Below are 71,746 nucleotides of genomic sequence, written 5' to 3'. Positions count from 1 at the left end.
GCTGGTGATTTTTTTTCCATCATTTTTACCTCAAATTCAAGAGCTGAGAAACTATTTTGTTTAATTCTTGGGGAAAGTGCAATAGTACTTCAGACATGCTTGGAAATTTAACTAGAAATAAACTAGTTTAACTAGAAATCCTTATCAAAATACCTCATCGGGATCCAAGAAGTCTCAGACAGGCAACCCCTCTAGTCTTTATTTTAAAGTGTTATTTTAAATGGACGGCTAAATCCTTGCACTTGCTCGCTTTAACAGGCTGTGAGACTCCATTTCCTGCACCTCAGCTGTCCAAAGCGGGGGTCGGGGTGTTCGCCCTTTGCGGGGAGGTTTTGCTGCCGCAGCAGGGCCGGCGCCAGGCCGGATTCAGCACTTTCCCGGCGATGACAGTTCCCTGTGGCCGCACCGAGCCGGGCTCCGGCGGCCGCGGCCCTGCGGTGCCCCCCGTCCGCATCCCCGCCTCGCCCGTCGGTCCTCCCGCCCCGGCGGGGAAACGAGCTCATGAGTGGCTTTTGTAGGGGCACTCGGGGGGAGCAGCCTGGGGACTCATCTCACCAGGGGTACTGCGAAAGGCCGGGTAAAGCCCCGGCATGCTCCGATGTGTGATCTTCATCCCGCTAATCACCAGCCCCCCTGGAAACACGCGTGGCTGCGTGGCCCTGTCTGGGTTTCTGTGTCACTCTGACTCTCAACCGGCTGCGTCGGGGAGCACTGCAAAGCGGGGCGCAGGAGCACAGCATCAGCACCTGACTTTGCTCCCTCTCTGCCCGTCCCTGCAGCTGTGACCGGGATATCCACGGTCAGTTATTCCTGACGAAGGGAATGTTTCATGTGGCTCAACAGACGTTAATGCAGCAGAAATACCCAGGGTTTAAAAAGCAGGCAATGCCTGCCGCTCTGTACAAACGTGGAGTTTCTTCCTTGCAGCACTTGGGCAGGAATGCTGTGCCATCGACGTTGAGGTCAATGCGCGTTGTGCTTCCGTCGTGCGGGGATTAAAGCCAAACGACGGTGGCTTCATTCATTTAAGAATGATAACAAAACCAAACCCAAACACAACTAAACAAACAAAAAACAAATAAAACAAAACGACCCCGAAAAAATCATCCAGAGTGAATCCTCACGCTTCCTTTTCGCCAAACGAGACCCAGTACTGGGGTGAATCTGTCCGCAGAGCGTGTGGGTGCCCCCACGGCCGGGCCGTGCCGGGCCACTGGCGCTGGGGCTGGGACGGAGGCGCGGAGCTGCCGATTCTGCTTCCACTGGCTGCACCGGGTCCCACAGGGACACCTCACACCGTGTGCACCTAGCTCTAGGGGAACTGCGGACGTAAATACCCCAGGAAACGCGATGGAAGCAATGCAAAGGCACTGCTCGCCCTGTTTGCAGCCAAACCTCCCCGTCGCGCTTTGCTGTCTCTCTCACAGAGGACAGTTCAAGGCCGTGGGCCGTGGAGATAGAAGCACAAATACGCGCGGTTTTCCCTGGCCGAGATGGTGACAATAGCGGCGGGAAGGGAACAGCCCGCAGGGACAGCCCTGGCTCGTGGATCGGGCCGCTTTCCATCTGGGATTCCTCTGAGACGTGTCAGCGCCTCGGGGAGAGCACAGCCCGCTGCCCCGAAGGGCGCCAGGGCAGGGAGAGGAGAGAGGAGAGGGGGGAGAGGAGAGAGGGGAGAGGGGAGGGAGAAGGGAGAAGAGAGAAGAGAGAGAAGAGAAGAGAAGAGAAGAGAAGAGAAGAGAAGAGAAGAGAAGAGAAGAGAAGAGAAGAGAAGAGAAGAGAAGAGAAGAGAAGAGAAGAGAAGAGAAGAGAAGAGAAGAGAAGAGAAGAGAAGAGAAGAGAAGAGAAGAGAAGAGAAGAGAAGAGAAGAGGGCCCGGCTGCTCCGCGTGGGACTGTCTGCGGGCCCCGCCGGCCGCCTCACGCACACCCGCGGCTGCGGGCTGCCCTCCGGGGTTGGCCATGGCGAGCAGCCGGGCTGCGGCGGCCTGGGGAAGGGCCGGGGGGTGGGTGGCATCCCAGGTGCCCCGCTCGGAGGAGAGGGGCTCGCTGCAAATGTCATCAGGACCTCGCCGCCGAGCCCGGCGCGTTTCAACCACATATGGTGGGTGGATTTAGGTGTCAAAAGCCGGCGAATTAGAAATGGTAATTGTCCGTCATTATGGGTGAAACGCGATCTATCACAACAACTGGAACATGTCTGGGCGCTAGCAAAAATAATTTGAATGATTAGCGATCATTATGGATGTCAAGCCGCGTCCATTAAGTTGTATGAAGAAATTATCCTTGACGTGCGAAATCAAACTACAAATACACAGGCCTGGCATTGAGAAGACCCTCCCTGCCGGGCCGCGGGAGGCCGGGAGCAGCCCCGCGGGGCGCTGGCCGGGCCCGGGAGAGGCGCTGGGACCGCCGCGCTGCCGGGGCCGGGCCGCCCGGAGCTACCGCCCCGCTGTCTGCCACGGCCGGGGACGAGAGCTTGCATGGCCCTGCTCATGGCCAGGGCACAGGCGACAGGCGCTCGATCAGTCAGAGAAGGCTTTGCAGGGAGCGGGAGGCAAGGAGCAGAGAGCCGGGCGGGATGCGGCAGCGATGGGAGGCTGTCCCGAGCAGCCAGCAGGCACCTCCCGGGGGTGCAGGAGAGAAAAGATGGGGAGAGCTTCTGGAATATGTCTTCTGCCAGGCACACGCTGCATCCCGCGTAGCTGCTCCTGTCCTTGGTGTGAGGGGATGTCCGGGGACCCGCTGTCTCTGTCCCGCGGGTGCAGCACCCCGGCCCCTCCGCCTCCTCCAGCCGCCCCCCTCTCACCCCCGCCGTGCCTGCCTGGCCGAGGGCTTTGCACCCCACTGGAAACAACAATCTTCCCGAAGCGAGATCGGTTTACAAGTAGTTTCCATATTGCAAATCTTGCATATATGATTTTCCAAGATAAAAATGTCGGGGTTTTCCTTTTAAAGTTCGCCCCGTAAAAAGGGCTTGCCATAGATATTTTTTTTTTTGCACCTTCTTTTCTGTTCCTTTTTAGTGAAATAATTTGTTCGCAAAAACGAAATGGTTATTTCAATATCTTTTGGAGGTATTTTGGGTAAAATTACGTTATTGTGTTCCCACGAGCCACGACCTGACATGGACACCTAAACACAACTTCCCAGTGGCCGCGAATCCGCGCAGCAAAAAAGCAAAATATCTTCTCGAAGACCGAGGAAACCCGTCTGCTTCTTCCAGACTTTTTTTTTTTTTTTTTTTTTTACTCTGGAACTTAGTAAAATTTCAGACAAATTAAAAGAAGCTTCACAGTGGCTTGACAAAATCACAGTCTGCACCCCTGCAGAGTGGGGTTTATAACCAGCGAATGAGCACGTGTTCTTTTCTTCTGGGAAAATGTATTACGTCCATAGAAGTTCCCCCTTTGCCACCATTTTTCATTTTTTGCTGAATAAAGAGAATCTCGAATCGTCTATTACTATTATTAATAATTATAATTATATTAATAAGGTAAGTAAAGACTATTTGTCTGATGTGGTCATTTTGAACTCCCGTGCCACCGTGCAGAACAGTGGCAATGCCGCCGCCTCGGTAAATCCGCGCACGACACGAAGGGAAACGTCCCCGTGGCTTTTCGGCGGTGCCTTCAGGGCTCTCTTCGCCGCCGCCCCCCTGCCGCCGCCCGGTACCGCAGTGGAGCGCCTGAAGGCAAGTCCCAAACACGACCTGTCCCTCGCTTTCGCCCCCTGAACAGAGGAGCCCGGCACAAACCCCGCCACCGAGTTCTGGCTCTGCCGGCAGGACCACCTTCCCTCCCTCCCCTTCCAGCCTTCCCGGCTTTATTCGTACAGTTTGCAAATCCGTATTATTCCCGCACAAGCCAAAAATAATATTAGTCCTCTCCACGCGCATTTCATCCCTAATTATCACTCGAGTCCTTTGCGACACAAAGCGTTTCTCTGGCCAGTTGAAGCGCGGCGCAGATCCGTGGGCAGAGTGATTTACCCCGGCCCGGGAGACCAGCAGCGGGGCTTTCGCTGTCGGGCAGCTCTAGCGGGGGGCGGATCAGCGCTGCTGAGAGGGCTCCTCAGACCGCCGGAGCCCACAGGCAGGGTCGGGCTCTGAAGCAGCGGGCAGAGGTGTTGTTCAGACCCGTCACTGCCTGCAGGATTTGCTTTCCCCACAGAGCAATTTAGGGAACAACGCCGTAACCCGCGCCCTGCCCCGAGCAGCGGCTCCTGTGCCGTGAGCGCTCCCCCAGCGCCGGCCCCGGCCTGCGGCCACCCCCGGCCGCCGGAGCCCCTCGCAAGCCGATACCCTCCAGACCCGGAGAGCTGAAAATCACACCCGTCTTCTCCTTTTCACCCGTTTTATGGTTTTCTACCATTCTTGTTCGGTGTGAAAGCACTGTTTTACTTGTCAATCGGCCGTGCACGAAAAGATTGCGTGTGGCCTTCCTAGCTCCCATGATTCTTTTCTTTTTTCCTTCCTTTTTTTTTTTTTTAATAAAGAAAAAAATATTTTAAAACCTATGAGTATTTAAATCCATTTATTACTACTACTACTACTACTACTGCTACTATTACTATTACTATTACTATTACTATTACTATTACTATTATTATTATAAGTGTCCCTACTCTGGTGGGAAGGACATCGTTCACCAGTTCTGGTGGCCATTTGCACCCCTCTGTAGACATCAGGTAGTCCTTGCGGGTTGCCTTCCGATCCCCTTTCTGTCTCTCCCAGAGCGCCGAGCCACTGCTGCGGGAGAGATTTCCCTGGCTAGTTTCCGTTTCAGCAGAGGATGTGTTGCTGGCTGCCATCCCTGTCCTTCGGGAGCCCAAGCCGTGACCTCTTTACTACCGAGTCAGATTTTAGGCAAGAAGCCACAGGCGCACCTGAGAATCACAAAACGGCTTAACCTGCAGCTCTACTCTAATTTTTTTCGAGGATCACGCTGACTATCGCCAGCTTGGGATGCCAAACACCTCTGTCGGCTCCGCAATGGGGCAGCAGTCTGGGGAAACACCGGAGAAAGAGCCGGGAATGTCTCTTCGGTCACCCCAAGGGCCTCGGACCGAGGAGCCAAACCCCTCACGCTCTGCCAGGGCTTTCCTCTGTGGGTCGTAGGACCTGCCTAGGAGGGAGCCAGGGAGGTGTCTGCGGCTGAGGGTGGAGGAGGGCAGCCCTGTCCCTGGCCTGCCCCAGTCACCGCCGCAGCCCCTCCCGGGCCGGCCTGGCCGTGAACTCGCCCTCTCTCTCCGCTCCGTCCCTCCCTTAAAAAAAACAACGAACAAAACCCAAAACAAAACAAAAATCCCACACCACAAATATTAAACGTGTTCTAGGAAAATGGCAAGCCCCACCTGTGGGTAGGAGTCCGCCCTGTCCCGCGGTCCCTCGGCAATGAGCGGGCCAGCGCCGGTGCGGGGCAGCGCGGCTGCCCGGGCGCGGAGCGGAGCGGGTTCCGCAGGCGGCAGCCCCAGCGGGGCCGGGAGCCCCGGGCAGAGCCTGCCGGCCCACCCGAGCCTCTGCTCGGCCCCGGAGGAGGGTGTGCTGCCTGTCCCGGAGCGGTGCGGTGTCCTGGCACTGACCGCCGTGACACCCCGTTGGGAAACGCGCCATTTGCTCCCTGGTTCACCTTGCTCCCCGGTTAATCACGCTGTTTCCCGCAGCAGCGGACAACGCGAAGGAACAGTCCACTTTGTTGCGGCTTTCAGAAAGGTTGGGAGAGGTAATATCCTTGATTATGTGGCCGGGACAAAAAGACCTGCCCTTTATGTCTCCCATCACCTCGGAAATAGCCAGGCTGCTCGATGGAGACGCCACTGGCAGCGCCCTGGATCTCCAGAGCCCGCGGGTGTGGCTTTCCAGCACCCCTGTCCTTGTCTTCGGAGCCGTTCCAGAGGAGCGGCTGCTTCGGTGGTTTGGCGCTGCAGCCCCGGGAGAGCCGCTGGAAAGGCGGCCGGGATTCCCCGCGGCCCTCGGGGCTCGTCGCCGTCCCACTGACAGCAGCAGCGGAGCGGAAAAAGCCTGCCAAGGCCTGCCGGGGAGAGGCCCTTAACCTCGGGCCACCTTTGGCCCCTGCTCCCGGGAGCCCCTGGGAGGCTGGGCAGGTGCTGCACGGCCGGGGGGGCTGCTGTGCCCCGGGGTCTTCTGCCGCTTCTCCTCCTGCCGGGAAAGTGTCGCTGATTTCTACCTGAGTGTGTTTGTGTGTGTGTGTGTGTGTGTGTGTGCAGAGAGGGGGGCAAATCAACGTGGTTTCCTGTTTTATTACCCTGCGAGCGAGCGGGAGGTAGCTAAATATAGGCAGCCTCCCGTCTGCAGAGCTGGACTCTGCGCCTGTGCGACTGTTCAATACACAAACACAAGCGCCAGTGGAGACATATGCAAAGATATACACAATTTACATTACATTTCAACAATCGAATTTCTTGGAGCTGCGGTATTTCCCCCTTCTCCCCCTTGTCTTTGCAAGAATTTTTTTTTAAGACTACAGCTTGCCCACGGTCAGATGGAAAATGATTCCCACGGCCCCTGTACGGTTCGGGGTTTGTGAGAGAGACCGAAATTGGGACACATCGTTAGGGAGATTATTTTTACGTAGCAGCCGTGTATGTGCTGATGAGCTGAATGTGTGTCTGAGGGTGTGTGAAGACAGCGTATTAGAGCCCAGGTTCTGCTGATAATTTAAGAGCCGAAAATACGGAGTAATTCCTTCGGCCTCAGTACAGTTACATGCGTGTTACTGGAGATTTTGCCATTAAGAAAATATAAAGGATGCAGAGAGTTTGCTTTATATTTCAAAAATCAAAATTATTAAGAAAAAACAGGAATAGAAATGCCTCAAATTGCAGAAAAACTGCATTAAATTATCGATTAAATTTTCCCAGTATCACATATTGATGTTTCTCAAGTATCAGATTTTGTCAACGTCAAAAAAGGACACTGTCGATGCATAAATGTTCGATATTAAACACCAATACTAAAATTCCGGGCAACTTTATTTGGATCATCTTTTCCAGCAACTTCTATCTCGAGTAAAATGCATGTTAGTTTTACCTGGTTAATAGGAAATTAGCTTGAGGCTTCATTTTGAGTCTGTTACCCAGTGTTACAACCCAAGGAATCTCTAATAACAGTCACTTCCCTTTTATATCAGGAGATTCCCTAGAGCACAACATTTGTTAGCAAGCACAAATCAAAATAATACAACACAGTGACCAAAGCGGGGCGAAAAAAAATTAGGCTTAGAGATAGGCTGCTCCCTCGAACAGGGGGCCCGATAGAACCACAGCCGACTTTGCCAGAAGCCACCCCCGCCGGGAACAAAACCTCCGCTGGTGTGAGCTGTACCTTTCAGTTTGCATCACTGTGCCATATTTCACACAAAATAATCCAAAACAAGTCAAAACGAACCAACTTCCCTTTATCTGCAGCACTAAAATCTAAAGATGCATCATCCCAGACACGTCAGGTAACATCCCTCTGCTGTGTAAAACCTACCTCCCAGCAAAGGCTGTGAGGAGGGGGCTCTGCAGTCCCCACACTCTGCTTTTCTGTTTAGCATCCCACACTGTCTGCAGTGGGACAAATACAGGAGGGATCAAGCTTGGCTGTACCATCGAACCTGAGATGGGAGTCAGCGGCTCGGTGCCTTGTACGGGGCTGCAGGCAGAGAAACGTCCCCAGGGGCCAGGAAAAACCAAACCGCGGGGCAGCAGTGGCACCTCTGTACCTCCTTAAAGTGCACGGGGGTCCAGATTCTGCTGTCCAAAAGTTTCGTGTTTTCCAGGAAGGAAAGTGTTGGGAATGTCGGAGGGAAATAGTTATAAAAAAAATAATAATAAGAAGAAAGAGACAAGAGCTTCGGATCGGGCCAAATAAATGTCAGTCCTCCCGTATCTGCCAACGGACTGCTGCATCTGGAGCACTCCTTTGGGCAGGAGGACCGCCGACACGCCCGGCAGAGCAAAACCAAACCCAAAGCATTTCCTCCAGTGTCACGGCGGCTGTCGGCTTTGGGAACAGAGAGCTCGTCCCCAGCCCGTGCTGCCGAGTGCTGCTGGAGGTGGCAGCGTGGGGACATCTAACCTGCGGGGTGCCCTAGCCCGGGCAAAGCGAAATGACAGCAAGGAGGGCCGGACCAAGGGGCTGACAGGGAAACAGCCCGGCGGCATCCTGGGGCGGCTTGCAGGCACAGCGGCCGGGAAGCGATAGGGCAAGCCACTCGGTGCCCGGGAGCCGCAGCGAATGCCCGTGCGAACCGGCAGGAAAGGAAACAAGCCGGCGGTGATGAGGAGTCAGCAGCGCCCAGGCAATGCGGCCGCCTATGAGCCTGGTCCGGGCAGGGCTCCTGCGGCGCTGATAAACAGCTGCAGCCATCACCGGGTCCCGTCCCTGCCAGCGCCGCTGCCCGGTCCCCGGGGGAAGCTGCCCACCCCAGGTGAGCCTGCCCTCCCCTTCGGCCAGCGCTGGCCCCGGGGAGACACCCAAGGACAGCAGCCGACGGCGGGGAAGAGCCGCCAGCACCGCGCCGAGGGCCCGGGCTCTCAGAGAGGCTTGGAGGAGATTCAGTCCAAGGCGGGAGGCTGCCCCAAGCGGCTATCGCGGCAGTGTCGGGATACGGACGGCCTGGGCAGTTCCGCCGAAGGCCCCTCTTGCAGCCCAATCCTGAGCCCGCGCCCCGGTGTCTCTGCCCGGCTCCGGCAGAGAGAAAACAAAGCACCGAGCCCCGCACTCGCCCAGGATCCGCCAGGGTTTCACCGCGGTAGAGGGGCCGCAGCCCGCACGGAGAGGCTGCCACCGACCGGGAAAAGCAGCTCGAGTGGCTCCGCCGACTGCCCCGCGTCCCCACCGCTACCAGCACCCGTAAACACAGCCACCGATCCCGGCTCTCCGGCAGATGGGGGATCGCTCCATCTGGGACAGGGGCTACCAAAGAAGTGATTACGGCGCCCGGCCAGAGCTCCTGGGTCCCCTCCGTCTTCCGCAGAGGGAACGGGCATCGGCGCTGACCGGTGCAGCCGGGCAAGGCGGCCCAGATATCTGCCAGGCCCTACGATCCTCACCGGGCGAGTGGGAAAAGGAGGGACATGGTCTGAGCTACGGCCTGAGGTCTGCTGCGGGGGAAAATATCACTGGGGAAATCCGTGTCTGCTCTCAGAAACGACAGAAGCAGCAGGGGTAAGTGTTAAACTAAAGTTTATAAATTAAAAAAAAACCCAAACAAACAACAAAACAAGTACAGCGGGTAGCTTACAAACATTCACAATTCATTTGAAGTAAATAATCTAGTTGAGTGCACAGTGCCATTAAAAGGGAAATGGAGGGGGAAAAAAAAAGAAGGGAAAAAAAAGCAACGAGTTACCTTGGAAGAAAGAAACTGTAATTACATTGCTGAGCAGATCAGAAACCCCCACCCCTGGAGGAGAGCTCTGCAGAAGAATTGTAAAAGGCACTGATGGTATTAAAGTTTCCTGTTACATCGATTTCTTAAAAAGCCTGACTAGAAATATTCACATTGAATATAAAAATAACAACTTTAATACATCTGGAAAGTGCGAAAAATCCATAACTCCTCCCTCCCCGAACACGGAAAGATCTCAGGAAAAAAAGGAAAACAAGAAGTCAGAGTTTTGATATAAATCTCACCCTTTTGTGACATATTTATCCTTTGCCAGGGATCATGGAGTACAGGAATAACATGGGCAACAAGAGCAGGGGGACCTGAAAGAGGCTTCCATACATTCAGCACCATACAAGGCACACTCAGTTTGCAACAAGTTGGAAGACCAAGGACTCAGACGACAAAAATAATCTTCCTTACAATCCACTGAGGGAGTCCTTGATCTCCTCTTTTGAGTTGCAATTTGTTTTGCGGGTTGTATTTTTTTTTCCTCTCCTTTGTTTTCTCTCTCTTTTTCTCCACACAAGATCGAGTCTCTACCCATCCGAAGCAAAATAAAACAAACAAACAAAAAGTCTACACCAAATACACTGACAACATGGATACCATGAACAAGTTGTGCCGAATCGCAAGAGTCCTCGGCTGGCAGGATGGGGACAGGGTGAGGGTCAGGGTGGGGGTGGCCAAGAAGTCCTACGTTGAAAGAGGAGAGGGTGAGGAACCATCCAAAAATATTAATAATAAAAATAACAATAAAATAATAATAAATACTGTCCGAGGCACTGAGAGCTGCAGCTGGGGCTCTGGACTCGAGAAGCTGAGCGAACGGATTGATGGATGGGGGGGTGGCAGAGGGAAGATGGGTTTCCTGGCTGCCAGTGTGTATGCTGGGGGTGTCGGGGCCGGGGGTTGTGTGTGTGTGCCTCTCACTGCGTGCCGGCAGCTGCGGCGCAGGTGGACAGAGCCCACCCGGGAAGGCAGTAGTAGGGGTAGTAGTAGGATGGCTGCAGGGAGAGCAGCGAGGGCGGCCGCAGCACCTCGCCAGGGTGGTACTGTCTCTGGTCGTCGCGCACCAGCACCTTGACGGCCACCTTCTTGGCGGCGGGGGCGGCGGCCAGGAGGTCGGCGGCCATCTGCCGCCGCTTGGTCTTGTAGCGCCGGTTCTGAAACCAGATCTTCACCTGCGTCTCGGTGAGCTTCAGCGAGGCGGCCAGGTCGGCCCGCTCGGGCCCCGACAAGTAGCGCTGGTGGTTGAAGCGCCGCTCCAGCTCGAAGACCTGCGCGTGGGAAAAGGCTGCGCGGGAGCGCTTCTTCCGCGGCTTCGGAGCCGCCGCCGCCTCCTCCTCCCCCGGCAGCAGATTCCCGCACTTGCCCGCTCCGTCCTCTTCCTCCGGAGGGCTGCGATCTGCGGGCAGGGCGAGAGCACGGCGGTCAGGGCAGGCAGGCACCGGGACAGCGGCACCCGCGCACTGGCGGCCAGGCCCTCCCCATGCGGCCGGTCCGCAGCGACGGGGCGAGCGGAGAGCCCTCCGAGCCGCTGCCCGCCCCGTCGCCGGGACAGCCGCCGGCGGCAGCCAGGGCTTCTCGCTCTCCTTTAAGCGCCGGGCGCCCTGGCGAGCTGCGGGCTCCGCCGGGCCAAAGGCCCTCCCCGATCCGCCCTCCCTCGCCCCGCGGGACGCGTTTCGGGTTTTCTCTCCCCCCCGGCACAATCGAGCCTGTCGCACAACTCCGGGGAGCCGGCGAGAGCCACGGACACCTCCCATTCCCAGCCCTCCGGGGCCCTCCTCGCGCGGGCACGGAGGAGCCGCCATCGGGGCCGCCCCTACCTGAGACGGCGGCCGACATCTCGCTGTCGCTGAGGCCGGTGGTGTCCCGCTCCGCCGCCTCCGGGGGCTGCGCCTCCTCCTCCGCCGGCCGCCCCCCGCCCGTGGCTTCTGCGGGGCGGGCGCTGCCACCGGCGCCCTCCTCCTCGGAGCGCCGCTCGCCCTCGGGGTCCTCGCTGAGCGCGGAGTCCGAGTCCCAGCCCGCCGGCGCCCGCGGGGCCGGGGCGCGGGCGACGAGCGCGGGCAGCGGCGGGTCCTCGGCGGCGCCGCACAGCCGCCAGCCGCCGGCCGCCCCCGGGAGCGGCGGCCGCCCCGCCGCGTGGCGGGCGCGCTCCTCCTTCTTGTTGAGGATGGCTTGGATGGAAAAAGGCGTCAGGGCGTTGCCGCCGCGGACGGACATGGCCCGGCGACGGGCAAGCCCCGCGGACGAGCAGCGGACCGTGCCGCGTCTTCAGCTGGGCGACCGCATCGCCGGCCGCCGCCGCGCCGGTGCCGGGCCCTGGTCTGCCGCCGGGAGGGCGGGCGCCAGCGGGAGCAGCCTCTCTGCGCCACTGCCGGCCCGCCCGCCCATAGGGCCGGGGCCACCGGGGCCACCGCGCTGCGCCGGGCGCCGCCGCGGGTCCCTGGCGGCACGGGCGCTGCCTCCGCCCCGCTCTGTCCCGCCCCCGCCCGCCCTCCGCTTTTTCTGCCGGCGGCGCTGCCATCCCTCACGGCCGCCCGACAGCGCCGGCCCCGCGCCTTCCCATTGGGCAGCCCCCGCGCGCCCCGCCCGCCCATTGGCTCCCGCCGCGGGCCGATGCGGCTCCGCGGGGCGCGCGCCGGGGCGCGCCGTCCCTTTAACCCCTTGCGGCCCGCGGGGCGCCCCCGCCTCCCCGGCCGAGGAGACCCTCGAAGGGACGGTCCCTCTCCGAGGCAGAAAGCGGCGGCTTCCACCTGAACAGTGCGGGATCGCACTGCAGAGATGTTTCCCCCCTCGCCGCGCCTCAGCAGAGCGCTGCAGCCTGGAGCGGGGGAAAGGTTCGGTCCCGACGGGAGAAGTGGCGGGGACGGGACCGACGCCGCAGTGTGGCGGGCATTGCTGCGCGCCGCTGGGGAAGGGCGTCGAAACTCGCCTGTTCCGAGTCTGTCCGGGGCAGAGACGCCGTGCCCGTGCGGGGCAGTACGAGCGGAGGGATGAGCACCCCAGCCCCCGGCCGCCCGCACTGTCGGGGTAAACGCAAATCAGCCTCGGCCGGTTTTGGAAAATGCGCTTTTCACTACTGCGTTTGTTTAAAAACATGGTCGGGTTTATGTTAAGTACGGTCTTCTGTCCATGGGGCTTATAAAGCCCGTATTAGGAAAGCAATTTCTCGCAGATTAAACTCTTTTCCCTAAACGATGCTTTCCCTAAAAGAAAACGGCCCTGCACGGGAAGACTTTGGAAACTATTACACGCACGTGAATTGTATATCTGAAACTCGCTGCCAATATACCCCCAAGCATCACGCTTTTCTCTTTTTCAAATATTATTGGCTTTCTCGGAGCTAATAAAAATACCGGCAAGGGTATCAAGCAGGTACACGAGAAATGAAACGCCTGTGCTGCACGAACATGGGTGTTTGGTGCTGGGTGAACGCGGCAACGTAAGGAGATAAAACACAGAAAAAAGACATCCGCAAACTCGCTTTGCTCCATGAACTAAATTCTCAGGGTGTCACCGGGCTTCTCCACAGGCGTGTGGCCACGCCAACACCTCCCTACTTGATCTCACGGAGATGAACGTCGGTTTGCAGTCGACTACGAAGTGACAATAATTGATTTTCAACGACTCTGGCACGAATTATATGTTTTCAATCATAATTTTTACATAAAAAATAAATCCATAAAATAAATAATTCTACTTTCATACACAGCGCAAAGCTGGAGAGTACCTCTGCCTGACTAAGCGGGAACTGTCTTTACCTTTCTGAACAAACTCAGACCATTTTAATAACCTTGCTTGGACTCACCTTTTACCTATTTTTTTCCCCAGGAAAGCCATCGCTTTGCCACCAAAGACTTCGGTATCACGATACACTAAAGAAATATCCAAAGGGAAATTTTTTTAAGAGCTAGAGGTAAACGAGAAGCATCTAGGGAAGCTGCGAGAAATCCACTTACGAGAATATACGTAGGGAGATACTTAGGGCTCTAGGAAGGGTGTCCTGCACGAGTGTTTTAAAGGGTCCTTAACAGCCAAGAGATGAAATTTGGGATGTCAGAAGAGATGAGCGGCCTCAAACACGGGGACAGAGGAAGGGCTGGGAGCGCGGGTTGTGGGAGACGTGGTTTGGATTGGCGGCCAGAAGGGGGTTCGGGGCACGGCGGAGACGGGAACTCCGGACAGGGAGTTTCTTTTGTCGGGCTCTGCTCAGGTGCGGCAGAGCGCCCCGAGAGAGGCAAAGCGGGCGATGCCGGGGACCGGCGAGCGGCGGAGGGGAGAGCGAGCCTCTCCCGGTGCAGCCTCCCGCCATGCTCCGGCACGGCTCTGATTTACAGAGTTTTGTGCCCAAGCTGTTGAAATACCTGCATATGGTTTACAGTGGCTGTAATTCTTTGCTAATTTGCTCAGCTCTTCCTTCCCCCCCCACCTCCTTTTCTCTTTTTCTTTCTTAATTTTTTTCCCTCCTCCGCCTACTCAGGCGACCTCTGCACCCTCTTTCTGATCAGCAAACCTCTGTTTGGGGGAGGAAATGCCTGGGGAAGAGGCCGGGAGGAGAGTGGGGTAAGGCGCAGAGAGCGGCGGAGCGGAGGGAGGCCGGGCAGGGCCGGCGTGCCGGGGCCGGGGGCCAGCTGGGTGGTCTCGGCCCGCCCGGCCCCCAGCCCCGCCGGGGAGACGGGCAGCGGGAGGGAGGGAGAGAGGGAGGGGGGCATGGATGGAGGGATGGGGGAGAGCGGCTGCTCTGGCCGCTCAGGCGTGGGGCTGGCCCCGCTCCGGCCGCGCTCCGCCGGGGCAGCACCGGAGGGCTCGGGCTGCCCGTTCACGGCGTGAGGGGGCACAGGGCCCCCTCCGAGCGTGCGACGGAGAAACCGGGAAAGCCTCTCTGGAAAAGGCTCGGAGTGGACGTGATGGACGCAGTGGAGAGGCAGGGGATGTCTGAGGGGGGCACGGTTCCCACCTTGCCTCCATCCTTGACAGAGCTCCGCACCTCCCATTCCTCGCCGTCTCGAAGCGGCCACAAGCCTTAATACAAGCACCGTGATATACCATAACACACGGATCCAGCGTTTCTCAGTCGTGTATTACATTTCAGCAGGGAAACACCAAACCCGCCGTGCCCACAGCTGCCTCTCCCCGCTCCCACCGGAGAACCTCGACCCGCTGTCCCGGACCCGGCTCGCTGTCCCGGACCCGGCTCGCTGTCCCGGACCCGGCTCGCTGTCCCGGACCCGCCTGGCTGTCTCGGGGCCTGGCTCGCTGTCCCGGGGCCTGGCTCGCTGTCCCGGGGCCTGCTCGCTGTCCCGGACCCGCCTGGATGTCTCGGGGCCTGGCTCACTGTCCGGGGCCCGGCTCGCCCCGCTGTCCCTCCGCCGTCCCGGGGCCGTGCCGGTGCCGCCGGTGGCCGGGCTGCCCCACCTAGAGGCGGCCAGGCCGCACTGCCCGGCCCGGGCTGCCCTCGGGGCCGCGCTCAGCGGGAACAGCGGGGCCGAGGCAGACACCCGGGTGCCAAGGCACGGCCTCGGTGCCCGGTGTGCAGTGACAAGCCACGGCGGGAGCGGGACAGCGGAGGGGAGCCTGCCTGGCTGCCCTGTGGGGCGGCTTCTCTCAGCCACCGGAGCGTTCTGAGCCAGGTGAGAGGCAGCGCTCCCACAGAAACGCTGCCGATGACATGAGGGGTGATGAAATGGGGAAAGATGTTCTGCTTATAAAGCCTTTTTACCACACGTGAAAGCACAAGGAAAGGTGGCTGCAAAACCTTAAAAAAGCCTTTGTAAAGAGCACAGATTTCTCCAAAATATATAATACTGTATAAAGACACCCAGATGATCCCCTGGCTGGGAGTACAGTGCACTGGGAAAAGCAAACATTATAGCTTTTCCTTCAGGGTAGGATTTGCCCAGTATGGGAAAATAATTAGTGGTGTAATGTCCATGGGCCAGTTTTGGGGCAGAGCCAAAAGCACAGTACCACTTCTGCCTTCCAAACTCTTCTCAGCTCTGAGGAAGGCCAAGGAGCTTCATGGCCAGGGGCTGACACACACTGCAGCCCTCTTGCAGCACCTCCCAGAGCCTGCATGGTGGTATGGTGGTAGCTATTACTTTTGCCATACCTTATTAGAGGTGATTTTTTCTAGACACAAGCTGTCTTCCCAAACTGTTTTCCTCCTCGTATACTCAGGGCAATGCAAATCCTTGCTGAGTCTCCTGCTGGGTCTTTCAGGGACTAAGATGGAAGATGGCAGTGGTAGAAACAGTGCTTCCTTCTGTAAGGAATTTGAATCCCTTGTTAGTAATGGGGAAGATTTCTTTCATGGCTTTTACCTCAGCTGTGCTGCTGTCTCTTGCTCTCTGTGCAACAAAGGCACACAAACATATCCCGGACAATTTGCAGGAAAATCTTACATCATCTGCTTTTGAACAGGTTTTCACTCTATTTCTTGAATCAATTTATTGAAACAATTTATTTCCAACAAATGTAACTGTAACTACACAGTAGGTGAGAACTGTACATCTCTAAACCACTCTCCTCTCAAGATTTCTCAAGATTTCTATGTATTTCACGAGAGATCTCATATAAGTGACTGCCGCAACACTCAGTCTTCAAATTGCTTTTTGCAGTTGACATCAGGATCCTGTGCTATTGCTGAGATGTCACCTGCAGGATGCTTCAGACTTGAGTGAGAGGAGGATTTACCTTCCACAATTAAGAGAAAAATTTGAATTATTTTTAGAATTCAACTGAATATGTGCAGATGTAATTCTGACAATGAGATCTTTATTCTCACTAATGCGACAACCTTTTAACAAATTAGTTCAGTAGGTTTTAATAGCTGCTTTACAATCCCTTTCATTCCTTATATGGGGAAAAGCCCATGTCCTTTAGGGCTGGGAGGCTCAAACAAAACCACTTCTACAGCAGTTTACAACCAAACTGAAAAGAATGCCTGAATTTTGCTGGTTGCATATATACAGTGACACAATTTCTCCCAGTTTTATTGTTCAGAGATGCTATTTCTGGGAAAACCAACCCAAATCTCCCTCTTGTTGCTTCATCTTTACACTAACCAGTGAAGGCTTGGCATGCAGAGTACCAAGCAGGAAAATAAATCTACCAACATTTCATTTCACTGCATGGCAGTTTCTCCTGAATTGTTCCTCCTTGCAAGACCTTGACAGGGAAAAGACACGCAGGCTGTCTAACCACATCGTACTCTCAGGAAGGAGTGGAGCTGCATGGTTGTGTCTGGTGCTTAGTGCCAGGAGGCAACAAGTTCTGTACACACTGAGAGCCCTGTCCCACAACAGCCTCCAGGCACCACCAGCTTTTGAAATAAATCTTCTCTTTGACTGTCTCCTTATTTCTATGCTAGGTTTCCTGCTAAAGACATAAATGGCTATATGTTCCTTATTTTCTGATGCAGTTACCTATAGGATAGCAATACAACCTGGATAAGATTAGCTTGCTTTACTAACAAAAACCAAATCAGCATGTGCAAATAGCCAGGTGCTTCTCACAGTCATAAAGTAAAGCTTTTGCAGATCCTGTATTTAGCTTTTAATCTGTTTTATTTGCAGTACCTGATAGAAAAATTGAAGTAGAAATGTCATGTATGAGTGAGTCATCCATACAGTATATTTACTTGTTATTAATTTTTCCCTATTATTTAGTAGAACATTTTAATGACTATCCACCATATTACAGTATATGCATTTGCTGTGTGCAAGTTTCCAGGCTTTTAAGAACACTCCTAGCACAGATGAATCATTTGATGTTTATTTGGTACAACATCATAAGTCCATGGTTTGAAGTCCAGGTTTCCTTTGCTACTGCTGTTGCACCTATATAGAAATAATAACCTTTCCTACTTTTTGTTTGAAGTAGTGGAGCTCACTTTTCACATATGATAGACTATCTTGGTAACTAAATCAATGGCTGCATTGGGGTATTTAAAATTTAAATATTTTTATTGCTTTTGATGCTCAGGTAAATCAAATGAGTGTCTCAGGATACTGGCACTGTTTACATTTCTGAAGTGATTTTACCTCTTTGTCCAGGAGACACCTCTTTATTGATAGCAATTCAGTAGTAATTTTTATTAATGTTTCTATCTCTTTATTATTCATATCAGGAGTAGACACCCACCAAAGGCAAAATCTGGGAGCGTTTGGGACTTAAACATTTTCACAGATCACTGGTTGCTCAAAAATTTCAGATTTTGAGATCAAGGACTTGTTTGTTTCACATCCTTCTCCCACTGAATAGGAAGTCTGAACTGTGGAGATGGGATGTGGCATTTCTGTGTGTTTTGGGCAGTCTCCTGCATGCAGTGCTGGCTGATGGGATGCTGCTTTGAGGAGCAGCCTGACTCAGGAGCTCCTGTACTGACTCAAGTGTCTCAAACATGGTGTGCTGTGGAGATGAGAGTTGTGGAATATCCATCCTATTTTGGACCCAGGCCTGTGTGATTGCCTTCCTGTGTCGGAAGGGCAGTCAGAGGTGTCAGAGCTGCACCCAGGTTTGGGTCTGGTGCCAGGAGTGCCCAGCAGAGAAGGAAGCCGGGCAGTTTAGACCAAGATTCTCACTCCATGTGAAGGAGGCACCCCAGCCTCCTTGGGAGCACTGTGACCCCTCTGGGAGGGAATTCCCCAGCTCTGCCTGCTGTGTGATGGGGCTCCCTGCCTGCAGCTGCCCTGCAAGCTCACGCTGCTGGCCTTGCCCAGTGACCTGGGGTGGAGCAGCCAAGCCAAGCAGTTTGAGCATGGAGAGCTGGGATCCAGGGCTGAGTTTATGGAGTTAGGGCAATTAGCAGGTTCACTGTGTGAGTTGTTTCCACTGGCAATGATTTTGTATGTACAGTGACTGTACATTACATCTGAACACAGCTTTTACATTCAATCACTAATTCTTTTGGCTTGCTCAGTGAGAATGCAAATACTTACATGAACTTCACAACTAAATTAGTGACTCTCTTTTGTTCAGTACACCTGCAGATTTAATTGGCTGCCCGAAAATTACGAACCAAAAAATCAAACATTACACAAGTTGTCTGCAGGCAATACAGGTATTTTTCTTATTTTGTAAGTATTTCTTGAAGGAAAGATACTTTGGGCACGTCAGTTGTGGATGACTACAAATAAGCACTCTGTCTTCTTCTCTTTGTACCCTACCCATTACATGACCAAGTGTAAATGAGATGGTTGGAAAAGCATCCAGTACTAAAGGATTCCTATGACTTAGTGGAAAACTCTTGTGATGGGAGATGGACAGAAATGTAGGTGGATAAAACATCAGTTATGGATTCCTTGGAAAACCAAGAAAATCCTTTTATTTCTCCAGGTTTTTCACAACTAAAGGATGCAGAAATATGCCTGCAAGTGAAACGGAGTAGAGGAGTGCTGTCTGGAAGGAATTTTTCCAAGATGGCAAACTGTGATATCCTGCACTATGGATGAGATTATTTTTGGCAGGACAAATGAGAGCTTTCTGCTCTCTCTGCTTTGGAAGGAGGGTAGTCTGTAGTGTGACCTTCTGGTGCTTTATAGTATCATCTGTATTTTATGAGAGCTGATTAACAACCCCATGCTTTTATGCATGTTCTCTTAGGTTTCCAAGCCTGAACAGGACCAAAGTAAACTACTGCCTGTAGGAAGCATTAAAACACAGGCTTTGGTAAAAATGTTGCTATCAACTCTCCTTTCAGATCTCTGGAGGACTTCAGGTATCCAGATATTCAGATATAGATGTGGCTATATTTCTTTCACACACTGTGCACTTTGTGCAACACCTCTCAAAGACTGTTCTGCACCAGATATGTTCCCCCATCAGGAAACACAACTCAATAAAATGAGTTGTTATGCTTTATAGCTCCAAAAGGATGTCTGCAGTATGGTCTTCTGCAAAATAAGAAACAAAGCTGTTGTAGTCCAAGATCTTTGTGCTGTTGTGATGATTTGGTCAGGCTGACTGAGCTTTCCAAACACAGAGGGAATGTATGTCTCTGGATCAGTCATGGATATCCATACCTCTGACTTTACCCATAGTCATCATGCAGGAAAAGAAAATCTCCCATGGGCAAGGACCTTCATGTACAATCATATTTCTTTCACAAGGTTTAATTTATCTATTTTGGTGTCTCCTCAACATCTAACTGTAACAAACCCCTGCAAGAGTAAGACCTGAATGCTGACCCTGAATCCCTGTGAGCTGCTGGCAGGCTCTGGAAGAGCAGCAGCGCGCCAGAAGGAAGAGTGGACATCCTGCAGTCTGTGGAGAACATGGAAGAACTTCCACCTTCCAACCCCAAATGCCTCAGTCCTTGGCCTGCACCTGGCCAGGTGCACCCTACAGGTCCTGGGGCTGCTTTCCTCATGGTGACTTCAGAAGCAGGCCTGGGCAGCTCAGGTACCTGCTTTGGTATAAGGTAACAGCTGCTTTTACAGAGGATAGAGTAAATGTCAGAACACCTGGAGAATGAGATAGTGAGATCCTTTCAGTGAGGAGGAGGCAAGTCTAGCAGCTGAGCAGCTGAAAAGACAAATCAGTGTCATGGCAGGGATCTATGAATTGTTTTGTTCCAATAGCCCTAGCCCTTTGGACTTGAAAAATTGAAAGTAGTAGTGGTGCTTGGGAGCATTGCAGTACCATATTCTTGCATTCAATAAACTGCTTTTCAGAAAGTGTTCATTCTGAGACTCCTGATAAGATCAGCTTATGAATATAATGGGTTGCTACAGGCTGTACCTTGCTTAGATACACATCCCTTGTCATGTGCCCCAGCATCTGGGCCCCAGCTGACAGAAAAATCCCCAGTGCATTTTCTCCAAGAGCCAGAGACTGTTCAATAATTTCCTTGAAGAACAGGTTTTATTTCCCCAACTTCTGGGTCAGCTGCTTTTTGATGTTGAGTCTGTCCCAGTTCTTGTTTTCTGCATCCTGGAAAACTAAAAAGTGATTCCAGCCACATCAGAGTTAACTGAAAGAAATGAGGAATAAGGATGGCTAAGGAAAAGGGGATTATTATTGCTTTACTTGATATTTACACAACTTCCCTCATCATATTGACTCACAGAAGCCAGTACAAATAAGGTAAAGGCCCCCAGGTAAAGGCTAACCTGTTTCAATGTCAGTACCTCCATGTACTCTTTCATCCACAAAAGTTCTTGGTCATGCCAAGAAGACTGAGACAAGGGAAGAATGGAGCTGAAGAAAGGATATTTTAAGAAATAAAAGGAGGACAAGGGCAAAGGGAGAGGTTACAATATATGTTACATTATATGTGATTCAAGGTTGTGCAAGAAGCTGATGAGGAGAAGGGAAAGGGAAAAGAAAATAACAAGAGGAAAGCAAAGGAGAATGAGGTCTTAGAGGGATCCTGTGGGAGAATTGAAGTGCTGGGAGGGGAACAAAAGGACATTCAGTGAAAGACAGGTCAGATAAGAAGTGAGGATGGTAGGAATTAGTCCAGAAAAGTGCTAGGAAGCGGGGCTAGAAAATGAGATAAATAAGAAGGACCTAAACAAGGAAACAGCATGGAATGGAATGGAATAGATGGATGGCTTCTATTAAACCACCAAATCTAACTCATTACACTTGAGGAAAAAAATGTTACATGCACTGTTCCTGAAGAAGTTTGATGTGCCTATAAAGAGAGACCCCCATTATATCGAATTTAATATTATATCTGGAAACAAAAAACTTGGTGGATTGGGCTTGTGCACGGCGTGCTGCACAGCCTTCTCATGGATGCAGAGTTGAAGAAAGCCGTTTCTGCTCAAGGGGGTGAGTCCTGCTGTGCCGTGCCGAGCAGCAGCTCAGGAGGAGCTAGTGGGTGGGTGGCTCAGGATATCCAGGAGTGCTGGCCCAGGAGCATCCCAGCCCTGCCTTGCTCCTCTCTCGAGCCCTTGTGTGTCCTGTCGAAGCTGCGCCGGGCTCTGGGTTCCAGCGGCAGGAGCGGGATCCGGCCTGTGCCCGCCGCTTACCTGGCAGGCACCCGTTGCCATCTAGTGGCTATTGTAGGACTCTCCGTGCCTGGAAAACAGTTTTTTCCAACCGAATTACAACCCAGCAATTGCTTTTCTAGAGAAGATTTGCGCAATTTGTCCCCACGAGCTCCTGAGTGACTTGCTCAGAAGCACAGGAGTGATGCTTGGAGTCCCTTTCTGAGGCACCCAGAGTTTGGCCTTGCTTTGCAATTAGATAGATTATTCACCTGCCTTCTAGGTGGGCATTTTACAGAAGGGGGAGGCTGGGAAAATCTCAAAAGCAGCTGAATGAGACCTCAGCCCTGCTGGGCTGGCTCCCTTACTGGGAAATGGGAGCTCAGCAGCACCAGGATCTTCACCTCTCATTTTTGATGATTCTGGCCAGATTATTGGAATAGGCTGGAAGTTTTTTGTCAGTATATTTTAGTATTTTCACCCTTGCTAGATCCCAACTGGACCAAGACAAAATACTCTAGCTGTCGGGCCAGCGCAGAGAAAATATTGGTCCAATGGGCATGTTGAACTGGCTCCAGACCATTCCTCTCCCCTGGTCCCTGAGAATTGAAGACATGGTGCAGAGGGACAGTTTAAGACTGATGCCCTTGAATGAAAACCAAAGTAATTGGATTCCTTTTCCTTTTAGAGCTGCCAGTCACTGTCCAAGAAAAGAGATGATAAAAGCTGAGAAAATTTGAGAAACGTGGAAAAAGAAGGAGAGGAGTGAAGGAATGAGGTCTGTGGAGCAAGCCCTCTATTCACTGGTGTCTTTGAACAATCTTGTTATCTCAAAAGATCAAGCGGAAAAGTCTTAAGAAAAGAATTAGGAGACCTTGAAAAAGTGGAGTACCTCCCTTGCCCATTATATGACTTCCTTAAAAGGGAGACCACTATGAAGGAATGGAAGAATTTTCCTTCTCTGTCTCACAGAGTGCCTCAATACAGAACATCCCCACATCCTTTACTGTGGCAGCACCTACTTGGCTTTGTGCTCACTTGTGATGGATTATTCAGTTCTGGGTTATTGCCATTGTGGTGTATAATCATCATAGCAAATAATAACCAATTATTAAGTGCTTATCACTTACACACTGAGCCTATTGCTGTTTACAGAAGAAAAACTTCCCCAGTTCTGGAAATACAACAAAACTCTGTGAATATTCATCATGAGGTGGTAGTGGTAACTGGACAGTATTTTGTTCATGTAAGAGAAATGAAGCTCACAATATGTCTGTGGCAGCAAAGCTTTGTGCATGTGTTACATGGCCCAGCTGCCTTTCTTCTTTCTTGGATGCACTTGAAGAGGATCCTTGAGTCTGCTGGCTCCAGGCTAAGGCAAACCAAGGTATCCCTACAAAGCATGACTGCAGGGCAAAAATCTGAATCTGTTGTATGAAACTCCCTCCACCAGAGATGCTTTATAATGAAAAAAAACTCCCAACCTTTTATTTATTTTTTAATGCAGAACTCTATCCTTTTTATAAGTTTATTTCAAAACAGACAAAACCTTTGCTCTATGCTTCTGCCTAAATTGAGGGTTTTATACTGTTCTTACTGTTCTGCCTTTTCTTTTTTTTCCATTAGAAAAGTGGGAAGAAAAATATATGAGCCACTGAAAACTTAGAACAAATACAGTTTTGATTTTTGAAAACAGAAAAGTAACAAAACTAGATAAAGCAAAGTGCAGGTCTTAAGGGAGTGGGACCCCACTGTAAAGAGATTTGGTCATACAGGGAATAAAAGGCAACAATTGCAACAGAGAATTTCAGGCTAGAAAAAATTTTTTACATCTAATGATCAGCAAGGGTTGGGTGACATGGGGTGGTGTGTGTTTGCCATCACTGGGTATCTGTGGGGTCTGGTCAGACATCACATACTTGGGACAGCCTGGAGTGCCAGCCAGCCTTTTCCTCCCCCCATCAGAGAGGCTGTCCCGTGCCTGACTTCCAGAGGTGTTGGTGCCAAACCTTCATAAAGAAATGGACCAACCTCTCAGAGCCTCCAGCCCCTCTCTGGTGGTCTGGTTCCACCCAGTGCTGTTGGCAGCAGGGTGTGGAAAGGGCACAACCTCCAGGGCCTCCCTGGCCTCTGTGGCCCTTCATGCTCATATCTGGTGGCTCCTCCACCTTCATGCAAGTCTCTGTCCCCAGGCCCTCCTCTGATCCAGAAAAGGAGGTAGCATCTTGCTGGGAATGGATGACTACATTTTACTTTGGTTAGGACTTCCCCAAGAGGATATTTCCTGTCATTGAGGGCCACATAGAGTTCTAAGTTCAAAATTAGTTGAAAGAAGTTTTATCATAAGTTTTATTTTTCGTTTTAAAGTGGCCTTATATTGCCTATTTACTTAGCATGAAAAATCCTGAACAAATAGAGTTAAATAAGCACTATATTACTGAGCAATCTTTAGCTCTTGTTTATACAAAAGGAGCAGAGTGAACCTATCATTGTCTGAAAGGAAAGTCACATTCCAAATCTCTGCTTGCTTTGGGCACCAAAGCGGGAATGACTATTTAATTTTAACATTTTCAAGTTTATATACTTGAACTGATGCTGGAGTATCATGAATGTGATCACAGAGCATTTTTCTTTCATGTATTCCTCTTTATTCATTCATTTTAATGTATGTTGACTCATATAAATCATTGCACAGCATGTGTGACATTTTACAATGAAATCTAGAAAAGAAAAAGCCATCATTGGAGGGCAGAGTTCTCCAGCTGACAGTAGGACTGATAGCTTTGATGCTGCTCTGTTATTCATTCTCAGTTACATCCTCCGTACACGTACAGAGGTACAGCCAGTGCCTGTGCTGTCCAGCTGTGTGATCAGCAAAGGAGCTGTGTTTAAAAACGTGGCTCAGTTTTGGTCTATTCATGTGGTTTGTGAGGGTCCAAAATATTCTGAAATATTTATAGATTTAGCTTTATTCCCACCAGCTAGTTAAGCTGGATAAGAGCTGCACTTTGTGTATGGCTCAGCTGGAGCCACATGTAAGCATTGTCCTTCCACAAGGAAAAGCCCCAAATGGAGCTCACCAGGACTGCAGCAGGTACCCGATCTCCAGACTGAACTGACAGAATGGTTTATGCTTCCCCAGTGGAAAGCATAGATATTTTCAGTGTATTTGGTGACACCAGGGACCAGGGCTCTGCAACAGCTTTCCTACATTTCAGGGGACCTGAGCTTGCTGATGTGTGCTATTGATGGTGAGGGTAGAGATCCACACCTTTCAATTGTCAGTACAATTTGTTGTCAACCCTAAACAAATACATGAAATAAAAATTAGAATCCTTGGGGATGCATAATCTGTCCTTCTTTCAAGAAGCCTCTTTGTTTTGACACTAGAAAGGATGAAGCCCACAAATTACCTCACTGCTCACTTATACACCAATTATTGATAGAGAGGTACCATAAATGCCCTAAATGGGAGAGCTAATGGTGCACCTCGATGATGAACATAAGGGCACTCAGATCCATGGTACAATGGGAAGGTGATTTCACAGACCCTCTCTGCCACATGAACATCTTTGTGCAGGCAGCAGGATTTGCCCAGTTTCATCAGCAGCTGGTTTAATAAAACAATCACATTAAAAACTAATCTGCAGCTTTATTTTGCAGAGGTAGTTTCAAGCTCCCCGATCCAGCAGTCTGTGACTGTACAATTCAACACTGGCATGGAGAAAGGCACTGGCAAAGGGGCAGAAAAGGGAAGGTGAAAAGTCTCTTGGTGAAATAGAGTCACAGCCTGACCATGCAGCCCCACCCCTCTGACAGATAGTGCCAAAAATCTATTCGTGCCCTACTACGTTACGGCCATTTCAAATCATATTTTCATTCCCCGGTTGTTTGGCAAGAGTGTTATGTTCCTAGCTTTAAATACAGCTATCCAGGGACTCCCAGCAAGACATTTATTTTTATTATGTTTTTCTTTTGGACTTTATTCACAAAGGAAAACTAAATAGCTGAGATTTGAAAGAGAAGCGGATTTAAATGAGAAATACCCTTTCAAGGAATTTTGGTGAAACATCTTGAAACAGAGATTAGAATGGAGATAGAATTTCCTTGGTGTTTAAACTTTCATGTTTTAGTAGAGAAAAACCCACCATGTTTGAAACAGGCCCCAGATTTTTGAGGAGCTGATGGAAGTGTGATGTACATAGCTGGGACAAGGAATATTCAGGAAGAAGAGAGCACAGTACCTTTAAGAAGTTGCCAAGACCTGCAGAAGGCTTACATGGGCAATTTCCTCCAAACTGAAGCTACAAGCAAATGAAATAGATGGAAGAAGGTTGTTGAAATTGAAGGTATGAGTCTTCTGAGCTCTATACAAAACAAATAAGCAGGCAATTATGAGGATACCAGACTTATCAAGAGTTTGGAGTAAGTGTATGCTGTATGAATGTGCAGTCACCTTTGTCAGGATGGTCCCATTAAACCTTAAAACTGAAAATTTTACTGGGAAGAGAATTAAAGTGTACCAGTTACTTTCACTCTTTACAATATGAACAGGTGCAGCTTCAAGAAAATCAAGTCCTGCTTTGGAAGGATCTGTAAAGGCACTCAGTGCATCCCAGATTCAGGGCAGCAGCTCTCTCTCTTCAGACCAGTGATGCTCAGCATTGCAGAGGTGCCACCACCTCTTCCAAAAGCAGGGGAGTACCAAAAGTCTGTGGTGGAAAATGATCTTTTCCTAATGCAGAACCTGATACAGGTATCAGACTTAAACCACTTTTAGGTGTAGACACCCAAGCTGGTGTTGGACTTGCTTCACAGTGGACATCTGCTGATTGTCACTACAACCAGGAGCACCTGCTGCTCTTGGTTGCCAAGTGTTATGGGACAATTTTTTGCTGAGTTTCTGGAGAGATTAAAGCAGCTCAGGACCTTATAGAGCTTTTGAGGGACTGGGGCCAGAGATTGTTCTGTATAGGATAGTCTTGGAACATTGGTTGGGAGAGAAGAGTAGATGTGTATTTGGGATGGATGTCACAGATTAACCCGGCCTCCCTCAAGAGAGAAGTAGATGCGTTACTAGAGAAGCTGTTGGAATAGAAAACTGAGGCACTCAGAGATCTGCCAACATCAGCAAAACCTTGCCCCAGCTGCTGAGTGCACCTCCTGACTTTGGATCAGGCTCTAGAGGGAAATTTCACCAGTTGCAAGACTGAAAATCTTGCCAGACTCCACCTAAAAAGGAAAACTGCAAACTTTTAACTGGTGACCCTCTAGCTGGTTTAAAAATCCACCACAAAAAAAAATCATTAGTGTGATTTAAAATCTATATAGTACATAAAACCATAGTATTTCAAGTTGAAGAGAGTTAAGAGGTGTAAATAGCCTTTAAAGAGAATGCATCAGAAATATGAAGAGATCCTGAGAACACACCAACAGGCAGCTGGTAACACAGACAGCTGAGGTATGGCAAGCAGGACGCAAGGTCCTGTTCTGTAAAACTCTGGGAGGAGCTGAACTCAGTCTTCCACCAGCACATCTCTGCACACAGTATTTTAATATTCAGAGAAATGGAGTTGTCCCAAGAGAAGGAACTGGAAGAACAAACAGCCACTAAAACATAAAAACCAGCCAAGTGGTTTAGGAATTGACTGGGATTGAAGCCTAGCCATGTTATTGCACCAAACGGCCCTGAGCAAATCTCTCCACAAAACACTTTCAGGACATTCTGTTTCAACACAATGCGAGACAGTATTTTTCTCCTGACCTCTCTAAATTTGCATGGGCTAGGAAAGTGTCACTGCTTTGGACATATGTCAAGATTCAAGCTGGAGTACAAACCTCACTTCTGAAGATGGGTTGCGCGTGTCTGTGGCAAAAGATAGGTGCAAAGAGGGAGTGGGAGGAAGACTCTTTTATAGGCAGTATGATTTGTCCCAAGATGAAAACCAGGTGAGAATTGCAGGAAGAACTGTCACATAACGAGATAAAATTCTAAAGTAGCTCCAGAGGTGCTTGTATTGTAATTGTGCATTCCACAAAGCCAAAGAGTGCAAACACTTCTAGCTCTTCCTGCTGATGTATAAACCCTTTAGACCTGCTTGTCTTACACTGGCAATACTTAGATACTGTGTCAGCAATAAATCCAGTCATAATCATCCACATAACCAGTGTCAGAGTTACTGTGCCTGACTCTACTCTCTACTACTTGGCCTCAACATGACTCTTGTTGCATACACCCAAGGAAAACAGATTCTTCTCCCCCTCCCTGTCGTGCTCAGAGGGCTCTGGGCGACAGAAGGTACAAAAGAAGTGGAAGTTGTGAACATTCAATCATAGAACCACAAGGGCTGGAAAAGGTCTCCAAGATCCTTGAGCCCAACCCTTGATCAAATGCTGAAATGTGAACTCAAACACAGCATGGTGCCACATCCAGTCACTCCTGAACAGTTCCAGGGATGGTGACTCCACCACCTCTCTGGGCAGCCTGTTCCAAGGCTTAACCGCCCTTTCAGTGAAGAAACCCTTCCTTATGGCCAACCTGAACCTCTCAAGTTTTGCTTAACTACAGCAGACCAGTACTGTTCCTGTAAAGTGCAACAGTAATTTAGATGACACTTTGAAACTACTGAGCAAAAAAAACATTGGGAAAAAATTCCCAATAGGGATTGACAGTGATTGGCCTTTCTTGACAAGAAAGGTGGCAGCAAGTGAAATATGCATAAGCTGAAAGTCTGTGGAACTGGCAGGTTTTACCCTCTCTTTAAGAGAAAGTGGATGTCCTGCAGAAAGGTAATTCCTTTAATGCTTTCATATTACAGAAAAACTTAATCAACAATCAAAGATACATTCCATACATGAGATGCTGCCAGATGTTATTCCTAAATGTTATCCACCACTAGGGGAAAGGACAGTAGGCCACCTCTTGGGAGCTCAGTTTTGAGAGACTGACACTGATCTTCAGAGCTGTTTATCTACTGAGATATCAGATAAGAGCCAGTCAAAAGGATCTGACACAAGTCTGAGCTTTGTCAATCATTATAATCCCTCAGAAGAGCTCTGCTTGTGAAAGAGGCAAATATGAACTGTCCTGGAGCAGCAGGACAGGTACTACCAGCAGAGAGAATAAATGTAGAGTGCAGTGGCAAGGCTTCCTTAGGAACCCCCTGAGCAACCTCACTACTGAATCCAAGTGTAAGGAAACAAATGGAAAGGTGCAGGCAAGGATTCCAAATCCCACCTAAAGACTGGAAAGCACCCATGGAAAAACCAGCAGCTTAGCCTTACAGAACAAAGGCTGAGACAAAATATACAACTTCAGTCCATGCATGCTGCAGGGGGCAAAGGGGGAAAAAAAAGGAAAAAAGGAAAGGTTCAACTTATCCTACAGCCGTGCATATGCATCAGTGTTAGTAACACAAAGGAATATATCAATCAGTATGCTAGCAAGGCCTCTATGGCAGCAGAGTTAAGGTAGAAAGTAAAAGGAATTAATTTTCAGAGCCAAGGTATTTTCTTCTTTCAGACTAATTTACCTAAAAAAGTATTATGTGAGCACTCTTATAGTGTCCTAAGGCAGGCAAACAGACTTTCCCTACTGTTTACGTATCTAACATGTAAGCACCTGTGAACATTTTTTAAAGACAATAACCAGGTAAAGTTTATAGACATGACTCCAACCAGACACATGTGTAAAGACAAGTTCTCCAGTAAAACAATTAAAGGAAAATAAAATATGGCAACTCAGATTTTTGGCAAACATTTTATATTTTTATACAAAAATCTCAGTAAGAAACCTAGCAGAATATCTGACCAAAACATTTGCCTTACAAGTTCGAAAAAAAAAAAAAAACCTCACAAAAAAAGAGAAATAAAGAAAAAAAAAAGTAAAATTCCAACCCCCAAAATATTTTTTAATTATAAACCAGAATATCAACAAAACACTTAAAATAATCTCAGATTGTTTGGCAATTCATCACATCATAACAAGAGACACATTTGATCATAAGAAAAGTTTAACTTTATATACAACTTCACTTGAACATTTGCTCTTACCAGAGTTAATATACATTAAAAAAAGATTCTGGCAATAATACCAGCTTCTATTTTTAATACCTGTGTATAAAATGTAACATAAAATGCTGAAGCTCTATAGTTAGGAGAAGTGACATTTGATTTCAATGGGTCCCTCTTTGTTGAAAAAGATAAATACTGAAAGAACATGTGTTTAGTTGCAAAATAAAACTTTCATTTTAGGGTGGTATTGGTTGACTGTGAATAAATCTAACCTAGTACTATTTATTTCTTGAAGTTGGTAGTAAATTTCCAAGTGAAAATATAATCTAGTAAGATTACATTTTAAATGCTGTACTTTGCCACAAATGTGAACAGAAAGGAGCCAAGTCCCTTTCACTATGCTAACTACTTTAATGCATGCGAGAAAAATATTTTACCAACTGTCTGAGCATATTTTAGAGAACTTCAGATTTTAGACAGCCCTGGGGGAGCGGAGGGGAAGTTTCCTACTGACATCTGCATAGAATGTAAAATATATAATTAAAAAACCCTAAGATATATACTAAAGTTTACAGACCAATGCTTTCCATATAATAAATAAAATGTCCATCATTGATCAGATTCATACACAGAGTAAAATACAACCTATTTTTACAAGTTTATGTACAAAGTATTAGTAGGCACATGGGTGCCTTATGGGCTGGAAGCATCTGCATTAGCATGTCACATTGGGAAACTCCAACTTTCCAAGTCAGTGATAAAATATATAACTACTTTGTTTTTCATTCAGATACAAAGTAAACTTATTTTTCATCTGAAATAAATGTACATAATATTTTGTATAAACAATAGTTTATAAAGCTGTTTAAAATGTAACTTAAAAGTACTGCATTGTTTAACTTAGAGCTCTGAAACAAGCACGTGCAAATCCCTTTGCTTTAAAAAAAATAGAAGCACAGATGTTTGTTTTCCTTTTGACTCTTCCAAGAACAGTACTGGCTGGTAAAGATTATCGCTTTGCTTTCTTTAGTGGTGCCTCCTCTGCCTTCTGCTGGCCTTTTCTCCGTACCACTGTTGGGCTGTCCTCCCTTTTACGCTTGGCAGACTGCACCTTTAACCTGAAAAACATAATAATTATTTCCACAATGAAGAGTGGTCAGGCACAATTCTATTCAGAGCTGAACTAAACTGTCCATCTCTAACATATTATATAAAAGCTTACTACTAAAACCCACTTCTTAGTAAGAAATGGGGTACTAATTCTGTATGTTGGACAGTGCTCCACATGTACAATTTGGGGCTAGGATTCTATTCTTCCTTCTCTTTCTCTTTAAAGATTTGTGGATTTATAACAGAACATAATGGACTTCAATATCCTGTCCCCTGTCTCACAAAGACAGAATAGCAGCAACAGTGTCTCAAGCCCAGCATACACCACAGGGTGTAAGGGGCAGACTTCACATACCCTGTGCATTCACACTCATCTATATAATCACCATATTTCAGCTGTAACTAACTGTAAATGGGTTTAAACTCTTGGCCATTCATAACCACACAAAGTAATGGAGCTGAGGTGTACTGTGACAGTCATCAGTGCACAAGGCACAAGGTCTCCAGGCTCAGCCTGAAGACACTGACACATTTCAGAAAGGATGACAGCTTGTCATCTGTATTTGGAATACAACACATTTTACAGGTAAACTACAAGATGCAGAGCAACGGTGCACCACGTCTGTTACTTATTCCCTTGGGATTCTGCACTATGATCTCAGCTTTGCAAATTAACAGGAAAGGAGGGAAAGGGAAATATATTCAAAACTTGGTTATAAGGGCTCTCAGTTTCTCGTCTTTTTATCAGCTGATCTTAGATCTTTAAAGCATTAGAATCAAGTCATCATATTTAGCTTTAACCTGAATCACCGATGCTCTTACCCCCCATCCAGGAAAGAATCACAGCTGAAGTTAAAATACTACATAAACAGCACTTTCAGATTCTCCCAAGAGGTTTCCAAGGATATAAGAAAAAAATCTAGTCTTCCAAATGTCAAATAAAGGAAGAAAAAGAAAAAATGTAAACAGAAGAAAATCCTTTAAAAGCTTTTATAATTCACATGAGAACAGAACAAAACTAGTCTGCTGTTCAGATTTTGAAGTAGTATGTTACATATAAGGAAAGGATCACTGTACTGGCTTTCAGAACAAATCCTCAAAGTGAATTCAACTTTAATACTTACTGTGTCAATGGAGGAGATTTATTAATTTTTGTATCACTTGGAGATCTTTTTTTAGCTGCTAGTTTCTGTCGTTTTCTAGGAGAAACTGAACTTGGACTGCTGCCTTTAGAAGTTGCACGTGTGGTTGGCTTGCTGGCCTTTTTTCTGTAACACAAAAGCATGATGAATTTATATATAACCAAATACTTTTACCAAGTCAATTTCTTCTTGCATTCCAAGTGCAGATAATCAAGACTGCACAGTATTTGCAACAAGTAAATCAAAGTTGCCAAAAGAAACAGTGAGAAAACCATATTTGCCTGCTTCAAGACACACTGTGAAGCCAAGCTGGGTATTTTTGTATCAAATGTAGAATCAAAAGATTGCTTTACTGTCAGTATTTGGTATTTACAAAGAAAACCAAAACCAAACCAATCCATTCCAAATCTTGCAGTAATTTTTGTACATAAGTGTCTATGTTTAAAAGAACATACTATAGTCTGAATTCACGCATGTAAGTCTTGGTATCCACAAGTTCAGAAATCTAAAAAACTGGTTATTAGTGATTAATTTAATAGTTAAGAAAACAGGTGACTTAAGTCAGAGAAATCCAGCAATGCTGAATATGAAGAAGCATCCTCTTCAACAAACTTATTCCCAGATGCTATTTATAAAATGCATACTCTACACAGCACCTTAAGGTAGAAATGCTTTGTTGAAATCAGTGTCAGAAAGGTAGCATTGGAAATCTGAGACACAGCCCCAAATTTATAAAAAAAGTAGATGCTTCCACAAGCAAGCAGAATAAACCCACAAATATCTAAACCTTTGTTACAATTTTAGAGTTAACAATTATGTGAGACTAAAGGAAGTCCCTGTGGCTTTACCAAAACAAAACTGTTGTTTACTAAGCAGTAGTGGTAAACCTTCACAGTTTTTATGTAAATGAAGAATCATGTAACTACTTACAAATTCAGTTCTGAAATTTTCAGTTCAAGAGCACTGTGGCTAACATATAATATATACAATAGAACATAATATTCTTAAGAGGGAAGTCAATATGGTCAATTGAAAGTAATCCCACCACCAACATAAAAAAATGCCTGCACTCCAATTCTCTTCTGAAAGACAGCAACACACATCAAAACTTTCCAGAGCTGCTGTTTCATTGTTTCCACAATAAGATCAAGAGGATGAGCTCTGCTAGAATTCAGTATGCCTCCAAAAGGCAGAGCAGTGCTAAGGCAGATGGAGAATGGCTTCCTGAAAACAGAACTCTTGCTACCCACACTTGTCATTCACAGCAAGATTGCTTTCCAAGCTTGCAGATCACCATACTAGAAATAAAGTCCTCCAGTACTGCAGATTGATGTATTTAACTTGGACAGCGTACTTAAAGAAACCAACAGGGATAATTTTATTTTCAACTTGTTCCAACACCAAATGGTGAAGTGCATAGTCAACTCTGATGTCCCATTTTACCCATCAGAACCAAGTCTCCTTAGACTTAAATTCTGAGGCATCACTAGGATGAAGAGTGCCAATAGGATCAATTCTTACCTTGCTACATACTCAAGTATGCCTTTTGAGACCCTTACGATTTCCCTTAACCTCACCTTTTGTCCCTTCATTCCTTGAAGAGTGGTACTAGAATTAGAATGAAAAATATTTGGGAAGCTCTTATCCGTTTAAAACAAACAATCAGAAAAAGGCAAAAAGAGGAAGTCACAACTCTTCCCTGCAACAAACCCCACACCACCTAAAAATAAGGTAGAAAAAAAGCTTGTTACTGGAGTGTCTACACAGTTACCTTTGAGCCTCTAATCTTGTGGCTGATCTAGTTGTGGCCCCAGAATGTGCGTCATCATCTTCCTCACCATCCTCTTCCTCACCTTCCTCTTGCTCTTTTAGCTCATCTTCAGAAGAAGTCAATTTCCGACGTTTCTTCTCTGGCTCCAGTGTTTCTGTCCATTTAAAATTTTACACATATGCTATAATTTTCCAAAAGGCCTCCAAAAGGATATGAACACTTAATTTAGAAAAGGTATTCTAGTCACAAGTCCCATTTTCAGTAAGTAATTTTCCATTTCCTTCATATTTCAACATTTTTAATTCACACTTGTTTGACTTAATCTTGCTAACACATTCACCACAGTTTACTTACACAGCTCATAGCCAGAATTCATAGAAAATTCATGAGGCTTTATAGAAGCATCTGGGATGTAGCAATTCTGACATGAGATTACAGCAATTTACACATATTTACATAATATTTACACTAGCTGTAACTCAATGATTTTTCCTCAAGAAAGGAAAATTGAATAAAGCTTGTCTTGTTGCTATTAGTAAACAGAAAGGCACAGCAGTATTTTCTGATTCTGTTAGGAGTGGCACAGCCTCTCATGCTTTTACCCGTTTCCTCAGATTGAACCAGAGAGCGCCTGGGCTTTCTTCCCCTTTTACGCACAACCAGTTCTGCCTTCTCAGCTTCATCTTCCTGAAGAGACAAAATGGAACCATGTAAGTCAAGAACTATTTACTTTACACAGAAGACAGACATTTTTCATTATATACTGCTTGTAAATTTACAAATCACACTTACATTTGTTGTTTCTTTCTTATTAGATATGTCTGTACCTAAAAAGAAAGGAAAGAATAAAACTTGATCCTGAACTTCAAATCTTTTACCAATCAATTTAAAAGGAGTTCTTTCATACTCTCTCAACTTTGTGTAAACATCACTGTTGCCCTAAAAATATTTCAAGTCTCTTTCTAATTTAGAAAATAGCTTTCTTGTACTTTGTTACATACAGAGACTGGGACAATGATTAAATTGTTAAGTACTAAGGCTTTATATGACTAACCATATTTATTGTTTTGTTGCATATGCTGTTTTGTTTTAATGGAAAAGCAGAAGATACTTTCCCCCTTTAACTACTGTCAACCAATCACAGAATCACAGTACAATTTGGCTTAGAAGGTGCCTCTAGAGGTTACCCAGTCCAATCTCCTGTTCAAAGCATGGCTAAATTAATTAATCTAATCTTGCACAAGATCTTGCTCAGTCCAATTTTGGAAGTCTCCAAGAACATGGTTCCTTCAGGTGATCTGTTCTAGTGCTTAACTGTGCTCATACCAAGATGACTAAGATGAAGCTCAAAAAGATACTATTGAAAAACTTTCTATCATGTGAATTACATGACTTCCTCTGCTGAAACACTTCTTACTTCCAACTCAGTAATTTTTACAGGCTAGCCTATACATGTTAAAACAGATTATTAACTTTACATCCCATGTCTCAGCTTGGCTTCTCCCTATGGCTACTACTTCTATCCTAACTCTGTGATGAGATTATTTTACAAAGCTTTTGAACTCTGTCAAATGGAATTATCTCCAACACCGCAAGGATAAAAATCCTTAGCAATAGAAAACAGAAACCTAAATAAAAGCAAGCTTTTATATATTTTTCCCCCTGCCATAAAATTGCTGTCTAATTTCTGAAACCTAAATAAGAGAGGACACAAACTCTAAACCCCTCACCAGTTAGAGTGAGAAAACAAACAAAAGAATGACAATGCAAAAGATCTAAAATAGATCTCAAAGAGCAGAAACATATTCTAAAACTCACAAACTTTTTGGCACTCCTTTGTAAGGTTATGGGGAAAAACTCTTATGCAAATGAAGTAAAACAGAAATATAGTTAAGTGTTCAAAAAATAAGTGAAATAAAGCATTGGACTGTCCACTGTATTAAGCTCCACACACAACATAAGCACATACATAATACAATAAGCTTGTATTGGTTCTATTGTGTTCAAAAGAAATACTTCATAATTCTGGTTCACTTGGGCAAATCTGTAGCAAAGGGGTTTTTGACTGAAGAATAATCCCATCTAGGTCCATGACATGCCTTTAACAGATTACCCTCTGAAAGATACCAAAATGTAGCATTTTGCCTAAAGATAAGTATAAAAATATTAAGACACAGTATCTAAAATCACACTAATTTTAGAGCAGCAACTGTTGATTAGTGTTAAGTAATTAGTTTCAAGTTCAGTGTTAGTGTTATGGGAGGATGATATCTTGAGTAAACACGTGTCTCTTAATGTGCTGTAGTGACCAAAAATAAAACTCTGCATCCCACTCCACTCATGTGCAAATCCTTATGCAGAACACCCAGAAAGCACCAGAGTAAGTGAACTGCACAGAGAGATTCAACTTTGCTTCCTTTTCATCACCAGGGGTTCTCAACCCCTTAATGCCCATGAATGCTAATACAGGATGAAAAATTTAACAGTACATCCCCCTTTATATACTCCTCTGAACATTGCTGTAATAGCAACAGCCTGTTACCTGGAAAACAGAAATGTTACATAACACACTCAAACTTTAAGTACACAGTCAGGTTCTGTGCTTTTGAATAAAAAGCAAAGCAGAATGCACTTTTATTTCATTCTCACATTCTTGTCTGTTCTCTTGGCAGTTCGTGGAAGTCAAGTACCACACAACGAGCTAACCCTCCAGAGACAATTCTGAAGCATATGGATTAAAGCTGACATTTTAACAAATGTGGAGAAAATAGGAAACAGCCCATATGTTCAGTGCAGCCAGATTAGTATATCTGTAGAAACCTAAGCTTTTTGGAAACTCCAGAAGATTTGTTTTGAAGATTTGGTTTCTCAGATTTTCTGCAGGTTTGTTTGCATTTGTTTACAAACCATTTTAACCTACTTTTCAGTTCACCTGCTTCCTAAAATGGCTTTAAAAACTTTTTTTTTATGAATGGCCATAATTAAAAAGACACATTTAAACAACCAGTGCAGTTCAGACTCTATACACAAGAAAAATTAGAAAAGAGAAATAGAAAGGTATTTCACTTAATTGTATTTTAATTTGAAGCACTTAAAATACATTTTTGAGTTAAGCTAAGCAACCATGTTTCAAAGATCTTACAGCAGTTGTGAAAGTATCCTCTCAAGATACCCCTAAGATCTTTAGATACATATCCACAGATCCAACAATTAGCTGAATAAAATTTAAAATGTAATGTAGGAAGTGTGATTGACAGTCAGTGTATGAAAAAGAACATGCAGAAATGGAAAACAATCACTAAGAGCCAGTCTGATGGGGCACCTGCCTTCCTCTGAAGCTCTGCCATCTACTCAGCCTACTCAATCATTTGGTATATTCTGCAATGCATTATTCAGCACTGAGCAGTGCTGTTACATCTTTGAGCTAAGTTCTTATCAAGCTGCTCTTTTTCGGAACTAAACACTTGGTAGCAATTAGGGATAAGTCTTCACTTCATCTCTTTCTTCAGAGACTTTCATTCATGAATAACACACTGACTGCCAGAGATGATGTCAGGATGAAGGACCCATGTGATTTTTGTAAAAACCCTCTTCCATTTCTTCCATCTTTCGTTTTACAAGTTGAGGCAGGTATAATTTGCTTACCTGTCTGAGGTGTTTTCCCTCTACTTGCAGAGGTAGGAGACTGCAGCTGAAATTAAAAAAGTGGGTTTTTTAATTAAAAAAAAAATCAGGAAAATTCAGCATTGCATTACATTATCACAGAAAGTTGCTCACATTCAATGTAGAATGGATCTGTAAATCTAGAAAACATGAACACTAATGAGCACACAAAGTTTGTACTGTAGTTTAAGAGTAGGATGCATTTTTCCATTTTGATAAATAGCTGAAACAAATCAGCCCATAAACAAATCACAGCACTTTTAGTAACCTGACACTAAAGTCATTGCAATAAAGGACACAAAAGATAAAAGCAGTTTCAGTCAAACACATTTCCAAGTATTTAATTATCAACAAAGAAGTTAGTACAGTCACTTTAGAACTATAAGTCACCAGAAATTGTTTATTTACTCACTATGCAGAAAAAGCTATATATAATTACACAATATCCTATGACTGCCCAAAACCTTCAGTGCTTTCCCCACTGAATGACCACACCAGGATGCCTATGGCTCCCCTAAAGCAGCAATGTGCTCCCAAAGCAGCCCTGGGGAAACCGTCCTGCCCTCCTGTCTCAGGTGAGACACTCCTCCTCGAGCCAGCCTGCAGCTCACACCAACCCCTCACTCATCACTGGGAAGTACCAGACCTCTGCACACTTGAACCAGAACAAGATGATTCTGTTCCAGTGCTGAGGGTGCCAAGGTACACCTATTTCTGGGGGTGACTTAAAAATTAATCTTAATCCTTAACTGGACAAAAAAACACCCCAAAAAAAACAACCAAACAAAAACCAACCCACAACACCAAAACAGAAAAACCAAATGCCGAAGTCCACACCATGTTTTATTAAATTAACATCAAAAACGAAATTTAATCAGGAAAGACTAGGAATTCTGAAACAGAATTCCAGCCAACCTGTAAGAAGGGACAGGACTCAAAGGGCTGCCTGAAATATGAGGACAGAACAACCAGAGACAGTAATTCCTTTTATCCATAAACTAGGTAAATTCCCAAGATTTCCAACAGCCATGCCAGCTGCTGCCTCACCAGGCAAGCAGGAAGAAAACCTGTGTTTCAACACAACTTCATTTTAAAAATCCACCCTTTTCTATGCAATACCATTGATTCTGAAATAGAGGCATTTCCTAGACAGAAGCCTTTAACCAGAATAAATCCAACTGGCTGCACTCCACAAACATGCCTGACCCACCACTGCCCTGTGCTGTAATCCAACTGGATTGCAGAAACAATACCAACAGACCACCTTCCTAGCTGTGAATATCCTTCACAGGGCTTAGGAAATAAAACTACCACTGAGCTTTAGAAAACAGACATGTTTCATGAGCCCCTAGGTCACTCATCACTATGTCTCTATCTCTCACATGAGGTGTAATACAACTGCTTTACATAATATTTTATTTTACAGCTATGAAAAGATTCTATGTGTTATTATTATGATATATTCAGTAGAGGGGAAAAAATCCTCATTTTTGAAATAAAGTCACCCTTGCTCTTCAGGCCAAAATTACTCCCAGCACAAACTAAAAGTCACATATGCACACCACCAAAAACTCACCCTGCACACAGGTATATATTGCTAGCTAGAATAACACTTGTTTTGAGTGAACTAAGTGTGAAGCTGGTAGGTAATTTGCTACATTCTGAATTAACACTGTATTTTCCTTAAAAAGCTCATCTACTTTAAGAGATACTATTAATAAGTTTTGTTTGCTTAGACTGAACTCAAATATCAAGTTTTCCATAAGATGTTTCTGAAATGCTGTTAACTGTTAAACAGATAAATGGCTCTTGAAATACTGTGTTTAAATGCACCCAAACAAAATAAAGGCACTTACATTCCCAGTGCTCATATCAGCTTTTGACTCCCCACCTGAGGGAAGAAATATGAGTTCAGAACTTGAATGTCACTATTATCCTTGTTTTCCCACACAGGTACTATGAGCTACTTACCACCAGGCTGTACTGCTTCAAGAGGGTATTTACGAGGCCGGCCCCTTTTGCGTTTCACTACTACAGGCTGATTTTCCTATTAAAGGACAAAAATATTTTACTTCCTGTAACTGACTTTTGGCATTTGAGCAATACAATACAAAGACTGCTAACTGAATTCATAATGTGACAGTGGCAGAAGTAGTACTTTTCAGTTAAAAAAAACAGATGAGGCAAGTTTAATAGCAAGAGACACTGCCTGTTATGAAAACCATTAATATATGTGAAAAGAAACAAGACAACTCCCAGTTATACAAAATTCTCAGTGGTTTGACTGAGGCACAAAGCATGTCTGAGAATGCAGTACCCTTCTGCTCCCCTAGCCCCAAAACCTTTTAGTGTCACAAATGCTGTTGGCTTACCCCATACAAGAACTCCAGACTTTACATCCCATGAGCCCCTTTTGCCAGTGCCATATAGCACAGGCTGCATCCTGTATGTTGAGCAAGTGCTTCAAACAATTAATATTCTAATTATCCCAATACACAGATTGCTGAATTCTTTGTATAAACAGGATCCTTAGCAAAAAAGGGCCCCTTCCTTTGAAGTTTTAAGCTTTGAAAGAGAACTTTTAAGTAACAAAGTCAGATGCAAAATCCCCAATAGGACTTTCTCTTATACACAAGGAAAGCTTAAATGCCTCACTCAGCATTTACTGAGGTTTAGCAATATCTCCCCCAGAATGGTTCTTAGAGACTCAAGCCTTGAGTGAACAAATATAAAAACATATTCTTTAAATTTTCTTCTTCTTCCAAATTTGAGGCAAAAAACCCCCAAATGATGAAAGCCAACACCTTTCTGAGATCAGTGTCTATTTCTAGGGGCCAACATCAATTTTAATCTCGAGGGATCAGACATTTGTTTATAACCCATACTACAGATTATCTCAAGTACATGCCTAGGAGATAAAGACTTTAAAAACTGTTGACAGTATTTTAAAAGCAAGTTTTATTTGCTTATGACTAAACTGTCCACATCAATTACCAAGTTTTCAGAAAATATGATTTCTATACAATACAACTCTATATAATTGCTTTCTAGACATTTTGTAAGCACTATTAAGCCTAGGAAGGGAGTTAGTCCTATTTCCATATTGAGACATTGATGTTTTATGGTCTGTGAGTTTGTACTTTGTGACAGAGCTACATAAGTCCTTAGTACTTTTTGAAGACAATTTTAATATGGCTGTCAACAAAATACAAAGTAGTTATGTACCACAAAGAGTACTGGGAACCTGCACTATCTCAGTGAGTTAACATGAATAAGATCACTCACCTCTGGAGAATTTTCATTTGATTCTGGACTGTGCTTTTTCTTTTCAGACATTTCCTGTTCAAAGTTAGGTTCATCTTCACACATAAGAAAAGAAAAAAAAGAAAGAAATTGTATACCTTTGTTTTATTAGGCAAAAGAACTAATAAAAGCCACAACCTTGACACTGAAAATGTTATTTCATTCTTTAGCCCAAAATTTCCTAAAAACACCCATCAGACATCAACACTGTTTGCCTTGTAGCAACAGTGTATTGATCTGCCAAAATGCTTCCCACTAATGCCAGATGAGTTAGGGAGGTCTTCTATTTTAAGGTAAGAACAAAACCTCACACTTGTGACATACTATAAAATGGTAGGACAAATACAAGCCCTTATTCCATTTTCTCACATGTTCCATGAAACAGGAAGCTGAGGATACAAAAGCACATTGCAGAACAGATTCAGACTCGTCAACTTGCTCAATGAGAGACAAAACTATTAATAGGCCAAACTAACATCAGGGAACATTCTCAGAGTGCTCCCACAAAAACAGACTGAAGTAACAAAGCCACATTAATTATGTGGACAAACCACATTTTATTATTTATTTTAGTGCAATTTAGTCAATTACAACAGTGCAACTTGCACTCTTCTCTGGTTGTTTACTCTACAGAAACAAACAAAACTGATCTGATGGTTATGTCATGGATTTTTATGTAGGACAGCCCTTGCTTGTAGTCAGAGGTAGATGTTCTTATCACATAATGCTGATTGTTCTGTTTTCCCCACCTACCTGTTTATTTCCCATTAGCTTTCCTACCCAAGATACATACTGAAGCAATAATGGAGCCAGTGGGTGGTAACAGCAAAAGCATCAAAACTTTTCTCATCGTTAAAGAAACTAAAATTAATGCATTATTTGCTAGCAGTAATAGAGCAGAAATCAACCAGAGAATATATATGCAAGTATATTTGCTGGGATCAAGTTCCCACTTTCTCTCAAAAATCATTCAAATGAAAAGAAATGAGCATTCAATATGAGTTCAGAAAATCTGCCATAATGGACAGTTTAATTACCTTTTCCTTCCACAGTACTTCTAGGAGGTGTTTGTGTTACATCAATTTCTTTGGACACTTCTGCTGCATCACCTGAAATAACGTCCTACATTATTTTGAAACAAGAGAGGAAAGATGCTTTACTACACATTAAAAATCATGGCCAGTTACACAAAAAAACCCACCCCATCCTCATACATGAGCAGTTATTTTACTGATCAAGGTTTTGTACTGTTTCTTAAAAGCTTTAATGTTGAGAAGCTTCATCACAAATCAGTGGGTGAGGTAGTCCCAAATATACTGCATATACTCCTAAAAGGAACACCTATCTTGTCCTAATTCCTGTTTTGATTTAGCAGAACTGAGGTAAAGTGCAATACACCCTCTTGAAGAGCTCAGATCAGTACAACCATGCAGACACTGAACTGACTGGAGCACTGGCATCCAACAATGCTCCATGAGATCCCAAGCTCCCAACCTCTGTGCAACCCAGTCCTCTCACACCTCCACACCTCAAAGAGACCACACAGACCCCTGCCTTTTTTGTTTTTTAACTGTCTCCCTCACTGAAAAGTATCATCTGCTAATCAGTTCTTTTGTACTCAAAGCAATGCAAAAGTAGCTTAATTATGGAAACATCTCAAAAAATAAACTGCTGAAGAAATTATGATTAAGATTTTCATCTTATCTACAATTGCAGAACATGACAGTTCTTGAAAATACCTTGACGTTACCAGGTTTCATTTTGGAACACTGACTTTGTTCATCATCTTTTAGCACATCCTGAGAAATCTGCTTGCTGCCTGCAAAAGCAAGTGACAATCAAAGTGTTAAAAAAGTGTCTTCTGCATTTGTCATGTTTTTGTGTCACCTACATACCAGCTCACTATTACTGAAATTCAAAAGTCTGACAAACAGTCTCTTACTACCAAAAATATGAACAGAAAGTTATTCTAATCACTCTTTGAAATGGGAAGACAACACAATAACAGAAGAGAATTACATGTTTCTTATATATTACAGGTGTGGATTGTTTTGTTTGCTTGCTTGTTTTTAAAGATAAGCTCAAAATTGAAATGTGGTAACACATCAAGAAATACAACACCAACCTCAACTTCAACTCACCCAGAGACAGGGAAAGCAGTTAATGCTATGTGGGACACGAATGAATACATGACTTTTAATCACTCACTTCATCAGATCACAATTCTTAGAAGAGGAATAAAAGCTCTTATGAAAAAATGCTATTATTAATGATACTAACTTTTTTCTAAATTTTTCTGATGCTGAAAAGACATAAGAAGTTGAATCCAGAGCTTGAAGAGGTATTACATTGTTAGTCTTGTAAATACTATATCAACAAAATGCCCAACTTATTTTGATGCTAGCTGCATCTAAATGAAATTTAGAAATGTTTATGCCATTCAATGGACTATACTCCTTCTCACTTTTTGCTTGCACACAAATAAAAGGCTACACTAAAATTTATTTCTTTCCACCTAAGAAAAGGAAGCATCCATCCCCACAAAGTTTAGATTTTCCTAATGATCAGCTTCCTTATCTTTTATTTTAGAAGGATAAAATTAGTAATTATTTTATAGACTGAACAAAAAATGTTTCTTCACCTATGATTGAGAAAATGACTATAATGCTCTTCTGTGCAGTAATTACATTTGTTGCAAATATTGTTGATATTTTTATCAAATATCTTAACTGAAATATTAGAAATTATTTTGGGAGTATAAATTGCTTTGAGTTTGAAATTTCCCCATCTCTACTATTTTCTCAAAAATACCATTTTATGGCCTAGACACAGTAGAACATGGTTTTTTCACAGAAAAGCTTTGCAGAAATTCCTGTACTTCTGTATCACTTACACTTTTTTTCATCCATTTTTTCTGGAGATTTAAGTTGAATTCCTCCAGATCTATGTTCTTCTGTTATCTGGGTAGCCGAGTTTTCCACCTACACACAAAACACAAAGAAGGATAACTTCTTTTTTTCTCCATGAAATTTATAAACACAGAAGGGAGAAACTTTTCCCTACTGGCTACTTCCAAGCACAACATACATTAAAATGGAAAGCAGCTGTTACAAAGGACTCAAGTAACATTCCTACTATAGAACAAAATGATAAAAAAACTTTAAACCTGCCGTATTTTCAAAATTTTTGACTGATACTTTTAATGAAAAAGTCTCTATCAAGATCAGAATTAAGCACCCTAGTACATGTTTTAAAAGTACTTCATCACAGTAAATCACAAAGAATATTTCTGGGTTTAAAGAACATTCTCCTACCACAGGAACAATAGAATTATCTCATTAGCATCAGAAATGTGGCCAACCAGCATTTCAATATAGTATTAAATATATTTATCACCTGAGTTTAATAAACCACAAACACAATTTCAGCCTATCTGTATTAAATGCCTTATTTTTGCTCCAAAAGATACACTTTACATTTGCAAGTTTACATTTGCAAGGCAAGAGTTATGCCTCTTATAAAATCTTGTGAAAGACAGCAGACTGCATTAAAATAGGTTTCTAATTGTGATATAAACCTCCAAGAATAATCCCTATTTTTTTTTCTCTAGTCTCATGGAGATCAGTCAAGCTTCTCTTTTCTGCCAGTTAACAGCCTCAAAATAGTCACAGACTATAGAATAACAATGCAAGATTTATTTACTGGCAGATTTGAAAGAATAATTAGACATCAACCTATGCAGCTGCAGTGTCTCAATAAACATAATCTCTGCATATACAAAAATAATATTTTCCTTTAGAGAATACTTAATGTAAATAGAAGTAAATTCAAGTAAGAGAAATACAGTACAGATTTATAAAATAAAGAACAAGTACTTACATGAGAAGTTTCTCTTTCTAAAGGAATATTCCTCTGCGGGATATCTACTAAAAATAATTTATCACAATTAGAAAAGCTGAGCAAATGCAAAGTATCACAGTATCCTCTACTTCACCTCCCTGAAAGGATTCCAGAGAATCTGAAACTATATAAAACTTACTTTCTATGTCAGAAGTAAAAGACATCCAATCTTCTCTTTAACAATATATCCACAAAACAAAACAAGAATATCAATTCCTCAGCACAGGATAACTGAGAATCACCTTATGGTTGAAATACAGGTAATTAAGGGGCTGTCATATTTCCAGTTTATGGTGACTGAAATTTCAAATATAATTCCACCATCTTAATCAGAATTTCATCCATCACAATCCTAGATTCTGGATCATGGGATGAAGTAGAACGTGATTAAGCTACATCATAATTTCAGAGAACTAAAGTTTGCTTAATTGTACTAGTAATACCTGTAGCTGACAGAATGCACATAAGGAAATTGTCCAGTTGCTAAACTCCACTATACTCTGATGAAGTACAGCCTCAGCCTTCCATAACACAAAAATAGGGAAAATAATTATGACAGTTGATGAGTTGTCTGGAGTTTTGAAAGAATTCCATAACTTTCAATACACAAAGAGAATTATAAAGAAGCTGCTCTATCAAGTGTTCTTAAAATCTGATTCATAAAAGCACCAAATTAATACCTTGATTAAAAAAAGCTGCTGAAACATTCCAAGCAACTTTCCCTTAAAAACATAAACCTAAAATCAAATAAAACCACATTTTTTTAATATAGAGTTTTATATATTTTGTAGCTTGTTTCTTATATCTCCATGTTTTAGCAACAATTCTTCCATAGCTATACTGCTGAGCTGCACATCTTTCAATTTTTAAAGCAGTGTCAAATTAAGAGCTAGTTCCTACCCACTCAAACAGCAATGATTTGTTTACATTCCAAAGAATCTTGGACTACTAAACTACTGTGTCTGCTGTTCATACTCATGACAGGACACACATTTGTCTTTTAAACAACTTCCTTTTACGTATGTTGAGCTGTATGTATATATGCATGCCTATATACATATAAGAGAGATTATTGTGGGGGAGAAAAAACCTCTCTACCAAGATCTACAAAGCATCAGTCTTCAGTATGTCACATCCAACATGATTTACACAACAAATGGACTTTTGTTAAACATTTTACAAGAAACAAGATTATCTCAGCTAGCTCAATCTGCACATTTAAAATTTTAAGTACTGTCTGGCTGAGTGATGGGAAGTGGCAGAGTTTTAAAGGCACTTCAAAGAAACCTCACAGTACAGAAAAACCTGTTCAAATTTTAGATCTGTCGTTCTGATGTCTACATTCTTCTAACCAATTCTCAGGGTTTACATTTGCTTTCTTGTGAGCAGAGCATGTCTCTTATCACTCAGATGCATATACACCGCCCTATAACCAGGTATATGCATCTGACCTACCCTGAGAATAAAAATAGAATTCCAAAGTTTTATACCAATGCTCATATCTCGCCTTATTGCTGTTTTTGCTTTCCATGTCTAAAAATTTAGCAGTGAGCTTAACAGTGTGTCCCTTCATAGCATGTAGGCCTTCAGCTGCAACTTTCTGTCAGAGGAAATGCATCTTTAACCTCCGTGGACAACATAAGCAGCAGTCACACTGATACCTCTTGGGACTCATTTTAGTTCTGCCTGCTATTCCAATAACTGAGGATTAGCTCTCATCTGGCAGCACTGTGAACATCTTTGTAACACATCTGGAGCACAAAATCCATCAAGATGGGCACAAAGCAGGCGTTTGTTTCTACTTTAACAGGAAAGCCAAACAACTGCAATGCATAAATTGGGTTTGGGAGGAATGGATTCTTTTTCAGTTTTGGTCCTTCTGAAGATTAGTTTAAGTACATGGAAAAGTAATCACTGAGCACAGATCCAAGGTGACGAACTGAGGTTTCTAACTAGATGATTACCTACTTATAACTGCTCTTCAAACTTGAGTGAATGCCACAATTATTTTAATCTTTTGGAGATTAAGAAGAAAAAAAAACCCAGCAATTTTCTGTAAACTCTCTATGACTTGTCCCGTAGTACTTACTATTTTCATATTCTCACAAGGCCTGTCACAGCACCCTAAAACCAGGATGTTCAAAACCTATATGGATGAAAGCCATTACTGGGAGAAGTTTCTCAATCTTTCCTGAACAAATGCTTTTCTTTATTTATTGATTTTAAGTAGAATATTAGCAGCTGACTTTTTTTTAAATCTCAAATTATAAAATTATAAAATCCTTTCCTACTTTCAGCATATCATGTTGGAAGAAAAGTCTGACCATCCTTTCCCACAAACCAAACTGAAGGCCCCCCAAACTTCTAGATAGAGTTAAAGATTTATGAAGGCTTCCTTCAATTCCTTTATATGCCATATATAACAAATCTGCAACCCTCCCATCATAAGTATTAGTCCCTTCAGCATGAAACTAAGTTACTATCAAGCATAAAAATCACCTTTTTGCAATTCTTTAGTCTGAAGATCCACAGATCCTTCTTCACTTCTTGCACTTTCAGGCTGTTGTGACTAAGCACAAAATGAAAATAAACAAATATTGCGGATATTCAGAACAAGTATGTCTCACCCTGCTCCTGTGTGTCACGATGAACATTGTCTTATCATGAATTATAAAAGTCTTCAAAAGCTTTCTTTTTAAGACATCAGCACATATATTAGGAAGGAACAGTAAGAGCTAAGTTCAACAGTACAGTATTTAGATTTGACCTTAGAGTTAACATTAGCATCAGAGATTAGCTTAAAAAGGCAGATTTCAGGAATTCAACGTGCAACACCTACTCAGAGTTCCAAATAAAAGCAATAGCCTAGAAATGTTCATCTGTACATGGAAAAAAAGGATCTGCTATGTATAACAAGGTACAATGATCTCCCTTCAAGTTGTGTTTCAGGCAGATTTTTTTATGTTTGCTTTAAAAAAAAAAAAAAGAAGTTGCAGATCAGCTCAAAGTTACCATAGCATAAATAATGCTACATGGAGCTAAGTGTATTAAGTCTGATCTGAACATTGTAAACCCAGCTACAGCACTACATTATGGCTACACTGACTCCAGAACCATGTTATGCTGGTAAACAGTGCAGCTGTTTGCAGGTGGAATTATCAATAACTCCCACCAGACTGAAGCTGACTTCTACTCTCCTGAAGTCCACCCTTTCATAGATGCTTGAATCTCTGAACTGTGTTATCCCTCAAAAACTTAATTCTCACAGCACGGCAGGATACATGAATGCACTCCTGCCTCTGAATGAAGAATTAAACCATGTGGACTCCTGCCTGCTATGGAACACAGCCCAGACACACAGAGCCAGCTTTGGTTTTACACAGGCTATAGGTGACCATGAGCCCAAACACCCTGGATGATGCAGGGTGCCCCACCCTTCTGGGAGAGCAGATAAGGGGCTGTGGTTATCAGAACACAGCAGCAGCAAGTGCTGCTCACACACACAGATGTGTGACTCTGAGGACTGGCCAGGAAGTGCTGCAACACAATGCACAGCAGTGTAGGTTTGTTTACTGGTTCAAAGGAATAACTTGCCAGCTCTAAGAGCTGGGGTGTGGGTGACTATTTTGCAGGCCCTATCAAGCAAAATGCACACAGTATGACCAATTTTAAAAAAATTAGCTTCAATGTCTCAATCACAGAAGGAGTATGGCTGAAGGAGGGAATTATTCCTAACACAGAATAACATGGACAGCCCACAATTTAAAAGCCAGCTGCTTAGAAAACTAGAGCTGAATAATCTGAAAAATTACTTTTTGAAAGTTCTTCAGTTTAAATTTTTAAATCTCCATTTTTGTTGCACAAAAATCAAAAGGTACAGGAAGAAACCCTAGCAAGATGTATGAATAAGCAAGAAACAGTGCAGTAAAAATTTTCAAAATAACAAATACCTTGTCAGTTCTCAAGGTACTTTCTAGTTCTTCTGTTGACTTTGGTAAGGCTGCATTATTGCCTAATGAAACAGAAATATGTTAAAATGATCAGAATACATTATGCATTTATCTCATGGTACAGTAGAATGATATTTCTGAGTACTACCTCATGAATATGGCACATAAATTTAAACCCTTCCTGTGGACAAGAGAAACAATAGCCAGTCTGTTTACAGCAAACCAGCTCAATAAAACCCAAATCTGGCATCTGCAAGAACACAAGTACTGCTATGTTCTCCTTAAATACAAAAGGTTTGGAAAATATGGGGTATCAGGATTTACCACAGCTTACTTACGAATTCTGACTTTGGTCTTTTTTCTTGCTTATTTATGAATTCTAACTTTGGTTTTTACTTTTTGCTTTTCCTTCAAAAAGAAACCATCAACAGATTTTTTAGGTCAAATTCCAAACAGCAAACTACCTCTGTATTAATAAATGCAGAGCTAAGAGTTAATACTAATGACATATTTTGTTTTAAGTGACAATTAGGTCCAAATCTATCAGCTCTACAACTACAACCACAACCACTGAAAATGTTCAATTTCTACAGAGACTGAAAACTCAGTAGCTCCTGTTAGCATCAACACAGTTTCAGAAAATCATAAACCCCTTTCCCATTTCATTCCCCAGGGGAACAACTGTATGCTTGTAACACCTTAAGAACAGGCCATGGCAACAGCAGTCACATGAGTTTCACAACATTTCTTTAAAATCTATTTCAGAACCCTGTTTGGACAGCTCTTCTAAACAAAGAGAAATAGTTACAACATGATAATTCACCAATGATGCATGCAAAATGATTAAATTATGGTTGCAATCCACAGAATAAGTACCATTACCATTTATAAAAGCTACATCAATGGACAACAAGGATTGAGGCGAGCACTGAGATAGGAATACGTTACTGCGCAATATTTTACACTTTCATGGCTCATTTGACTCTTGTATAAACAGCAAATAACATTTTTCAAGCTTACTACACCAGCATCTTTCCTAGAAAAATTCCTAAAATCCCAAAATCTGCAGAGACTGCTCTCTTAACCCAATGTCAATAAAACTGGAGAATAAAGCCAGCCTTTAATAAACTGGACCTAAATCCACATTAAATTTTTTTAAATTATAGCAAAGACAGACACGAGAAGGAAAAGATTAAAAAATAGTACTTGAGCAGCATCATTACACTTCCTGTGGCATAAACACATTTTTCTACAGTTTAAAATTTATAATGAAGTCACAACTTTGACTTCATTACAGCATCTACGTACTTCATCATTGTTCAAAAAAATTGGTGCTTCAGCTACTTCAGAGGGTTAAATACATGCAAGGTTAAAAATAGTAGGATGTTCATTACACTGTATTTTAGGAACCAGCAACCATGCAGATTCACTTCAAATGCTAGTGTAGAAAAATAGATCTGGATATAGAGTATGATATCCTTCATGCCATATACTCATATAATTTTCTATTGAAAATAGACATCTATTGCACACTTAAAATACTTATTTAGGATAACTGGCTAATTCCTTTGTAACACAAAGCAGAACCATTTCAAGTACATTCATAAGACAAAATTAAGTGTAATACAGTGAATCTGAACATGATCACTAAATAATAACCCAGAGAAAATCTGCAGCTATGACTAAGGGTGGCCAATCTCAATCTTCAAAATTATTATGAAGTTACCTTTCTAAAATGATGAACATATATCAAAATGACATGCATCCTCTTTCCTAAAAAACTTTTTGAATTTCATAACACACTAATAACAAAACCCATGTGTACCTTCATAATAATTACCCCTTGCAAATAACTTTATATATATTGGCTGGCAACTTTAAGTCAATGTATTTTAGTAATTTCTTGCACTCTAATATTTGTTCTCCGACACAGCTCAGGTAATTGTGCTCAGTTAGTCTTGTTTGCCCAGAATCACACGCTTATTTATTTGTCACCAATTCTTAAGTGTATTAACAGCCATTCTGCAACTAACAAAGAAGTGAGGTATATTTGAACCGTATAAGTTATTCCTAACTATAATGTTCATTCATTTATGACAACTTACAAACTCAAGAATTAAAAACAAACATAAATGCTCACCTGAATTAAAGGTTGCATTACTTTTCTGAACAGTAACTTCAGTGCCAGTATCACCTGTTTTGACCAAGCTGGTTTTGTCATCACTGTCACATAGCTTTTCTACAGGCAACGAAGTGAGGTCCCTTTTCTTCCCTAGTTTTGCTTCTGTTGTTACTTCACCATGGTTGGTGTTCACAGTCACTTCATTTGCAGAAACTAAGGAAAGAGCCTGTGTCTTAGGCAGGGAAGTCCTTACTTCAGGTGAGTCACTTTCTAGAAGTACATTTGAATTTAATTGATAGTTTACATTCTTTACAGCTTCACTCTCTTTCACTGCTTCTGAAATCGTACTGGAGAGTTCCGATGTGTCGTCCTCGTGCAAAACATCTTCTGCTTGCTCATCATCCCCACCTGCCTCTGGGGAAGGGCTCTTAGCAGTCTCTGTACTAATCTCCACACAAAGGGCCTCATCTACACTCATGAGGTTCACTGCATTTTCATCTGCTTCTGTGATTTCACTGTCTACTGTGGCCTGAGATGCTGCTGATTCTGTCCTCACCCCACTCTCATGTGTCTCGTTCTCTCTCCCAATAACAAGCAAAGAATTCTCGCTTTTTTCTTGACCTGTAGTTGAAAGCATGCATTCAATCTGGTTAGCAGTATCAAAAATTTCTTCACTTTTGTCTTTCACTTCTGTGCTCTCAGCAGGAAGTTGATTTTCTTCAATGACTGCAAAGGTGAAGAGACTATCACATTCTTCCATTGTGCTCAGAGTGATCACTGCCCCCTCCTCCTTATCTTCTCCATTTGAAGCAGTGTGTTGATCTTCACTGTCAGTTGCAACTCTTAGCACAGGAGCTCCACATTCTCCCACAATTATCACAGAACCTTTGTTTTTCCCATCTGCATTGAAAGCAGTTAGTCCAAACTGTTCATCTACAGTTGCAGTGGTCTCCACTACCCTACATTCCTCTGATGCATTTGGAGAGAGAATGGCACCTTCATCTCCTGCTACGATGAGCTGACTTTCAGCTTGTGGTGCTGCACTGATCAAGAGTATCTCACATTCTTCCGTCATGCTTGTAGTGATCATAGCAGCTTCGTATCTTCCTTCTGTTTCTGAAGCAGTGAGTTTGTTTTCATCTTGCACAGCTACACTAGACATAGGAGCTTCAAAACATTCTGCTGAACTTGTAGAGATCATTAATGTTTCATTCTTTGACTCCGTGTCTGAGATATGTTGAATCACCTCTTCTGTGACTTCACTTGACATTAGGATTACTTGTTCTTCCACAACACTTGTGGAGATCATGGCACACTCATCCTTTTCTTCCTTCCCACTAGCAGTTGGGTGACTTCCATCATCACCATTATCATCTCCTCCTGTGCTGGATTCACTAGGCATGGGAACCTCATACACCTCCATATCTACGGAAACCATGGTATTCTCATTTATTTCTTCTGTTTTCACTGAGGGGATCTGACCATCATATTCAATAGCTGCACTTGACACAGGAGCCTCAAATTCCTCCACAATACTGGTGGAAATCATAGCACACTCATCTTTCTCCTGCTTACTGCTGGAAGTATTCACACACTCTTTAAACTCTGCAGCTGTGCTGGGCATAGGCACTGTGTCTTCAGAGTCTATTAAGATCATAGAGTTTTCCCCACTTTCATTTACTCTTGCAACAGCAAGTGGACCCTCTTCAGCATCTGTGGCTGAATGTAAAGGAGCATCTTCCACTGTGCTGGTAGAGATTACATCACCTTTTACCTTTACTTCTCTGTCAGCAGGAGTAAGAGAAGCCTCATCCTTTGGAACAGCACTACTTATAGAGGCATCAAGTCCTCTGCTGTCAAAGGAAGTCATGGCATTCTCATGTTTATCTTCAGCACCAAACTGTGTCTTATCTTGCACGGCCATAGCACTAGTCATGGGACCCTCACATTCCCCAGCATCTGAGGGAAGCAAGGTACCTTCATGCTTTCCTGTCTGTGCAGCTAAGGCACCCTCATCTGCAGCACTTGCACTGGTCACACTGCTTTCAACAATGCCTTTGTCACTTCTGCCGTCTGTGCCACAATTAGCTTCTTTCTCTGCGCTTGTCATGCTGTCGACAGTAAGCTTATTTGTATCTGTGCCAGCCACTCCTGACTCAGCTTCCATTTGTTCAGCAACTATGCAGATAATGGAACTTTCACCTTCTTCTGCACTGATACAAATTAGTGCACTTTCACTTTCCACTCCTGTACAAGTAGAAGCATGCTCATTTTCTTCATTTCCTCTTCCTGTACTGCTCACGATGTCCTCACCTTCTTCATCCTCTTCTTTTGAGCCTGTACTAGTCACAAAACCTTCATCATCACACAGACCTACACTGACTGTAGTGATACTGGTTTCTTCCTTTGCCCTTGTACTGTCCATTAGACTTTCACATTTTTCAGTTTCTAAACAAACTACAAATCCCTCATTGCTGTCTTCTATCCCTGTGCAGACTGCTGAAATTTCAGCATCATCCTCTGGGGTTATGCCTGTGCTGGTCACTGCACTTTCACCATTTACAATATCCTCAGATTTGTCACCGCTAGTTCCAGCTGTGGCACTGTTGTCTGTGACCACTGCAACACATGCACCAGTTACGGTACTTTCTCCTTGGGTATCTGTACCAGTCACAGAGCAGACAATGAAGTTATGACCTCTTTCTTCTGCACCTGTGCAAGTCACAGTACTTTCATGTTCTTTTACTTGGCCAGCTGTAACATTGCCCCTAAATTCACCTGAATTATCACCACTGGTTGACCCTTCACCTGTTTCTGTCCCTGCACTAGTTACAGCTCCATCGCTCTCCATTTCACCTAAGCAGGACACAGAGCTTTCCAATTTGCCTGTATCTACACAAGTTGAGGTCTTTGGCTTTTCTTCAGAGCCTGCACTAGTCACAGCATCATCTTTTTCTTCTGTCCCAGCACTATTTACACTGTCTTCGATTTCCACTCCACTTGGGTTCACTAAATCCTTACCACCTTCTTCTGCATCAACCATGGTAGAGTCGCCATTTGCTTCTCCTTCTGTACTTGTTAGGAAGCTTTCACTTTCTGCTAATCCTTCAGTGACAACACTGCCACCACCTTCTTCGGCTGCTGCAACAGTACAGTCACCAACATCTGCTCCTGTGACAGAACTGCAGTCCTCACTACGTTTTACCCATATGCCTGTTGTGAAACCTTCATCAGCTTCTATGCTTGTGCAGATTACTGTCACCTCACCTTCTTCTGAGCAAGTGGGTGTAGCATCACTGTCCTTTCCAGAATGTGATGTACCCTCAGCTCCTTCTCCTCCTGTACTAGCTGCCATTGAAGTGCTCTCAATGATCTTTTCTGTACTAGTTCCTATTGCACTGGCAGGAGTTTTTTGTAGGCTGCTATACAACAAACTAAGTTTACTACTTCCTGCACTGGTACCTACAGCATTGCTTTCATTTTTGTCCATGCCAACCACATTAGTCCCTTCTTGCCCATTGGCTAAAACAGAGCCTTTGAAACTTTCCTCAGGAACTCCTTCAGGCACTAAAACGGAGGAAGACTGGATCATATTATCAGCGTCATGCACCTTATTCTTTTCCACACTATCCATTACTGTGCTTCTTTCTCCCTTTGTGGAAGGATCTATATTCAAGCACTCTCTTCCTTTTCTTCTTGTAAGTTCTTTTGTTGTTACATCTCCATGATCTTCAGTTTTGCCAGACATCATGTTTCCCTCTTTTCTTTTTAACTTCCTTTTTTGAGAGCCATCTGACTTTGCTGCTTCATTGCAATCTTCTCGCCTACACAGCCCAGCTGTACTGTCTTCCCTTGCCTGTTCATCAGGCCGGGACACCTCATTCACTTTTCCCGTACTGTTTGCCACGACGGTATTATCACTATCTTTCATGACAGAGCTTGGCACTGCACGATCTTGCTCCATGTATACAACCTGTGCTGTGTCATTCTTCATAAGAAAAGCATCTTGCAATAAGGAAGTTCCCTCTGAATTGTGGCATTCTTTAGACACAGTACCTAAAGAATCTGTAGAATCTGACATATCCATATCTATGGACTTTGCATCAGCAGCATCTTCTCTTGAAGAATTAATTGCTAAAGGAACATCATCTGAATTAGAATTTATCACAGTTTTTAAATTCTTTGGTCTTCTGCTATCTTTTGAAGCCTGATCCTTACTGGATGCATTCTTTAAGATTCTACCACTTGTTTCATACACAGTACTTGTTTTGTAAGCCCCTTGTTTACTGGGACCTTGAGCCATGGAAGCTTTTTTGGACAAAGGGTCTAAGGCACCAACTTGTTTATTAGAAGTATCTTGTTCAACAGTTTTTTCAGCTGCAGGCAGAAACTGTGATTCACAAGCTACAGGATCTGCCAAGCTGTGTTTTAACTCCTTATTTGAAATAGAACGAGATACTTTTTGTTTTACTGCACACTTGGCATCTGTAGCATGGAGAGAGTTTTGAATGTTTTTTCCATCAATATTAGATGCTTCCTGTGCTTTTGTTTTTTTCAAATCAAGTTCAATCAGCTCTTCCTCATGACCAGCATGCAAGTCATCATTATTCATAGTTGCCTTTTGAGGGGCTGGAACCTGGCTGCTTTCAGTTGCGCTAGCTGATTGCTTTCCCTCCTTAAGTAAATCTTGGTTTGATATACTGCCTTTCCTATTTTCACAGGAGACTTTCTTGCTTTGTTTTTTATCCACTGCCATTGTGACATTAGATAATCTTTCATGCCCACTATCCATTTCTTTAGTATCTTTATCTTCCAATTTGATGCTCTCTTCCTTCTTCCTTATTTCCTTGTTGCTGTGCTTTAAGTTTCTGCTTTTATGACCTTCAGCAGAGAACCTTCTTTCTAGTTTGGAATTACTTAAGTCTTTATCACCTCTGTATTTCTCTTTTACAGCCCCTTTTTCTCCAGAATGTAACTTAACTCTGTGACTAAAGTCTTTTTGTGATCCCTGAGTTGACTGTGGGCCACTTGCAAGCTGAAACTCAGCACCACTCTCCTCCAAACTTTTATCTTCATTCCTGGATTTCTGCTGTTTATCTGAATCATTGTCTTCCATGCTCTTATCTTTGTCTAGCTTCTGTCCAGTGTCTTGTTTTGTTAATTCTTGTAATTCTGTTTCAGATGCTTTGAACTGTTTACTATGACTCTTTGACTTGGATTTTAACAAAATCTTGTCTTCTGCAAGGCTCTTAGATCTTCGTCTGTCTTTATGAACACCATCTTCAAGTTTTACATTACTATCAGAGTTAGTTGATTCTATTTCACGTTTATCCTCTGAGTAGCTTTCACTCCTTCTGTGTGATGCTGAACCAGGTTGTTTTGAGGCACTTAGGGAATCCTTCTGTGGCTTAGAATCACTCAAGGACCTTTTGGTCTTGCATTCTGCTCTCGGTTTGTCTGTTGAGAGATGTCTGTCTTTTTTGTTTTCCTTCCGCAGCAATTCTTCAGCTTTTAAGGTTGATTCAGAGGGGTTTTTTCCATCTTTCCCTGTTACTGACACTTTCCGTTCACTTCGGTGTTTGCTTTTTCTTTCACTTTTGTCATCTGAGGAAACCTTTATTTGTTGATTATGTTTCTGGCCACCATCCTCTCCTTTCAAACTTCGCTCAAATGAATGAAGTTCAACATCTTCACCTGATTTGTGAATACCATCTCCTTTATATTTGTGCTTTAAAGGAAGTTTATCTTCTAAAGCAGTTCTTTCCTTTTCATTTTTATCTCTGTAAGACTTGGCTTCTTTTTTGGCAGAATTTCTCATATGTTGAATTTCTGTGTCAGTATCTTTTTTGGGATGTTTTTCATTCTTAGATATGGATTTCTGCTTCTGCGATTCTTCAGTATTGACTTCTGCTTTATCCAGTTGTTTTTTTGGATCCCTTGTTTCGCTGTCCTGCTGAGCTCCATCAGCATGAAGAGAAGTGGAAGTTTTTCTTTTATGTTCTTTTTCTGCTTTAGAATCACTTTTGCTTTCCTCAGCCAAATGCCCCCAATCTGAAAGTCTTCTAAGTTGTTTACAGACTTCATTTTTTCCATGATTGTGCTTCAATTCTTTGGAAGAATTTTTTTCAGAGGTCTACAAAAGAGATTTTTAAAGAATATATATAAGTACACATTACACAGTTCCCTCACTAATGTGCCTGAACAGAACTGACAAGCACAAATTCTTGAAAAAACCTTAATACAATAGGGAATATACTTAATATTGTAATAAAAATTCATTATAGCCAGGAAATGAAAATTGCCATTTTTCTTTCAGCTATCTGCTATAGTGGAAAAATTGAAAGCGGAAGAAGTTATCCTTAAGCTGTCTGAACTTTATTATTTTTTCTTCATAAGGTAATTTTTCTAAAATGACTTTAAAAGGTTTTTGAATAGACAATTACAATTTCAAGTACTCTGTAAGCTACCTTAAATAGCTATTATGCTGTCTCGTAAAACAAAACTGTAGCTAAAAATCTGAAACTGAACAACACATCAAAACTTAAAGATACATGTAGACTTCTACTTGAACTTCCACACCACCTTTTTTAGTTTAAACAATTTTATTCATAAAATTCTCACCATAATTTTCTTTCCTTTTGTGGTGGAGCACAGTCAGTTTTCCTTTCACTTTCCAGTGAGAAGTTAAAACAGACCAAGCTCAAGTCTTTGCATATAAAAGACACTGCTCTTTTTAAAAACCCAGCATGCTTCATAGATTAGGGCTCAAACTGCATCTCAGATTCTACTACAACATGCATCAGCACTGAATACACAGACCACATTTCAGTGGCTATTGCAATTCAGAAAACATTACTACAGTGATGTCAGATCCCTAATACAACTGAAGGAACATGCAGGGAAAAACTTATGAGTGAGAACGAATGCAATTATATGCAGTTTGGTGTGTACATATGAAAGAGTACCATCAGAATTAAAGGGAAGATTGGAAGATTTATACCTATGAGACACATACCTCATTTGTCTTTTGCATTTCTTTAGAATCTTCTTCAGATGGCTCATTTTTCTTTCTGCAGCTATCTTCACCATGCCTGAAACAGGTATTTGGACAATTTAACAAAGAACAACTGGTACCAGCCTAACGCTGCTTTGCAAACTTTCTGCATTCAAAGCTGAATGCGAGAGAAATGCCTGCTAAAAATACAGAAACAGAGCATGATCACCAAACTTCTGACTAATGCACCCAGGCTTTTTTCTCTTATAAAATTATATATATCAGCTTCAAAAATACCCTGAATACCAGTGCTTTTAAGCAATATTAGGATGACAGTAGTACTGTTGTTGTCCTAATATGGGTAAAAGTCCTCCTTGCCCCATATCTACCTATATGTAGACAGTTATGTACAAATGTACATATCTACATGAAACATCTATCTAAAGATGAAGCCAACCTGACTTGCCTATTAGACTCACAAACATGTAAGAGCTCTCCATTCTCATGTCTTTATTACCATTCTGTGAAAAACCACAAAGACTGCTACTGAGCTGCAACATATTTAATCAGTTGTAATTTTTCTGCTAGAATTTCATGCTTATTAGCAACAATATTATGCAAATATTTAAAGAAAAAATTTTTTAAATGGATAAGGCTAAGTAGAAAGTAGAAAAGAACCTTTCCAATCTGCAAAAATGAATGTTCAAAACATTAAGTCCTTTTGAGCAAATACGTAAATACCTTGAATCTCTTTTTCTTTTTCTGCTCAGGGCCACTTTTTTTTCCAAAAATTTCTGTTCTTTAAGCACATCCTTAATGCTGGTACCAGCTGTTTTTGACTCTAGACTTTTTGATGAAGGTTCTTCTAATTGCAAGCCACTTTTTCCTAAAATAATACACAAACGGTGAAACACATACACATCATTATATTAGAGTTTCAGCTATAAACATGACAGAAAGCAGTACAGAGAGTACTAAGGCATAGCAGAGAATAGCAGTTAGGTGTTAATTAAGCTTAAGTAGTGCAATGAATATATGAAAAAGTGAAGAAGAAATTCTGTATTAATTCTTTGCATTATAATTTTTTCTGTTACATCACTGTTGAGATGTTGGGTTATTAAGGGAAGGAAATGACTATAGCCCTATATGACCATTATTCAAAGAGGAATGTTTTATTCTACGGAGGGTAAGCGAGAGCAGGGTGGTGTGGGCCACACAAAGCTTTTCCTCTCATACCTTTAACATTCTGATTTCCAGTTTTTAGGGATTTTGTCTTTTCTGCAGCCTTCTGTTTACGTTTTTCTTCAAGTCTCTCTCTGTTAATTCGTCTTCTGAGGAGTCTCTCCTCTTTTTCTTTGGCCTAGAGATACAGAACCAAGGTAAACGATTTATCATTAGGTTAAAGAGCATTCTTTGACTACAAATATAAGTCTAAACCCCATAGAAAACAGAACACAGTAGCTTACAGAAAACTAAAACATAAATACACCTTAGAAATCATACAAAAGTTAATGGAATCCTCTAATATTTTTGTGAAGGTAAATTAGCTGAGTTCCAGAATTTCCTTGCTGCTCAACACTGCAGACTGAAGCTCTGCAACGTTCTCAAAGAATGTATTTTTTCTCTGATGTACATACAATATATACATATTTATTATAGGTATAAATATATGCATCTGGCCAACAGAGAAATCTAAAAGAACTGCTGCTCCCTCTTCTGTCTGCTGGCCCTTCTGCTACAGAACAGAGTGCACATGCTTAAATCTGTTTCCATTCTCAGCGACTGCAGACTTGCTACAAACTACTGATTTCATGGTCAGCAAGGACTACATTTGTTAAGTGCTGGGGTAATGAAGTAGCCTGCAGTACTCTACACAAGCCTGATCTACCAAAAAACCGTGCTGAAGGCAGGCTGCAGGTAGATATGCTACTTTTTTCATCCATATTGTTGCAGTATTTTGTGTGGACTATCATTGCTTTCACTGCCAGAAGCCTTCTAACTATAACCAGATCGTGCCATATTGACAGAAACCTGAAGACAGGGCAGCTGTAGTATAAGGATTAAAAGAAAAATCCCTGAAGAGAGAAGAAACTGAAGACTCCCCCTTGCACAAACCATCACCAAACCAGCAGTGGAATTTCTGCTCTAAGAAGTTTTGGGGCAGGGACGTGAGCAGTAGCACAGGGGCACTCACAATGGACTGCCGGCGCTGCTCCACGGTTCGCTCATCGTCGGAGTCACTGAAGTACTTGGAGTAGAGGAACGGCTTGCGCACGTACGCGTGGCGCACGGGCTTGGCTCTCCCATCGCTCAGCTCCTGCGGCTTCGTCTTACTTTGGCTGCTTTTCTCCTCTTCATCTAAACAAAGGTTGGTCAGGGTAGAGTATATTGATAAATTAGGCCAGTGCTTTCAGCATAACTTTTGAGAAGGCAAAATTACTCAAAACGTATCAACCGTTATTTACCCTAAAACCATGAACAGTCAAATTAAATCCTTTTAGTATCAAAATATCACCAGATTATGAAAAAATCAAAGTGCATTGATGTGTTTGTGTATATCATTCAGCCAAAAAATTGCACAACACAAGCCCATTAATAAACCAGGACGCAACAACTGGGCTTACCCCTCTTGCCTCTAGTCCCACTGCCCCTTTGCACATAGTATTTAGTAGCTAGCTATGCATGAGAAGTCAATATAATTTCTGCTATGCATTAAATTCTAGCTCTCCCCACACCAAAAATACCAGTACAGTATTTCAGCACATAAAAACTAGCTGGCCTACTGAAATACATACAAAAAACACACTGTTGCTTACACACATCTAAGTATTAATCAAGTAAAAATAAATAAATATATTCCAGTTTTATCAGTATTACTAGATATAGTGCAATACTGTACAAATTATTTGTATTCATCAAATGTACTTAAGGCTTGCCTTCATTTCATTAATATTTAGTCATAACTAACACAATCTGTCATGTTTCAAAGTAAGACCAAAGCCAGAGAATACACAAGTGATTCAGTGCTTCTAAATTAGATTTTTAGAATATAACCTAGAAGCAGAAAAGGTAAGCTGTGAGCATACTTGAGAGAACTCATTCAGGTACTAAGGCATTCTGCATTATAAGGTGGAAAGTTTTATTAACCACAGAAATGAAAAAGTCTGTACTACACAGGGAGAACACAAAAAGGCAACACAATCAGTGAAACGACTTGGTGTTTCTGAACTTTTAAAACTAGATCCATTCCTGTTCTTTCTACTGTGGCCAAGCTCCTGAACCCTAAAGCTCTAAACCCAGTATGTCAGCTACAAAGTCAGCTACAACCACAAAGCACCCCAGGTGTTACTCCAAGTTCATGGCAGATGGGAGAGGAAGAAAGCCCACAGAACAGTGACATTCACCATTAAGTGCTTTTGTCACCTATGTAATACTGCAGCATAAAAAAGATTTACAATGTTTACAATATACTATATTATATGAATAAAAATATTAAAAAAAGTAAACCCACTACTCATCTTTTGCAACTGCACAAATATCATTCAGTTCACATTCAAAGCCTCTCCCATAGGTAGGTACAATATCGCAAACCCTCACATTTACAACGTGGTGCACTCAACAAAAGCATTACATACTCCTTATTGCCAGTTAACAATGTAATTATATTACCACCTGATGTGATCTCCCCCTCTTCAGTACTGTCAGAAATTACAGGCTCCTCTTCGCTCTCCTCTTCAAAGGAAGAAAGGTCACTGGTGTGGACAGAGCTGACCGTGATGTCACTGAGTACATCCATATCTGAATCTATTAACATGTTTTCTTGCAAAGGAAAAAGTAAAAACAAAGAGCTGTAAGGCAGCACACTGAGTCTGTTAAACTTTTCCTACCAAAACTTCAACTTTGTCACTGAAAACAAAACTATGTTAAGAATTAGAAATAAGAAAACAAAATTATAACACTGTAATGACATGACCAGGCTAACTCTGGTTTATTCAAAACAAAAATCACTGAGGCAGAACTATGAACTTTAAATGAGGACTGAAATTGTTGAGAGAACTTGCCAAATTAAGATGACCAATCACATAGCTGAGAAATCAAAGGTCATCTGACTCCTAATTCAGCTACCTCAGTTAAGAGACGGATCAAATCCAATTGTCATTAGCAGACCACTTTGCCAGAACTAGCAGAAAACTTACATTCCAAATATACTGATTCAACTCCTGAATTAACTTAAAAACCTCACTCCTTATCCCTATTTTGAGGAAGAGCATTGCCCATACCATACCTTCTTTAGTGCTTTCAGTTGTTTTGTGTTTATTGCTATTTTTTTCTGGAACTAAGTGTTTCACTGGTTCCGACTCTTTTGCTTGCTTTTCTTCTTTTGACTTTGGAGTATCATCACTTTTCCTTGAGTGATCAGATTTCTTGTCAAGCTTTTCCTTTTTTTCTTTTCTTCTTTCACTTTTTTCACTGCTCTCTGATTTCTTGTCAGATTTATCCAATAATTTACTCTTTACATCTTCACTTTCCTGTGGAATATCTTTACTTGTAAACATATTAGCATCCTTTGCTGAATTTTTTGTTTCTTCATTTTGGCAGGGAAGCTCATTTAAATCTTCACACTTTGCAAGTGTTTCAGCCCCTTCTCCAGAAAGGTCACAAATTGCTTTGTCTGGCAAGTCCTCTGCATTTCTCTCTTTATCAGTGCTACCATCCATACTCTGCTGAGATGAGAGTTTTTTTGCAACTTTGTCATTGTTCTTGGGATTGGAGGTCTCTGTTGAAGCCCTGGCAGCACTTGCTTCTTGATTAAGAGAAGTTATTGTTTCCAAAATGGACATTGCATCACTAGCTACATTAGCACTTGGAGTTGTAGCAGAGACACCTTGAATAGTAAGAAAGAAAACATTTTTACTTCACCATAGTTTCCGTAATTCTGTTCTGATAGAGGGTTAAACACGTGAAAAGAAACAGAATAAGCACTCTCTACAAAATACATATACCTAACTAAAATATTTGACTAATTCTGCCTTGAGAGATTTTGGCTAAAAAAAAAAAGAACTGAACAAAAATCTCCAAGATGTTGCATTCCTGCAGCAAACACCGTACAATTACTAGAGATCCATTTTGCTCTGTGACACACCACAGTTCCTGAGCTCTGCCTAGAGAAAGTGAGGATTGTCAATGGGAGGGACATCTGAGCACAGCCCTTGTTCAGCTTCACCAACATCCTAAGTAGGATGATGACTGTGGCTAAAATACTATGTATATAATATATATTCTATGTATATATATGTATATACACTGCAAGAGAAAGGCAGTAGCTCACACCTCTAATATCTCCATAAATGTAATGGAAAATTGACTCAGCATATGGACAGCATATATAACAACAGGATTATCAGAAATACCTTAGCACTCTTCTATCATTTTAGAACCAGCTCTGAACTTGGACAACTAGACTAGTACTACCTACTGCAGTTGACTTGTTAACCCATTTTAAAGGAAGTAGGCCTCACGGGAAAAAGGCATGGATTTAAATAAAGGTTACAAATACATGGATGGCTGCAGAGGCTCTCAGAACAGGAAAGAATAGACAATTATCTGCAGGAGTGTTCAGAAATTAATACAGGTAATATGAGGACCTTAGCCATCCAAATTTTATGACACACAGCAACTGCACAGTTAACTATCTCTTAAAGAATTCTCTCATCTCTACTGACAGACAAAAAAGTTGCATCATTCTTCTCTTACAGTCTAGGTCTTATCTGATTCTCTAATACTGAGACCAACTCTTCTCCTTACAATAAACTGATCCCTCATAATCTCAAGCAGAAGTGAAAGAGTGACATGGTCATAACAGCGTGACATCTCTTGTGCTTTCTACCTTTACACACAGAGTAAGAGACAAGTGTTCTGGCATACTGCCTGGAGCTTAGCTTGCTAATACTGATACTAACAACGTTATGGCAACAGAAAACCTAGTCAATGATCCTGCACTCCCAAACCCCATTGTTTTGTTAATAAACTACTCAGAAATAGCAGAATACCTTGTACTGTAACAGAAGCATCTGCTTTCTCCTCACTTGGAGACGCACTGGGGCCTGCCTCCTCTTTGTGATTCAATGTGGCTAAAAATTCATGGACAGCTTTTTCCACCTGAGGTCTGAATGTGTGGTTGATCTTTGGGTCCACAACCTGAGAAATAATTCTGTCAATTCCCGATTCCAACATTCCAGACCTGGAACAAAGTTACATAAATTAGTATGAAAAATTAGTTTTTAATAACATATTAATGAAATATGATCATTTAGATGTGCTCCAATGAAGCACTAATGTTTTCTGAGCATTCTCACAGCTATGCATTTAGCCTGTGCCTTACTTGTAAGAAAAAACGTGCTAGAGAAAAAAAAACAATCCAAGCATAGGGAATTAATCCAACAAGCAGCCTGTTGCTATATGATTAGTGGTCACATTTAAAAGTGTTATCTAACTGCAAAAAACATATTTTGGAAAAAATTTAGAAGAAACCTTGTATCACCAATTACCATAGCAAAAAAGAGATGAATTATAGATGGCATGAGGCATAAATAACTACTGAACTACTGGTCACTACCCTAAGTTACTCTCTGCCCAGTATAAGGTGGCAAGTTCTGCAGCTTTATAGAACACATTTAATCTTCAGTAAAATAAAACAGAAAAGAAAACCCACAGCTATAAAGCTTATCTCTTTATACCCCTTGTAGTCTTCTGTTGGACACATGCTACCTCTTGTTGTCATTGCTTCTTTACCAACAAAGAACAGTTGCTCTCCTCCCTACAAACCAAACAGGCCTCAGTACAAGTTACCAATGGTACCACCACAGCACAAGTGATTAAGTTTGTCCCCAAATCCATGGTTTGACCCAATTTAATGGCCAAACTCATGGTACCTTGAAAAAATTTCTTAATGTCTCTTGTGAGTCTAAAATTTGAGAAGAAAGACTGGAGGAACCTTCATGAAATACTGTAATACAAGTTAAACTGTCTGACATAATTTTAACCTAACACCAGTTCTTAAAATCTCTTCTCTGTCCAGCCAGATTTAAATCCATTTTTCTATTTCATGAGTTTAGCTTTATACTTTGCAGAGTTTAGTCTGGGGAATGTTTCTCCTTAGCTCTAAAAATGATAACTGCAATTTTATTAAAACCTCCCTTAAAAGAAAAAGTAAAGGTAGCCTTTAGCTAGGGTTACATCTCAAGTCAAAATCGAGGTCCCCTCCCTGCATAAACTTGGATCAGATCAAAGAACATCTGCAGTCTCATTCTGACTAATACTGATGGAGAGTTACTACCCCCAGTAGTAACTTTTTAAACACTGAAAGAGGAAAACAACCCAACTTCTTCAGAAGTGTCTCTGAAGAAAGCAACCCACTTTACATTGACCCAGACCCTCTGTCACCTATCACAGCACACGGGCATGTTCAGAGAAATCCCAGAACTGTAACTTACTTGAGAACCTGCTGTCTAATGTTATTTCTCAGCTGGTTCTTGTTGAGATGAGGGCTCCAAGTATGAGTTGCCAAGTGGTTGGAAACAAAGTTGTCAACGCGCTGTCTCAAATTCTGGTAGGCAGGCTAGAAAGCAACAGCAGAGATGTTGGACAGGGAGCATCATGAAAGCGGCTGGTTATCCTCCCGGAGGCCAGGCTGGTACAGCGGGAGCCCCGGTCGGACCCCCGGTGCTGTGCGGGCGCAGCCGCTGCCCTGCGGATTCAGCGCGTTAAACGCTGCCCGGCCGCTGCCCGCGCGAACCGGCTGTGTGTGACCGTGCGTGGCCGGCCGGCCAGCCGCGCTCCCCACGCAACACGGGGCTCCAGCTCTGCCCCGGCCGCGAGCGGAGCCGGAGCCCCACGCGGGCCCAGCGGCCGCTCCGCCCCGCCGAGCGCGCTGCCCCGGACCGGGCCCGTCCCCGATCGGCCACAGCCCGGGGCGCTGGGACCCCCCCGAGCCTCCGGTCCCGCCCGCCCGCACCTTGGTGTCCACGTCGGCCAAGCAGTCGCGGCGGAACTGGTCGAAGAGCCCCTGGCTCTTGAGGTGGTTAACGATCATGGAGACCAGCTCGGGCTCGGCCGTGCCGCCCCCCGCGCCGGCCCCGGCCCCCGGCAGCGGCGGCGGCTGCTGAGGGGGCGGCGGCGGGGGCGGCGGGGGCTGGGGGTTGGTGGCCATGGGGGCGGCGGGGCGGCGGCTGCTGCCGGCGGTGCCGGCCGGGCCCCGGGACGGGGCTGCTCAGCGAGCAGCGGCGGCGCTGACCCCGGAAGCGGAAGGGGACGGCGGGAGGAAGCGGCGCGGGGGGAGGCGGAGGCGCCGCCGCCGAGAGCGGCGCCATCGGCGCGGGACGAGCACTGGCGGGGCCGCGCGCAGCCGCCGCGGGCCCTGCACAGGGGCGGAGGGGGCGGAGCCGCTCGCGGCCCCCGGGCCGGTGCGACCCCGACCCGCCGGGCTGAGGGGGGAGAGGAGCGGCCGCGGCGCCGCTCGGCCTCCGCCCGCCGCGCCCACGGTCTCCCGCGTGGCGCGGCCGCCGCTGGGCGCTGCGGGCACCGCGGGCGCGCCCCTCTCCCCGGCCGCCCCGCGCCGCTGCCGCACTCCCGGCGGCGAGCCCCGGCCCCGCCCTGCGGCCCGCCCCTTCCTGCGCCCGCCGCCATCACCGTGCGGGCGGCGCCGCGCGCTTCCTCCCTCAGGGGCGGGGCGGGGCGGGGCCGGCGCGGGGCGGGGCGGGGCGGGGCGGGGCCGCGCGGGGTCACCGGCAGCGGGGCGGGACCATCGGGATCATCGGGATCATCGGGATCATCGGGATCTGCGGGATCTGCGGGTGCGGGTGCGGGTGCGGGTGCCGCTTGGGACGACTGCGGGCTGTTCTGGGGCACTGGCGGTGTAACAGGCACTGCCTCCGCTCCCGCCCCGTCCGGCCTCAGGAGCCGCTGTCGCCGCACCCCTGGAGAAGGCGGCTGGAAGATGATGCTTAAAATACTTGAATTGAAACTTGCCGCCTTTACACATCAGTGTATTCTGACGTGCTCTTGTGAAAGAAATGTTTTCAACCCATTTCTTGTTTCCTGGTTACCTTCTTAGCAGTTGTTTTTCATGTGACAGTGTTACGGTCACCACTGTCCAATGTGCTGAGGCAAGGAATATTAGATAAGTTATTAGATATTAGATATATATCCCAATACATTTCTAATACTAGATATTAGAAAACATTTTTCACTTTTCATATTTTTCATATTTTGGGTGGTCAGGCGTTGCCATGGGCTGCCCAGCAAGGTAGTGGAGCTGCCGTCCCTGGAATTGTTTGAGGCATCTGGACCTGGTGCTGTGTGATACAATTTAACCTGTAGCCCCTGCTGTATGTGTCTACCAACTGGTTAAAACTAAAGTTGCTTTTGCATTCTCTTTTAGGACAGTCTAACTTTTAAATATTTTGGCATATATTTAATACATAAAGTCTCAGTAAGTTTCATCATGTCTTCTAAGTAAAGTAGACAGCAGATGTAGTTCCAGATGCAGTTCCTAAACTTCAAGCAATATTTAAATTGCTGAGAAAATACTAAGATATGAGACAAACAGAAATGAAATGTATATGATATTGTGGGAACAAATTGTTACATGACTTCAGGCTGGACAAGTATTTGAAAGAACAAGTCACAAAATTCAGGGAAGGTGCTTGTGGTTCAGAATCCCTGCTCTGTAGGGGACTGGGAAGATATTTTTTTCTTTCTGGCTCTACGCTTGCTTTTTGTCCCTGAATATGAGAACTTCTCCAGGGCTGGGCACAGCCATTTCAGCCATTGCTGTCACGTCAGCAAGCCATGCATCTTGTGATTTCAGATTAACATATTTTTGCCTCATGTTTTGTCTCATTTTTGTCTAACTGGGGGCACAAATGGCATGATTTTCACCTGAAGCAGAAATAGGAATAAAATACTATGATGAATTTGGAAATACTGTTGCTTGTAGTAGCATAAATAAAAATAAAACACTGGCAATAGCTCACTCTTTTTTAGACAATGTTGCAGAAATGTTATTCTGTGGATGCCTATTACAAGTGTCAAATTCAGAGTGGCCAAAGTGCCCAGCTGATTCTGAGTGTTCATAGATTTAAACTCTCTTGAGGTCAGTTTATACCATAATTGATACAACTGGTAACTGAACTTGACAGGTTAGTTGATGTTTTCTGGTTTCTGTTTTTCAGTGAAACACTTTGTGTGGTTTTTTCCTCAAAACTTCGTTCATGATGAGTATGCTGATAATGAATCTAAATTTATGAAGTAACTGAAATCCAGTTGACAGCTGGATTAAGAAGTAAAAAAAGAAGGTAAAAGTCCTTCACTTTGCATGGGAATCAAGGATTAATCTGAACAAATTTGGTAGTGATAGGAGATGCCCTTCCTCTATGATGAACTCTATTGCAAAATTCTGTGCTCTGCAAAGATAAAGTACTGCTGTCAGTACTGAGCCTACAAAGGTGATGTTCCTCTTTAACCACTGTCATCTTTTACAGACAAGGCTACACAGAAAGGGGAGCTCTTTAGTAACATTTTGAGTTCTGTAGTAAAAATCATGACTTTTCAACAGGAATAACTGAAATGCCTGAGAAGATTCTTGGATAGTAAAAGCTCTAAAGCTACCCAACAGCAACAAGAAATCTGTCCTGGATGAATTGCTCACTTCTTCTTCTACTTATGTGGTAACATGTCTGTGCCTTGCACCATCTGTGTTACCATCCATCTCTGAGGTTTATTATCTTTTAGTGTGTAGCTTATTGGTATGTTGTTTATTATGGCACGATAAACCCCAGAACTGTGGATGCTGAATTCATTTGTTGTATGAATGTGCATTGCCTGATGCATATTTCATTTTTGTTTCTCGCTGTGCATAAACAGTATACTTTTATGATTGTCTCTAGTTAGAGAAAGCCTCAGATTTTCTGGTGCTTACTGTTATGGAATTTTTCTAAAAAAAGGGCAAAATTATGCCTAGGAGCAGCAATAGTAATCACAATCTAGTGCACTGTGTTTTGGAGCAGCAGAGAAATGGTGCCAGCCTTGCTGAGGTTTTATGCTTCATCAATAACAGCATATGTGGCTCCAGCTGAGCTGCAGCATGAAATGCTGTAGTTGCAAGACCGAAATGTAGCCAAGGCACGGACTGTACCTTCAGCTGGGATGTGACTGCAGTGATGTCCATATCCTTACATGGGAATAGCTGCAGTAGATAAAATGTTATTGGACTGCCATAAATGGAGGATATGATTCTGCCATCCTTTTTTTTTGGTATGTAAATCAAAGCATTTAGATAAACTGTTGTTTAATGGTGCATGCCTGAAGTGCTCTTTCCGGCTTTGTAACCATGTTTCCTTCCAGGTCTCAGTCGTGTTTTTATTTGTTCAAACAGGTATATATATCTTTTATTTGGCTGGCTAGTAGGCCCTGTGTAAAATGTGAAGCTAGTGGCATAAGTGAAGCTTGTGGCTTAAGTGAATTATCTGTAGAACAGCAAATGTATATTCCTTCAATGGGAGGCCGCCTGTCCTGAGTGTTTTCCACAGGCAAGCCTTTGACAAGTGCAGAAATGAAAGCAGTGACTAGACAACACATTTTAAAGTGATGAAAGGAAATCTTTTATTTGGAATAGGCTGTCATGACCTTGCACTGACACTTCTAAAACTTTTTGGTCACTTCTAAAGAGGTTCCTTGAGCAAAACTAAAACTACCATGAGACCCTGGTTCTCCCAGCAGGGAGAGCAGAATAATTCTTGTCAGTGATGCTTAAGCTCAGCAGAGATGGACATTTGGTGGCTTCTCAAATTGGCAAGTTAAATAGATAGACTGAAGTGCTTTGTAAAAATACTAAAGTTTCATGTTCAGTAGCTAATATAACTGGTTGCTGGGAAGATTGTCTGGTTATAATTTGAGAAAAAGTTGAGAAGTCTTCTAACTCACATTTTATCAACCTGCATTTTTAAATACTTTTTATTGATATACAGAGACATTAACTCATTTTATTTTATGCAGCTTAACATGGTAGAAGCATTTAAAGTTACAGATCTGCATATAACTTTATCTGAAGAGTTAGGATTATTTTTTCCAATTTCAGAACTTCAGTGTGACACCAAACTCACACATAATGTTTTTTAAAGTACATTATTTTGAAGGTACAGCTATCCCTCTTCTCAGTTTTTCTTATTTTATGTCTCTGTCAATGCCAAGAAATTGAGTTTCTGGATGCCCAAGTTTTGTGAGATGAATAGAGCCTGTTTAGAGGGTGACATTTGAGAGCAAAAAAATATTACTGTCACAAACAACTTTAATACACAGTGTTACATGGTCTTTTGCGGGTGTTTTTGTTGTTGTTGTTGTAACCAAGAAAGGAATCTTCAGGGGCAGATGGAACCTTGACCTGCCTGTGAGAGGAAAGCCCATCTGTGTGGCCATGGCTGTGACTGGTGATACAAGGTTGTGTTGTTCACTTTCATGGCAATGAGAGAAGGGACAGGCACATTACAGCTTTCTTACCTCTTCACAAGCAAACAATGACTAATGGATGTAATATTGTTTGGATTGTTATTGGCATCTAGGGAGTCAGACATCTAATTCCTGCTAATGTGATTGATGATCTCAGCATATCTTTTTTTTCCTTTTTTTTCCCTTGCCTTTTCTTTTCCTTTTTTGAAATGTAGGTTCCTGCATGCTGGAGAAATACCACTTTATTTCTCCATTCTGGAGAAAAATGTTAGAAGGAGTTACTGTTCTCCTTTTAATAGAGTTTTTACTTTGGTGTTTGTTTTTGACTGGAAAATACATGTTTTTGCTATTTGTGTATAGGGAGACAGAGAAAATTTAATGAAAGCTTGTTCTCCAGAGAGCGCAAGAGATTATACATTCTTTCTACACTCTTTCACTTTTGCCTGAATGTAATTTTAATGGTAAGGTAAAATGGTACAGCTCAAACATGAAAGCAGAGTGAGTGGATACACAAAAGCATGACACATTTTATATCAGCATTCTTTGCTGACTACAGCAAGGTGAAATCAAGGTGGAAGCATTGCTTAAATGGAATGCATGAAGCTTAAAGTAGAGCTGATGGACTGAACTTTGCTTTAATTTATACCTGGTATAGTTCCATTGAAGTCAGCAGGGAGATGGATCAAAGCAGGACTCTACTAAATAATAGGGTGCTCAAAATTGCTCATGCCATCATTTCTGCAACCTTGGTTGTAATCCTCAAGCAAAAATGAGAGTTATTGTATCTAGTGCAAAAATAGTATTTTCTGTGGAAAATTTTTAAAGTGTTATTTAGGAAAATAACAAAAATAAAAAATAATAATTTGGGCTTTTGTCTTCTTCTCTTGTGTTGAGGGTGCTAAGGTCTGGAGGAATAGGAATGTTGAGTCACATTTCAAGAGCATTCTTTGAGGAGAGGTGGGGTGGAGGCAGGGAAGGAGCTGGGTCATTTTGTTGCTGTTGACTGCCTGCCATACTTGGTTCCTGGTGCTGCTGAGCACGAAGAGAACGCTGTCTGAGGTCACTAGGAAGGTGGGTGTGTGGAAGGGGCCAGTGAGAAAGTGCTGTAGTGAAACCCCACCCTGCTGGCTCTGGCTGCATCTTGGGGCAGGGGCTCAGGTGCAGTCAGGGTGCACCCATTGCCAGTCTGCTGCAGATACCCCAGCACAGGCCTGGCATCCTTGCTTGTCTCTCTGTCTCAAGGGCAGAGAGAAAGGAGTGTGTTGCCCACCCGAGGCTGACACCACTGTAAATCCAGGTGGAGTGTCTGAATGGGAGTTGAGATTTACTGCCTTCCCAGAGGAGTGCCCCCAAGCTATTGCTCTTCAAGGACAGCTCTTGGGACTTGTTCTGAAGAATGTGGAAAACATGAGGAAAAAAAAATCTTCAGTGAAACAGCAGAAATAATAATGCTTGCTCAAAATCTTTCCTCCTCACCTATTGATTTGCACAAAGATGATATGAATTTAATGTCTTTAAGATTTGTGCTTTTTTTGCCAGGTTTCATTAAAATTGGCCAACCGTTTCAAAAGTTATGGGGCAGGGGTTGGAGAAAGACTGACAAATAGTGAAATAATTGTTTCCTGGGGAAAAAAAATAATTGAAGCCTGGATCGACTATGATATATTGTGTGTGGAGATAACCAGCTCTGAATCTATTCAGAGACCAGCTGCTTTCTGAATAGGAACTGATATAGGAGTCAGACAAGGGGAAACAATCCCAGACTCACGCTGGGGAGTGTGAGAAATGCAAGGTTTCCTATTTAATTTGTTTAACCAGAGGAGAATGGAAAGTCAAGAAAAAGTATTAACAGTATTACCAATGCTAAGCCCCAACATTCACACATCCCAATTTTGATTGTACAGTAGGAAGAGAGCATTTTAAAAATTTATTCTCCTGA

General features: G+C 43.5%; 2 protein-coding genes across 3 annotated transcripts; both read right to left on the bottom strand.

The window, feature by feature from the left end:
- Window positions 1–10,322: 10,322 nt before the first annotated feature.
- On the bottom strand, window positions 10,323–11,619 carry NKX3-2 (NK3 homeobox 2). The gene is made up of 2 exons (XM_054295923.1): window positions 11,223–11,619; window positions 10,323–10,801 (listed from the first exon to the last, which is right to left on the bottom strand). Exons 1-2 carry the CDS (start codon window positions 11,617–11,619, stop codon window positions 10,323–10,325), a joined length of 876 nt encoding a protein of 291 aa, XP_054151898.1.
- A 17,600-nt stretch (window positions 11,620–29,219) lies between these two features.
- On the bottom strand, window positions 29,220–65,512 carry BOD1L1 (biorientation of chromosomes in cell division 1 like 1). Of its 2 annotated transcripts, none has more exons than XM_054292458.1 (25): window positions 65,318–65,512; window positions 64,797–64,921; window positions 63,354–63,544; window positions 61,589–62,188; window positions 60,976–61,122; window positions 59,498–59,661; window positions 58,540–58,663; window positions 58,045–58,189; window positions 57,325–57,400; window positions 50,328–56,442; window positions 48,188–48,249; window positions 46,737–46,806; window positions 44,217–44,263; window positions 43,231–43,318; window positions 42,077–42,156; window positions 41,375–41,459; window positions 40,320–40,393; window positions 39,006–39,081; window positions 38,891–38,925; window positions 37,017–37,062; window positions 34,164–34,198; window positions 33,974–34,058; window positions 33,372–33,525; window positions 31,583–31,726; window positions 29,220–30,466 (listed from the first exon to the last, which is right to left on the bottom strand). In XM_054292458.1, exons 1-25 carry the CDS (start codon window positions 65,510–65,512, stop codon window positions 30,358–30,360), a joined length of 9,072 nt encoding a protein of 3,023 aa, XP_054148433.1. In that variant the 3' UTR covers window positions 29,220–30,357. The 2 variants fall into 2 exon arrangements, with proteins under 2 accessions (XP_054148433.1, XP_054148441.1); XM_054292466.1 differs by having other exon boundaries at window positions 44,217–44,260.
- Between the last annotated feature and the right edge of the window lie 6,234 nt (window positions 65,513–71,746).

Source organism: Melozone crissalis, unplaced genomic scaffold (assembly GCF_028551555.1).
Source record: "Melozone crissalis strain CALT ecotype California unplaced genomic scaffold, PUWL_Pcris_2 ptg000006l_1, whole genome shotgun sequence".
Lineage (NCBI taxonomy): Eukaryota > Metazoa > Chordata > Aves > Passeriformes > Passerellidae > Melozone > Melozone crissalis.
Note: the sequence above shows the minus strand (reverse complement) of the source record. Positions and strands in the feature narration are given on the sequence as shown.

What these genes read in the sequence shown, in the direction of transcription:
- BOD1L1 (XM_054292458.1), bottom strand. Translation starts at nt 65,512, where the DNA reads ATGGCCACCAACCCCCAGCCCCCGCCGCCCCCGCCGCCGCCCCCTCAG. An exon ending in TGCTTCTGTTACAGTACAAG is followed by an intron (nt 62,189 to 63,353) that starts GTATTCTGCTAT and finishes TTACTATTCAAG; the next exon opens with GTGTCTCTGCTACAACTCCA. An exon ending in GACTAAAGAATTGCAAAAAG is followed by an intron (nt 44,264 to 46,736) that starts GTGATTTTTATG and finishes AATTATTTTTAG; the next exon opens with TAGATATCCCGCAGAGGAAT.
- NKX3-2 (XM_054295923.1), bottom strand. Translation starts at nt 11,619, where the DNA reads ATGTCCGTCCGCGGCGGCAACGCCCTGACGCCTTTTTCCATCCAAGCC. An exon ending in GATGTCGGCCGCCGTCTCAG is followed by an intron (nt 10,802 to 11,222) that starts GTAGGGGCGGCC and finishes CCCTGCCCGCAG; the next exon opens with ATCGCAGCCCTCCGGAGGAA.